General features: G+C 35.8%; 4 protein-coding genes and 1 long non-coding RNA gene across 7 annotated transcripts in view; all 5 read left to right on the top strand.

The window, feature by feature from the left end:
* The first annotated feature begins 16,176 nt into the window (after positions 1-16,176).
* Positions 16,177-23,423, top strand: LOC107076837 (uncharacterized). Its single transcript, XM_015342533.2, has 10 exons — positions 16,177-16,340; positions 16,428-16,457; positions 18,705-19,019; positions 20,138-20,182; positions 20,348-20,383; positions 20,913-21,011; positions 21,398-21,422; positions 21,986-22,026; positions 22,145-22,176; positions 22,447-23,423. Exons 1-10 carry the CDS (start codon positions 16,256-16,258, stop codon positions 22,618-22,620), a joined length of 882 nt encoding a protein of 293 aa, XP_015198019.1. The 5' UTR covers positions 16,177-16,255; the 3' UTR covers positions 22,621-23,423.
* A 16,520-nt stretch (positions 23,424-39,943) lies between these two features.
* On the top strand, positions 39,944-50,834 carry LOC138224197 (uncharacterized). 2 transcript variants are annotated; one of them, XM_069180669.1, is made up of 10 exons: positions 39,944-40,499; positions 41,288-41,374; positions 41,490-41,519; positions 42,068-42,382; positions 43,402-43,707; positions 44,547-44,582; positions 45,234-45,260; positions 45,728-45,760; positions 48,578-48,670; positions 49,451-50,834. In XM_069180669.1, the coding sequence occupies exons 2-10, from the start codon at positions 41,323-41,325 to the stop codon at positions 49,558-49,560; spliced, it is 1,002 nt and encodes a 333-aa protein (XP_069036770.1). In that variant the 5' UTR covers positions 39,944-40,499; positions 41,288-41,322; the 3' UTR covers positions 49,561-50,834. The 2 variants fall into 2 exon arrangements, with proteins under 2 accessions (XP_069036770.1, XP_069036774.1); XM_069180673.1 differs by lacking the exon at positions 45,234-45,260 and having other exon boundaries at positions 39,944-41,374.
* Positions 50,835-52,399: 1,565 nt separating this feature from the next.
* On the top strand, positions 52,400-58,653 carry LOC138225559 (uncharacterized). The gene is made up of 8 exons (XM_069185975.1): positions 52,400-52,485; positions 52,604-52,633; positions 53,293-53,607; positions 54,580-54,885; positions 56,298-56,330; positions 56,873-56,899; positions 57,339-57,371; positions 58,538-58,653. Exons 1-8 carry the CDS (start codon positions 52,434-52,436, stop codon positions 58,651-58,653), a joined length of 912 nt encoding a protein of 303 aa, XP_069042076.1. The 5' UTR covers positions 52,400-52,433.
* Positions 58,654-60,055: 1,402 nt separating this feature from the next.
* Positions 60,056-60,859, top strand: LOC138224200 (uncharacterized). Its single transcript, XR_011182553.1, has 3 exons — positions 60,056-60,128; positions 60,215-60,252; positions 60,491-60,859. It is a non-coding gene; the product is annotated as an uncharacterized lncRNA (long non-coding RNA).
* Positions 60,860-67,823: 6,964 nt separating this feature from the next.
* Positions 67,824-72,089, top strand: part of LOC107076743 (uncharacterized) — a 13,362-nt gene continuing 9,096 nt past the window's right edge. For both annotated transcript variants that reach the window (XM_069180679.1, XM_069180676.1), the window contains exons 1-6: positions 67,824-67,887; positions 67,998-68,033; positions 68,961-69,269; positions 69,630-69,941; positions 70,830-70,874; positions 71,701-71,745. In XM_069180679.1, coding sequence (XP_069036780.1) covers positions 67,857-67,887; positions 67,998-68,033; positions 68,961-69,269; positions 69,630-69,941; positions 70,830-70,874; positions 71,701-71,745 — 778 coding nt within the window. In that variant the 5' untranslated portion in view covers positions 67,824-67,856. The remainder of the gene's footprint in view (positions 67,888-67,997; positions 68,034-68,960; positions 69,270-69,629; positions 69,942-70,829; positions 70,875-71,700; positions 71,746-72,089) is intronic.

Genomic DNA, 72,089 nt, shown 5'->3' with positions numbered 1-72,089 from the left:
GTCCAGCAGGGGGAGAAATAAGACTAAGAAATACATTTCACCCAGGGAAGAGTGATTCTTTGCAATCATATATTTTCTTTGTATATATAACATAATGCATTCGTGTTATATATACAAAGGTCAGTTGTCTTGGCTAAGCTTTGATTATAGCAGCACATGGAATCTTTCTAAGATAAAACGTGTGCCAGCAATCATAACATATCCAATGTGCATTGCTTATTATTTTTTGTAAAAATGATATTAATTATATGAATGTCTCTTATGCCTGATTGGGGCCTAAAAGCATTTAAATTCCTTTGAGAATGGGAGCATCTGGCTTTGCACTAACCCGAAAGCCACTTATTTAGGGAACGTAACGCAGAACACACACACAGTGTTTACGGAATATAATTAACCCAGCGAGCATGTCTCGTCATTTGACTTGCTTGAATGTTTTCAGTTCTTCTACAGGTTGGGGACTTTTAACTATTGTATTTAATAAGTAAATACCTGATCTTCTGGGTAAAAAAAATGCTAATATTAATTTATTTTTTATTCATTTAAATTAGGCTAGAATGAAAAGCAATAAATGTGTGATGTGATGTCTGCTTACACTTGCCTTTAGTCAATTATCTTTTCCAGTTAATAAAATAATTTCCAAACCAAGATTTTTCTCAGCCACATCAATCTCTTACTGGTGTGAAATGTTTCTGTTGTCTGTGAAAACATTAAAACATTTTGTATACTAGATATACAAAATAAATAAATATTTATTATTTATTAATATTTATGTTTATATGATTTATAATCTACATGGTTTATATTATATTAACATTATTTATACATGTATTATATTTGTTATGTATTATTTTTTATTAATTTCGCAATGGTATAAATAAGTACTGTATGTAAATAAAATACATATTTATTTACACCATTTGAAATTTTGTCAAAATTTCCAAACTTCAGATTAACGTTTTGCTCCATTAACCTCTTTTCGGTACTTACTGTGATTCTTGTTTGATTTTTCTGTTTTTAACCTTTCAAAATATTTCTTTTTTGTTGGTGCATCCTATGAACATCACCCCCTAGGTAGTTGGAACAAGCTGTTGATGAGTTTAAAATGAGGGAATTGTAAAAAATAACCTCAGAGCTTCTTGTTCTGCTGAATATCCTTCGTCTAGTCTTGTCTTTCAGATGCACTCTATATCCTCAGGTCCATTAGAAGATGGATGAGAGTAGCATTCTATTTTTCTTAGTTTTGTCTCTCTCGTCTTTTGTAAGCCAACAAACAAAACATCAAGGATATGTCACAATCTGTATTGGCCACAAAGTAAATTCAGTTTAAAGTAGGTCCATGATACCAGGTATTTTGACATACTGTAAGCTGTTTGACATGCTGTTGTCCACTGAGCAGCACAGGAGCTGAGTGGCTAGAAGGTCTTCTTCCTAAAGTCCCACAGTTGTTTTGAGAAAGAGAAGGTTTTTCAGAAAAAAATATATTGTTAAAATGTAGGAGAATGAGGCATGTCCCAGAGACCTTGCTAGGGTGTAGAGCTTGAGCAATGTACTTCAAAGCACTTAAAAGGTTTTAAAGATGGTTTTGTACTGTATTTGGATATAAGGGGTGTGCACAGTTTTTTTTGGAAAAAAGGAAGCTCACTTGGTTTGGGATTGGATTTGCTTTGGTATGTCAAAATAAGCAAACCAAGGTCACAGGAAAGACAGTTGTGTGGAGAGACTGAGGCCTTATTCAAACAACGTCACCTGAATCGGCAATACCCAAACTTTTAATATGACTTAGCAGAGGTCAGATTCTCATCAGAGGAAGAGCTGACAGCTGCAAATTGTCCACCATCCTGCGCCACCTCTGCTGTGAGAGCATGCCTTCGGCTTCCAAATTTGAATGTCTAAAAATTTCCTTGTGATCGAAGATTTTCTTTTTTGCCATAGTCAGAGTGGAGTAGAGCTTGAGTGCTATACAAAACAGTCATATAAGAAACTAAAATATTTAAATGCAGCTTTAAACAAGTTATTTGGAAACATTGTATGTGCTTTCACTTGGATTGGCTTGCTTATAAAATATTAAATCAACAAGAATTTTGAATTAGTGTTGTATAAATTGCACTTTAATAAATGATAGATCATGTGATTTATTTAAAGTTTTCCTGTGGTCGACAAAAACAACACAGACAAAAGAGGTAAAATCTAGCTATGAATAAACCACTCAGCTCCATGTTCCCACATTGTTAATTCACTGCGCGAATGCTGAAGTGTTTTAAAATGAGATAACAGGAGGCAAGGGGTGTCAAGGAGAGGAGGTAGAACACTTATCAAAGCATTAAGTATAACATGATATGCAGGTGGGAAGGAAAACTTTGCAAGACAGCAGAAGGATATCATTTGTGATCCCAGTTTATTTCCTTGACAGAAATGTCTTGGTTCTGTTAGATTTCAGTTTGGGAACTTGTGATTGGTGAACAGACTGACACGGGCACCTTTATAATGCCAGATCTGTTGGTTTTATGGATCACTCTACACAATCATAAAACATCTGAAATTAACTAATGAAAATCACCAAACAACCAAACCATGGAGGCTGACTATACAACTGAATTCCCAGCCTTACTTTTTTCTTACTAGTGTTTCAACTCTTTATTATTTTTTTACAGAACACGTATTGATTTTAAATATCCCACTAAATAAAACAAAGTTGCATTCAGCTAAATATTTTTTAAAAGTAAATAAAAAAAAAAGGCAGTGGTCTGAAATGTGCAGTGAAGCTGAGGAAGTCATCTCAATTGGTTATTAAAATATTTACATAATGTATAATATACAAACCAAAACAGATTAGAAGACCTTTATTATCTGGCATTTTCATTTGGCAATATTACTTCACAGCCTTCCCCCAGTAAAAAGAATAAGACACACATACAAGTACTGAAAATACAATAAATACAACATAAAATCCTAACAAATACTGTACATTATACAATATTACAATGCTTCAGTACATTTTAACAATTATGGGATTGCAGATGCAACCAAAGTGGTCTTTTGACCATTTAACAGTGTTATTGTTCAATATTATGGCTGCAGGAATAAAAGAGCTTTCATGTCTGTTGGCATTTATCTTATGCTGCAAAAGATGTCTGATCCCCTATCAGCTGTATCTACACAACCTGCTATAAAGGAGATGACTTACAACTCACATGATCAGTTTTGCCTTTTTTTTTAAGATTTTAAGAATGAGAATATGTCATAAGATTATAAACATACTTGTATGAAACTGACTGTTCTTCCAAAATACAGTCTTGCTAATGTACTTTTCAACTGCTTAAAACGCCTCAATTGCAATAAATCAGATGTTTTGAATCAGCAGTAGAACAGCACAATGAAAGAAGGTATTTGGAGCAGCTGACATTGCCTAGTCTTCTAACCCATCTACTGTATCTGCTCCAGGGATTCCAGGGAAGTGAAGCATAGTTTCTTAGTCCTCCCTTGCTCATTTTGCTGTAAGAGGGAATCTTTCCTCTCCTGATTTGCATTCTGTGCTACGACCTTGCAGTGACATTCGGGCTGAACCATGTTCTCTGTGGCCAGGCCATTTGCATTGTGGGTAATCTCTGTGGTGATCTTCCTTGAAAAACCTGTCTGTCAGTCACGAACCATAGGTAGGCACACCCTTCTGCCCTTCCAAAACAGAACCATGCCCTTGAGTACTCAACATGCCATTTTTTGATGTGACCATGTGGAAACATTAAAGACATACAGTATGTTATGTAACACACATTTTATTCAATTTAACGATAACTGTTCACGAATATTATATTGTGTTCCTTTTTTTCCCATACTGTATATTTCACTGCTCATGACCTTACCATACTCCAATCTTTAGTACATACAGTAATGCAATTGATACTGAGTGACCTTGGATAAAGACATTTGTAAAATGAATAAAAGATAAGACAAAGGACATGCGCTTTGTAAATGTTGAGAAGTTTCTTGTATTCATATTTACTGTTTTCCATTGAGTTGTGTAAAATATCTCAAACTGAAGTTATGAGGACTATGTGGAGAACATTAAGAAAAAAACTCTCCTTCAGTAGCAAGGTTCAGTCCACTTCTCTTTCTTTAATTGAAAATGTGTTGTTCAAAAACAGGTAATAAGTTAAAATCATGGTTTTAAAAGCTATGCAAGTACTTTCAACTTTGCATTTAAATTTCCCTTCATTGCTGTCTTCTCTTTGTCTTAGATCTCTTCCCCTTATGTGATTGATGTTCTCTGCTTTCTCGTCTTTCTTTAAATTGTCTCTTAAAAAGACATTCAAGCTGTTGAAGGCAAATACTGTGAGCTTGTGTTTTCTCAGAGTGGTTTCTGAACAAGCAAAAACATGCTGGGCTCACCGTTGGCTTGTGGTTACCAATCTTTACGGTTGACATTGTGCTGACAGGACCATAAGTAAGGACTTATGTTGACAAGACCACAAATGTTCTGTGACTTACTCATTCTTTCTGTGCTTATCTACTTAAATAGAAGCGTTGTCATTTTTTCATTCGCGTCTCTATTTTGAGAGAGGTGCTGGTATCGTCAATACACACGAGAACATTAAAATGTAGAATTTGTATTTTGACACTAATTAGATAGATAGATAATACTTTATTAATCCCGTAGGGAAATTAATTATGTACCCCTCTACTATACTAACATAATTAGCTTGCTTCAACAGTCCACCTCTTGCATCACTGAGGTTTCAGAGTGTGACCCACTGGTCCCGCCACTTCTTTATAAAGAAATAATCAATGTACCGTACCTTGCTTGAGAACAAGTCTTGTTTTTCTACATGGCTGTAAATGGGTAAAGTATAGCAATCAGGCTGTTCTTTTCGTTAAGTAACACAATGCAAATTTCAATTATAAACGCCGCACACATCTCCAAAATGTTTTTTGCAGAGGAGCACAGTTATACATTGTACTGAAGGAAAGTACATCAAAGGACCTGCTCTGGTAATCTCACATGATACCTGAATGAGAAAAACATGGGACATGTTAAATAGTTGATATTATGTTGTGATAATGAATATGTAACTCACTGTCTCACTCCCTGACCTTTCAAGTTGGGTTCAAGACCAGGCCCAGATAGAAAACATTAATGGAGTCAATATTTTCTTAAAAATCTTGTCATTTTGCAGAAATGCCCACCTAAAGTTAGTCATTTGCATGGTCCCTTTGTTGAATCAGACACATATCCTCGAGATACTGCTCTTTGGTTGATATAGTTCCTTCATCTAAGATTTTTCTTCTTGCTTTCTCTGACACTGTGAATGATAAAATGTGAATGATAAAACATTTTCATAAACAGGAGTAAAACTGTTTTTATTCCTAATATATCTACTGTATGCCCTAGCAGTTTTAGTGCAATTCTCTGTGACTTCAAACTATATTTTTCTAAATTGATTTTGCCCATATTACCTCTCAAGCTGAATACAGTTTGTCATGTGCCACTCTACCTCCATAAAAATAAAGAAGAATCACACCCATTCTCAGAGTCATCAGTACAGGTATTGGAGTGTGCAGAGCTCTTCTGTACATCAATGTTTCACACAGCTCATCCTGGGCTGCATGCGCCTGACTAGCGATAGGGGGAGCTGCTGAGCTGCAGAACGATGAGTTCTCTGCTTCTGTTTTTTTCTCTTCACTGCAAGCAGTGGTGGAGCTTTTTGCTGCAAAGCTTAAGCAAGATTTTTTTTTAAATACATTTTTACATTACTTGTTTTTAATGAGGGAATCCTCTATTTAAACGATTCCAATAATCAAAACAAGGTGAGAAAGAGGCTTGTGCGGTGGAGAGCTGGGTTGGTTGTTAAGTAAGCAGTGCTGTGTGGAGAAATGTGGTCTGGAGTGCATACAGAATGTGGATGTGAAGGCCTGGCACCTCACAGAGAGAATGTATTACAGATGGAAAGTGAGACATGGCAGGCCTATCAGACCAGACAGGGTTGATGATGCACATGAAAAAATGTTACTACTGTGTCATCTGATTCTATTATGGATTAATTTATGCTCACTTACTAAGTCATTAAGGACCTTAGGGCTTACTTTCAATTGCTGGCCATCCCTCTATTTAAGTCACTCTGGTGTGGAATGTAAGTTAAAAAAATGCAGAATTTTAAAACTGGAAAAGGAAAATTTACACATTGTAGCGGCCTCTCCTGGAAGAGCGCCTGGCAGGGGTGCGGGGCAGGGGGCAGGACGGGAATAGTGGTGGCCAGGGTTGGTGTGGCCTCAGCTGATTTCCAAATTCCCTGCACCTTTAATCAGAATATGGCACCTAGGGTGCAGGGAGCCTAAAACAATGGATCAATGTGCCCTGCACTGCCATTGCTAGGAGACATCACTACTTCTAGAAGACAACAGGCCATTGGGCAAGGTAGATATTTGTCATTTTTAAATGACTGATTATAGAGAGTCAGAAGTTTCTAAAATAATGTCACAGGACCTACTGTATATAGGCAGGATTGCACAACTCCAGCCCTTGAGGACTGTAACTGGTAACTAGAGTCACGACTTACAGTAGTTAGACCCATTTAACACACTCTTTTTTTCACCTAGAGATGTAGACATGTAGAAGACCGGGGGGATTGTATCTCTTCAAGATTACAGCCGCGCACCTCTAATATGAGAGAACTATTTGGGATGTTTTGGGATTTTTTTGACCTGCTTATTGTAGGGCACATCAGCACATCAAAACCCAAAGAAGTATTTAAGTCAGTATATTATAAAAACTCGAAACAGTGCTTGTTAATGGTATATTATGCAGATACTAAACAATTTTAGCCTTATGGCTAAATACCTGATGGACACCAAGTCTTGCCAGTCTATAGTATATCTCTGTTTCATTCTTTGCTTCATACAGTATGGCATATCTCTTATAAGTCATATTCTTTAGATAAATGGTAAACATAGGAGAGAAGGAATAGTTTTCTTTTTATCATCTTACTTCAAATTATTCCCTACAGAGCTAGTTTGCAATTTCCTGTCCATTTTTGTAAACCTTTCATCTCAATCAAGCCAGAGAAAACACTTTCTTTTGTGCTGGTTCTACTATGTAATACTTAAGTGTTCTACCACTTTCCATTTTTCTCTTTTAACAGTTTGAGAAATCAATCTTTGCTATCACAAACCCTTTAAAAGAGCAATTTATTTTGAGAGAAGTACACAAACACCTCTTTTACATGAAAGATAATAACAGCAATTTTGTTTTTCTTCTGACTGAACCATGTTTTTAACTTCTTATCTGGAGCTTTAAATTGTATACAAATTCCATAATATACCTGTACATACTGTACAACACAGACAAAATTTATAAGAAACAAACATCCTTCAATAAATGTTTACAGGAGAGACGCTGGTACATTTTCTTTCATTCTGTAACAATACTTGTGTGTGGTTTCTGATGATTACATTTGTTCTTTCCCCCAACAAAGTAAAACCCCCTTTACGTCTGATTAATTTCTTTAATTACAATTATTTCTGTTTTTTTTTATAAATCTCTTACTCAGCAACAGTCTTTGCTTAAATGAGGGTCAGATAAGAGAAATCAGGACTTCAGCCAAACCAGGAGCAATATGAATTTTCATCAGGGTTGTTGAACAAGCTACTCAACCATGTTGTTGAAGCCAAAACCCTGGCGTCTTTGAAGAAATGACTGAATGAGAACCTAGAATCAATTTGCTACTAACTACCAAACAGATTAAATGTGCTGAAAGGTTTCCTCTCCTTTGTCATTGTTCTTATGTTCTCATCCTCCAGTCTGGGTTCTACTGGGCTAATTCTTTCTAGTTTTGAAGTTCTTTCCTACTGTATGTGGTTGGTGAATATGTAATCTAATGAGAAAAATACATTATGATTTGGGTGATGGCTCCTTTAAAATATTTCTTTAGTAATTGTCATGAGGATAAATAATATACTGTAGAATAGAGAAATAATTTTGACTAACCCAGTTTGGATAGTTCAGCCGAAAATTAATTCTTATGGCACAGATCTTTTAGAAAAGGGTAGCTGCAAAGTTCTGCCTACTACCCAGTTTCTTTGATACCTACTGTAGAAAAACCTAAGCAAAAAGCAAACTGTACAGACATTCTAAACTTGCATACACATTGTTAATCTGGCGGGAGAGCTGTGGACATCTTTTGATAATCCACTGACTGTGTGATTGTATGAAGTTAAAACCATAGATGTGTCTGTGGTCACCCTGATGTTATGTGATCTCTTGCTGTTTCACTTAGTGAAACCCGATGTTGTTTTTCTGCTTCACTAAACATTTTTCCAATGGAATTCAATCGAGGTCTGTGTAAACCACATAGGCCACTATAAATGTTGCGCATACGTAAAAAGTATTTTGGCTTGCTTGCTCAGTTTCATACTTATAAATATAATTTTGCCTACCTAACATACTGTTATTCTTCTATGTTATTCAGTGTATCACCTCCTAAAAACAAGCTTCGAAGCTGCTGTATTTTTAGGTTGCCCACAATTGTGTGGGTTAAGCAATTCAACACCATTTGAGGTTAAGAAACCTATTCTCAAATGTTCATGTGTATTTTTATAAGATCTGTGTCTTAATTTAAACATAAGCATGTACAAATTGCATTTTCATCTTCTAGTTGAGGCTGAGTCTTAAAAGAAAGGTTAATAGAAAATAAAGCAATTGTTTCACTCTTATCATGCTCACATAGATAGAAAACAACAGCAGCCTGGCACAGTCAACACAGCACAGTGTAACAAAATGATACAATAATACAACAATGCAATACAGTAAGTACAGTCAGTGAGAAGTGCAGTTAAAAGTAAAAATGGAGTATACAGAATTAAACACAGTACAGAAGATACCAAACAAACCAGAATTTATAGTACACAAGAAGATGTATAAACTTGTGAAAACCTAGCTCTGAATTGATTATTTTCACAATATCAGAATGTTTCTTCTGAAGCACCAGTTTTGCAATGACATTTGCTTTTCTTGCTGGTTATGACTTTAAATTAGTTAAGAAATATCTAAACTGCGATGTGGTTCTGTTTCCCTAATGAATCAGTTTTGCTCTTTTCTTAAAGATCCACAGTTTAGCACTTGAAAACATTATGAGTGCTATAAGGATGTGCACATATTTGGCACTACTTTTGCACATACTTCTAAATCCTATTCAGTGTCTTAGCAGAAGATCTTAAAATATGTGAACTTCTACCAGGCTTTATTTACAGAACTGAGAAGGTCGGTTATCCTACCTAGTTCTCCTTCCCAATGAGCAAGCTTTGAGGAAGAACTTGTGAAAGTGAAATCATGAAAAGCTAATGTACCGAACTGCAATGAGTCTTACCTTCTTCATATTAAGTGCTAAAGGGAATCTTTTATTCTTTCAAATGTTTTCTTTTCTTATGCTGTTTATTTAATCATTTTCATCTATGTAAACATTTCTACAGCAGGGGGCACCATTGCTCCACCTGGTTATATTGTTATATTGAGATACATCTTGGGCTCTCGATTTACTTACTGAAAATATCCTGCATTCTTATTCTCAGTTTAGATCGATGAGACCAGAAAAACGTATTTGATAGATCAACATCTGAATTAAAAAATGATTACAGTTGAGTTGAAAAAGTACTTCATTTTTTGTATTTTTATTTTGGGCCACAATACAACAACAATAATATGTTAAAACAAAATCACAGACCTTTGTAGTGATTTCGGCAGACATGATGTGGTATATCAGAAGATATGATCACTCATTGCTTGGCGTTTAGTTTTTGCTAGAGTAAGAAATGTTGAATCCACAGATTTCAGATGAGGTTTTGAACTATATCATGCAGTAAGCTCTTAAAATAATCTGGAGCTAGACCATGTAGTGCATTGTATGTGAGCATGAAGACCTTAAAGTCTCTTCTCAAGCTTACTGGCTTTTCTTGCTGAAAGGTTGATCATTTGCATTTTAGAACAAGCATACTGTAGCTCAATCAGGAAAGTGGTTGACATGTGTAAACATATGCAATGCACAGTAGCTAATAGGATGTGCTCACCAAGTCAGAAACTGCTATTTATGCTGCCTAAGGCTCTTCTGTATAATTGAGTCTGGCTGTACAGGTGAGTGTTATCCATGTCTTAAAGTGCAGGCCTCTTATAGTAGGACATCAATAATTAATAATATTTTATAATTAATTCCTTACTTTTCTATCACTTTTCATCTGAAGGACCCCTGAGTTCTTTGCTCGTGGGAGGGGACCCACTTCATCTATTTAATCAATTTCCCTAAGGGATTAATAAAGTATTATCTATCTCTGAAATATTTGGGTTGTGACACAGTAGGCTAAGAAATTCTGCTGGTCGCCACTAGAGGGCCTCAAAGTGCCAGGAATTTGGCTCAGCTCCCACCTCCTTGACAGGTGCGTGGCAATGCAATTACAAGATCAATGCCAACAGCTGGTCCCACTCAGAGGAGCAGCAATAAATTATACTCTTGCGGATGTCTCCTGGTTCATCACAGAGCCCCCGTCCAAGGATCTCCAGCCTAAACGTGTTTTTTTCCTTGTAGAGGTTTGTAGGCATTACATATTAGCTCCACCCATCGAGCTCAGCTAAACTAAAGCTAAATTAAAGTTTTTCATAGTGACCTCATGCTGGTCTTTCATCTTATTGATTTGATAGAAGATATTCATTTGAACTGGCGACCCTTCCACCTCGTCCTGTATCCCTGCACTGTGACAGGGAGTTGTGTGGCGCTGATACAGTATGCACCAGCAGATATTTTAACCTTGTTAGGAGAACTTACAATTCATTTTTAGGAAACTGAATAGAGAATCCCTAGGTTAAAATAAGACTCTCTTTGTTAGTGGATGCATTTTTAGAATAGGGAGATAGTTTTTCCATTTATTTTGTAGCATCCTGATTTATGGACAGAGAGATTTGACTCTAGGTTGTATTCTCTTTGATGCAATATGTAGGTTTATCTCTATTTTTGGCCCTATTATATATTTTAAGGCAGTCTGGGGGTTTATGGTTGGTTAGTGCATATGTTTAAGTTATCTGTTGTTAGTTTGAGTTGTGTGAGAATTAATAAATGTTTGTTTAACCCAGCGTTCCTGATTTATTAGTCTTTTCACAAAACCTATGACAGAAAACAAAGAACTCAGGTGCCTCTGTTTACAGTATACCAACCACTCTGGTATATTCTTCGTTCTGCTCTTTCAATTTAATTACTGATTATCCCACTAATTTCTTTTAGTCTCTGTTTTCATAACCCCCATTTGTACCAGTATGGTAAATATGGCCCAGTTAATTGGTCTTTTAAATCAATAGCAATGGTATGATCAGTTTAACCCGGCTGGTTTGGAGTATTAGAGTATGCAGCATACTGTACCACCCCTTCACATCTATCCTTTGTCTGCAGTATAATAATGCACTGGTTAGCATTGCTGGGGTACAATCTGCATTGAGTTTGTATGTTCTCGCAGTTTTGGCATGGGTTTTGGCATCGGTGCCCCTGTCGTCTCCCACTGACATACTGGTAAGTTAAATGGCTTCTGGGAAAACTGGCCTTGGTGTGAGTGTGTGTCTACAGTATGTAATCTATAATGGACTGGTGTGTCTTCCAGGTTGATTCTTTGTGTCTGTTGTTTGCTGGGTCATGGCACTACCCTGACCTTTTACACTGGATAAAGCAGTCAGAAAATGGATGGATTGGTGGGTAACTTTCACCCCTACTACTATTATTCCTGAGATACTCAACATCCATCATATAAAAAGTAAATGTAAGCAGTCTAGCATTTTATTTTTATTTGTTTATCATTGTTAAGGAGCTTGTCACCATTTGTAGAGTAATTGCAACTACCATTTAATGAAACCACTATCAAAGGCTGCCCTTAAATATATTTCGTATTTGGTGTTTTTGTTCAACTTTCAATGTAACTCAGCCAACAAGAATAAACTATCTCTGTCCCTCAGCACAGGGATATGAGGGCCACTGTCCAGTAGAACAGTTATCAGTTTCTTTGTATCATTGCCCACCTTAGACCTGGAAAAATAGTAAACAAAATAAGTCAAGCATTTGTTCAGATACCTATTTATGAGATCAAGTGTAATGGAATGTAGAAGATGTGATGACTCATATGTACTAGCCAGCAGCCATATCACCCTGCAACTCACAACTGGCAACCCACTGCTGCTAAGCAGGTGTGAGCCTGGTCAGTACCTGGATGAGAGACCTCCTGGGAAAAACTAAAGTTGCTGCTGGAAGAGGCGTTAGTGGGGCCAGCAGGGGGTGCTCACCCTGCGGCTCATGTGGGTCCTAATGCCCCAGTGTAGTGATGGGGACACTATACTGTAAACAGGCGCTGTTCTTTGAATGAGGTGTAAAACCGAGGTCCTGACTCTCTGCGGTCATTAAAAATCCCAGGGTGTTTCTCGAAAAGAGTAGGCGTGTAACCCCGGCATCCTGGCCAAATTTCCCCATCAGCCTTTATCAATCATGGCCTCCTAACAATCCCCCTCTGTGAATTGGCTTCATTACTCTGATACTGATAGCTGATGTGTGGTGAGTGTTCTGGCGCACTATGGCTACCGTCGCATCATACAGGTGGATGCTGCACATTGGTGGTGGTGGAGGGGAGTCCCCATTACCTGTAAAGCGCTTTGAGTGGAGTGTCCAGAAAAAGCGCTATATAAGTGTAAGCTATTATTATTATTACTAGGACTGAGGAACAGTAAGTTTATTGCTTCAGGCTAGTGATTAGGGTATAAGGGTTGTTTATGGGTTAATTGCCAGGCCAACACAGACTAAGCTGGGTTAGTGAACCTTCTCATGCTCAGTCCTCAGAAATCAACATTAGTCTTTGGCAGCAGCATTACAGCACCATAGTGTGAAGCTGTCGGATCCCAGAAGGATGACCTTGGTCAGTACTGGACAGGAATCCTCTAAGAAAACCAGGTTGCTGCTACAAGTGGGGCTGGTGAGCCAGGAGGTGGCTCTCTTCTTTCTGGAGCACCATATTGAAATGAATATCCCAGTATGGTGACCAGTAAAGCACCATCCTTCAAATCAGACATTAAACCAAGGTCTTGACCACTTGACTTGGGCATTAAAGATCCCACGCCACTGTTTGTAAGAGCAAAGCTGTCAACTGTAGTGTTCTGGCTAAGGTCCAGTCTGGGCTATTGCAGTTCTGACCATCCTAATATTCCTCCTGAATTCAACTGGCAGAGCAATTTCTCACTTCTCTGCTAAACAGAAATCTGGTCTTAGAGGCTGACCAGAATAAGGATCTTCCCTGCTCTCTCCTTTCCTTCTCTTTTTCTCTGCTTCTTTTTTGTGCCTCTCTGTCTCCTTTTCTCTTGTCTACCTACCTGCCTGTTTTTACCCTCTGTTCCTTAACTGTTGAGGACTGTTAATCATTTCCACAGAAGTTATAAACCAAGGTAGACCACATGATCCCTTTGATTAGTGTTTTAGACCCTCTTCCACTTAGCAAACACCCCATTTCCTTCCTTGCTTTGAAATTCCTGAGAACTACAAATGTTGATGCTAGCCAGACATTATTGTTCTAAATTCTTAAGACACCTCAAGAGTCACTTTACTGTATATAACCATAACATTACATTTTCAAAATATCTGGTGTAACAATTACATCGTATTATTTATTTGTAGTGTTTTGCTTTTTTATATACAATAAATTACATCTTCTTTAGATGCCAATTTAATAATACTTCCTCATTATCCTTTGAGTATAGGTATATTTAGTTTTTGTTGTTGTTATTACTTGTAAATATTTGAATATATAACAGATGTGATTATTTCACACTATGTAAGGCTGTTCCGTTGAAAATAATATTATATAATAATTGTCCTGATATCTCATTCAGTGACCAGCACAAATAAATGAACTAGTATATGCTGTACGTCCATGCCTTGCTATATACTGTAGGTGTTTGTTGTCCAATGCAACATGTTTTTGACCTGTTGAAGCTGTATGAAGCTTTTTTTCATTACCAAAAAATCTGTTTAATCATAACTAATTCCATTGAGATCATACTTACTTATTGGTTTAAATCATTGAACATCCTCTTTATTTTTAACATTATGTAGAGAAAACCTGTTGCCTATGTTTTAGTTGTTACAAAAGCAAAGAAAACAAGGGTAACATTTTTCCTGGCTGTAAAGCTTGAATACAGAGCTACATGATGGAAAAAAGGAGAGTGATCAAAAGATGTTTGTATTGCCTTGAGCTTAGCAGAGCTCTGTTGTTCAGCAGTTTACATATTTTACATATTTTATTTTGTCAACTACTATACTACATTAAGTTGACTAATTACCATGAACACGATAAGGCCTTGTGGTGTCAACTGTGTTTTTGTGTGAACATGTGTTTGTATTTTGAGAATTCTGTACTCTTAAGGTAACAATGAGTAATAATGGACAGTTTTATTAACCTTGTAAACATGTAATGAGCTTTTACATTGAGAAAAAAGAATGGGGATTGAATTTTCTTTTTTTTCATCTTACAAACAGTTTTTTAACATAAAATTCATTTGAGAAACCCAAGGATGAGTTTTTTTTTACAGTTTACAGGCAAATTCACCTCTGTTTGAGTGTACAGGTCAATAAGACTAGTTCAGTGAAACAGGAAAACAGAATCAGCCAAAGTCAAGCTTAAAGTGACATTGTATGACGAATAAATAAACACCAGAAATGTGGAGTGTTATCTGCTACATATCAGCAATATAAAATAAACAAAGAATTAATTTCTTTAACTGTTGCTATTGCTCTTTGGCATCAGCTATTAGTTTTACAAAGCCTGATGGCTTTTCAGTCACTTGTATGATGAAATTGAAATCTCTCCAGTTCTTGAACCACACAGCATTGTTTATTTATTACAAGAACCTTATTACTATGTTTAAAAATCTCCCTTTGAAATAATAAAACAATAGATAGTGTCAGTGAGGCCAATGGTGGTTTAATCTGGAATCAGGCAGAGTTTGGAAGAAATGTGCTTACTGTACTGTATACTGTAGGCCTTGCGGTGTCAACAGCTTTTTTAAACGTTTTTGTGCAAAGACATGGTCCTGTCAAACTTGATCTGTGACATCATCAAAGAGGCAATGTGACCGGACAGAGCTAGAGAACTACAGGGAGCTCTTATGTATGCAAGACTGATAGAGTAATACCACTAAGGGCACCTGCTTTGTTAGTGAGCTCAGATGAAACATAAATTCAGTCATTGCTGGGGGCTACTGTATGAATGCAACTGCCATATGAATTTTACACCGCTCCTCTAAATCTAAGCCTTTCTTTGAGTGTGAGGTACAGACATAGATTTAACACATGCTAGTATGCTCATCCGTGAATGAACATAATGAATTCCTTGAAAATTTAGATCAACATTGAAAATTGAAAACTGAAAAGTTGAAAACCGAAATTCACAATTCCAATTACTTTATATAGAAAAACTTCCAATTGTCCCCATAGATTAGAAAATCATGCAGCATCCTTCTGTTTTATTTTTATTATAATTCTATACATATTTTATGAAAAGTTTTAAATATTTAACATATCTGATGGTGTTTAAATTACTTTACTAATTTAACCTATTTTGTATAAAATCACATCTAAAATAATTGGTGTCTGAACTGAAGTTATTCTAGATGAGACACCACAATCTATTGCTATGTACAGTATACAGTACATATTCATTAACATATGTATGGAGATCATACAAAAATCTATAAAGAAAATATAGTAACATCAATTCCTTATAGAATTATCGGTGTCGGTCACTTCACTTACTCTTACTCAAGTCTAGATCTCAGCTTCATTTTGGATACACATATATATTATTCCTTATGCATTCCTTATGCATTCACTACATACTCCTGGTTTGGCGGTATAATATTGAAAACAGAGAAAAGTATGATGTCTGATGTCTTTATGAACCCTGCAAAGAGAAAGCATTAGTGTTTGCTTATACATAGAGATGTAATGTACCCAATACTGACAAATGGAAAAAAAAAAGTTGCAAAGTCTCAGGTTTGCAAGACATTCCCCATGCACACTAGCTTTGCTGAACACAGGACACAGCATGTTCCAGTTGGTACAGTTGAATATATTGTGTGTAGAGAGATGCTTTAAGTGAAAGATTGATGAGTGGGCCATCCAGATAAACAAGGACTCAACCTCAGCGTCATCACAAACCCACTCTGATTGAGCTCTTTCATGTTTCCTGTGCCTATTAGATGTGCTCTTCATCAGGTTACACATTCTCTGGAGAACGTAGATGCTGCAGAGTCAAAATGCTTTTTATGTTATACCTTATACTGAGTGAGTGTATTATAGTCATTCTTTTGTGTACTGTGCAGAAGGTTGGTGACTGAACTTTAAAATTTCTCTCTTTTGTTAATGTTACAGGTGGAGTTGAAGTGAGACCAAGTTGTTCAGGTATGATTTTTTATTAGTGTATTTGTTTTTTCTGCTGTTTGATGTGAAATGCATTATGTTACTTAGTTCTGTAACTTTAAACTCTTGGATCCCAAAATACTAATGTCTGTAGTGTGAATAATTCATATATTTCATTATACAAAGATTACACTTATGGTTCCACAAGTATGGAACCATTTCGGCTAATGCTTTGTACATCAATAAGACTTTGCAAACTTTTTTTCGCTCTGCTTTCCAGGTTCTGGAAGTACTGTATATCATAAAAAGTCAAAAGTATCCTATAATCAATGTAAGAATATTTAAAAAAGTATTAAAACAAGCAGCTCGCAAATATTAAACCATCATTACTGTGACAAAAATTCAAGGATTTTAAAACATTTTGGTAAAGATATCGGCAATTTCTTCAGATGTTTGAAAGGATATCCTTAAATAATTACTGGCAAAGCATGAAGGAGAATTCAGATGCCTACTATACAACGATTAGAAGACTGAGAAGTTTCACACATAATAGTGCACAAAAGATTTGTCAAAAAAAACTGAAGATAAGAGATGTGTTTGCATGACACTTTGCTGTTAACCATTCAACGAACTCAAAACCACTATTTGCAGGAAATACAGTTTACAGAAATATAAATCATTCATGAAGAATTCCATGGATTGATAAGATTAGAATACTGCTTTTACCAAGAATGGACCAGAAATATTCTAGAAATAGCCATTAATTAAGGAAACATTGTAACTGCAGTTAGACAATGCAGTGGAAGATGTATAATATGAGGTCACAGGTTCTACTAACATTCATATGATACATGACAAGATGAATACAGGCACAGAAGAAAATGTTAGAATATAAGAACATGAAATGTAAAACGAGAGGTTATCATTTGGCTTATGTTCTACAAAGTACAGGAATGTTCTACAAGGATGCCATCTGCTCATATGCTGATTAAGCAGAAGTTTTGCCTTGAATCACAATAATTATTCAATGCTAAGATTGCCCAGATTTCTTGAACAGGATGCAATACAGTACTAGATAACAGCCACAAATGTCTATAATAATAAGCTATAATAAAAGCCAAAAGGATGATGCTCAAAATTGAAAGCAGAAGAACCTACATCAGGGGTCTCCAACCCTGCATTATAGAATATTGTATTATATTTATAGTTTTTCAAGAGTCAGGTTTAATAATTCCTTTCCTTATGCTTCATTCATGATATACAGTAGTAGGAATACACTGCCATCATTTTCTGACCAGAGAAATACAAGAATAAATATTTTGTTTTCTCACTTAAATCCAGTGTTGGAAAACATGTTGGGGGGAAATTTCATACAGTACTGCACTGAAATGTTTTGATCATCTGTCTGTAAGTACACCAGACAATTAACAGGACTGTGATACACATTCATCTGAAATCAAAAGGTGTGTTAGACTGTTGATAGACTTCTGAATATGCCACCAATTGAGGAACATACATATTGTTTTGAAAATCACAGTATTACACAAATTCATGTCAAACACATTTGAGTTGCTCTCTCCTCTTATTTTTAAGTACAGCAGGACTAGCACGTCCCTTTCTTCAAGTACATCCAGAATGCATCAACATAGAGGAGTACACCGAAATTCGCTGTGAATCTGAAAGAGGAACACAATGTCATTTCTACACCGATCAGAGCACTGAGTCTTTCAGATCAGTGCCAAATAGGTTTGGCACCTGTCAACTCACTGTATCTGGGAAGGAGATGCTAGGAATGAGAACTCAACAGACATCTGAGATCTTTCTGAGCTGCAGTGTTGAATTGAATATGGGGAATCAAATCCTTTCCTCACAGCGGAGTAAAGCTAAAATACTGAAGGTCGATGGTGAGCTTTCATCATTTAAACCACTAAGCTTGGAAAATTCACTCTCTGCACTTCATTGTCAGTTGGTTCTTGTTTTTGAGGTTCTTGGTCAAAGCAATACAAGTAGTATGGAACAGCTACTTGTCTCTTAAATCCAACCTTACACACCATTTCAGAATGGGGCATACCATAAAGTTACATGATTTAATTATTTAAATGATTAAAAAGTAAAATTGTATTAACAATTTTCTACTGCATTTTTCTTCAAAAAGCAACTGACTCCAACAGATTATTAAAGACCAGTCTTTTCCGTCTCATTCCTTCTTTCACAGTGTGTCTCCTATTGTGTTTTCAGGGCTCTTCCAGTGTATTGATGTGAGACTTCTCCTGTTTTGTTGACCGACAGATCAGTTTAAAGGGTTTCATATTCAAGTGGACCTCAAGCACATTGACAAAGAGGAGCGTGTTACTGTTCGTTGTGAAGCTGAGAGAGGAACACACTGCCATTTCTACACGGATCTGAGCAATGCCCCTTTCAGAACTGTGCCATTCCGGGAAAAGTATAAAGTCTGTTTCCTCACTGTGTCTGGAAGGGAGCTGCTGAAAGGGAGAGGTAGTGGAACCAGCACTGAAGTCTTTGTGAGCTGTGCAGTTGAAGTGGTGAGAGCAGGCGATCGAGTTACTTCACAGCGCAGTGAAATTATAGGAATCAGGGTGGATGGTAAGAACCAGACTAATTTCATAATGTCCTTCACTTTTTATTTGAGCAAATATTTATGTTTCCATGTTTATATTTTTCAATCCATCTTTGTGTACATTTGAGTGTGCAGGCTTATATTAATATAATGGGATTTTTTCCCTTTTCTTTCATTTTATTTTCTTTCTTGCTTGCTTTTCCTTATACATTGGGTTGTGTGTGGCTTTTATCCTATGTTGATTAAAATCACAGGATTATAAGAAAGTTTAGAAACGAGATGAAACCATTCAGCACATCTTGTTGGTAGTTTCTAGTTAATTGAAACTTCAACAAATTGACTGGGTAGCTTGTTCTACAGTATACTCCCACAACCCTTTGGGAAAGAAGGCTCCTGTTCTCAATTTTAAATGCACTTTGGAAAGTTCCCACTTGTGTCCTCTGGTTCATGTTTCATTCTGTTTTTTCTGAAGCAGTCCACTGGGTTGACTTGTCAAAGACTGTGAGGTTTTCGATTCCATGTATCTCTGTTCAAGACTAAAATGTTTCATTTCTTTTAGCCGTCGGTACTGGACATTCCCTCAAGCCCTGGAAATGTATCTGATTGCTCTTCTTTGGACTGATTCCAGAGCAGCACTAGTTTTCTGTTACATGGCAAACAGAATTGTACACAAAATTCTAAATGAGGTCTTACTACTGTGATATACAATTTTAACAAAACATCCCTATTTTAAAATTATCATTATTTATTGCCTTTTAAATTGCTTATTCATGCATTGTCTAGATGATGTTGATATAAACACATCAAAAGCTGAAATAGTTCTTTTCTAGTCCGTCTTTCATGGAAGTCACCTCTCTTTTACAATGTGCTTATCCAAAGCCTAGGCTGTGATGGTGCAGGGATGACTGGTGAGCTGGTTGAGCTGATTGTAGTCACAGTTACAACTTGTACTCAGGTTTAGTGTCATGAAGATCATCAATGCTTTGGCCAAGCTTTTCTACTCTTCTCCTTGATGATGTGCTTGAATATTATCATCTCACATGCAGTATGCTTAAAATATGCAGTATGCTTTGGTGATTTCCTTTCTGGGCAATGTGGCTTGAATGTGGGAATACACTAATAATTTTCTGGGGTATTCTTACAGGTGTCCCAGATGTCACAGAATCACATATCACTGCAAAAAGCCCTGGTGAGTGTCATTTTTGGAAGACAAAGAGGGTGAAGGTATTTCCTTATTCATCTGTCCTTCCATTCAAACAGAGATCATTGCAGAGATTATCTTGCTGTGGTGTTAGATGGGTCTGCAGTAATTAATCCATAAGTGACTTAGTGGCTTTTCTTTATTGTTTTGAAGATGTTACTGGGACACAATCCACAACAAACAGCCATGGTGAGTTATCATTCAGATATGAACCCTAAATTAACCTTTTAGCACATTTTTGTACAGTTGTACCTTTTAGCTTTCCCGTGATATTACATTTCCCCATAGTAATTTGTCTCAAATGCCCACAACAGCTAGATCCTGGTACTTGATCCCGGTGATATGTTGTGCCTTTCCCTTTCCATCCTTAAAATCATTTTCATAAAAATATTCTGACTTTTACATAATGGCTACATGACAGAGGGAATTAAAGTTTGAGGGAGGCAAATTGCCACCTTTCAAAATCGATAAATTAGTGCCTAGAAACAATTGTCATGGTGATTCAGTCGAGCACATTGTCAGCATGATGAACTGTTGATGAGACCAATTAACAAGTGGGATATTGATGTACTTTGCAGATTACCATGTCTGGATGAGGATGAGATCTCATGCAATATTGCTGTTAAAGTTAATATCAATGTGCTCTCATACAAATGTGTTGTGAATTTCATTTTCCTATTTATGCCCAAATAAGTAATTTCTTGTCATTTTCTTGCAGTTTTCTTTTCAGGCAAATTTCCTGAGATTGTCACTTGGGGGGCAGGTGGTGGACTGCTCTTTCTCATGACAGTAGGAGTTGTGACATTCCTCTGCCTCAGTGCGTTGATGGTTTTTGTTAGCAGTATTCTGTGTCCTTTTAGAGTGAGCTGCTCTTGTAACTGATAGATTGAAAACACCCTTTAGCTTCTTGTAGCACAAGAAACATAAAACATAGTTTTATTTTTTGGTTGGCAAGAATTAAATTGTTTATGTAACTGATAAAATGCATTCTGATTTAATAACAATAACAATAACAAGCAGATTTGTATTTTCTATTGAATATGCTTCCATAAATATCAATAGTAACTTAATACTTAGAACAGAGTATAACACAAACATCATTTTTGATAATGTATTTAAAGATTATGACGACCATTTAAAAATGTTCTTTTTTTAAACAAACAAAATGCACAGTTTGTCTTAAAAACTATTGATATTTTTCAGAGAGAAAAAAACAGGACAGTGAGAGGTGAGTCAGACTTCTAAAACAGGGGAACCCAACCCTTGCACTGGGGTGCTTCACACCCAATAATCTGATTAATTTGACCTCTTGGTTTGCCCTTCTGAAACATGTCTTGGTTTGCCTTTTATTTACTTTGCTTTGGAAGTGACTTAAAATCTCAATTTCAATCTTCTTCCACAATCCAATCACCTGTTTGGCTAAAATGAAAACCAACAGGTGTGTTGGTCTCAAAGACCAGGGTTGGGCGCCCCTGTAGCTGAAGATACTTTTACTGTTCTTGGGACACAGACCTCTCTCCTTTCAGGGTATGGGCTATCATAGCATGATCATAAATCGATGGCATCTCCACGTACATTTATCAAATCCTCTTTAAAAAATGACAAAAATACTTTTTGGTTCTTAAAAGCCATTATGGATCTGTTTCATGCCAGATTTGGTCAACTGGAGGATGCCCAAGACTGTTTGCTATAATCATTTTACATTTTCAAAGGCGCTTTATCAAGTAGTGATTACAGATGCATACTGTATGTGATCAGTAAATCTTGGTTTCTCAACTTCCTCTTCTGCAGGGATACAGAGCATGGGAACAACTGTCCAGAGACTGGCACTTGTAAGTACTGTATGCCTAAAACTATTACAATTTAAAGAACGAATCATTGGACGTAAGTTATGTACAGACGTACTCTAAAGCAAACTTTTAAATCACATATTTGTTTTTTTTTAAACAGATCCCAGCGTTAAAGAAGAATGGATTTCAATGGTAAACAAATGAATGCTTGAGTTCTAACTAAATATCTAACTAAATATGTTACACATATATTGTGAACAAGTATAGTTACACTAGGCAACAGAATGGTTTAAACATCTAGAATCATTCAGTGTTTTAACACTGTTTGTGATGGGTACTATTTAGACACATTGGCTTGTTATTTCAGAAAATTCAAGGATATGTTGCTGATGTTCCTATGCTGTGAAGCACTGGTGCAGTATTAAATCCTTAAGTGACTCGTTTCTGTGCTCACTTCTGCAGGAGCAGCAGGAAAGAGAGAATGAAGTGTGTTACGCCACTGTGAAACTAAAAGTGCCAAAGAAAGTGGTCCCAGTGGTACAATTTGATGAAAGATCTGAGTACGCCACTGTGAGAATACACCGAGAGGCTACAGGAGCACCAGAGGAGGGATTCCTGTCTTCAGTCACTGAATAAAGAAGATTTACAAACTGGGAAATAGGGAAATAAGGCATTTCTTCATTTCTTAATGCTTTATTATTTCTGCACCAGTGTACCTTTCCTATTTATTCCATTGTTTTTGGACTTTGAAGGTAGTGTGTGTCATATTTTTATGTAGACTCCCTCCTCTGAATGGATGGACACTGCTTAATTATTTGAGTTAATGAAGTGAACAATGTATTGTATGACACACTGAGTATTGTGTGTCCTCACTTAAACTATGTGGTATAAACTAAAAAGACAATTACACCAGGTGTTAAATTACCCCCTTTTTAATATATTACTTTTACCGTTTATGCTTGTGGAGCTACTGTATCTGTGATAAATTGATCTTCTTTACTTTAAATGGGAACAATAACTCTAAAAGTAGAGGAATAGAGCAGTGTCCATCAACACTGGTTCATAAGTGCCAAAAAGGCCAGATGTTTTCACTACACCTGAGTTTTTAAATATGGGAATTGAACTTATTGTTATTAATTACATTAACTAACCTTTCCTACTTTATGTAGCTGGTTATCAGAAAAACATTAAACTGGCTTGAGTTGCCCAACATAAAATGCAATAATGATCAAACTCAACTTGTAGGAGGTTCCTGCAACACATTAGTTAAAGTAAGGATTTTAAACTTGGTTTCCTGTCTAAGTTCCACTCCTTCCATATTAAATTCACTATATACTGTACAAATGTAAGTAATGATTGATTATAGCATGTAAATCATGTATTGGTGTAATAATATCACACAGATGATTTTCTATGCTCTAATATATTGTCAGCTACAAGCTACTGTTCAAAGACTTTTCTACAGATTAATAACCTGTATGTTTTCCACAACATCCCATTTTAAGCTGTGCTCAATTGCACAATTGCATTGCTCATTTTGTAAAAGCTGTTCAGTACTGTCTGAGATAATGATGTTCTGCACATTAAATCTGAGGTTATAGATTTCAATATAGGATTCAGTGTTGGGCTGGCTCAGTTTTTGATTCAGTAAGTTTTGGGTGAGCCTTGCAGTGAGTGCTATGGCATATTCATGATATAAAACAAAAAACCCTTCAATAACAGAGCAGCTCCAGGCTGCAGAACTTCAATATTAAAGCAATGGCTAAACGGCCTTCACCTTGCCTTTGTCTGTTGTTCTGAAAGACAACTACTGTAGGTGTTCCCAATATTTCAAGAGATGTCACCCCACAACATTATACATGGTCAATTCCTCCACTCTCTTTCTACATAATAGGCATCACTAAGGTCAGGGGTCTCAAACTCAGGCCCTGGAGGACCTTGTGTCTTCTGGGTTTTGTTCCAAGCTGAGCAGTCAATCAGACAATTAACTTAATTATTTTCTAAATCAGACATGTATAAGATTGTTCACTCCTGAGAGCCTGGTAAGAAGCATTACAATAATGCAGTTAATTTAATTAAATTAGCCTATGTAACTGAGAACAGAGTGTAAATTAGTAAATTGAAGACATTAAGCCCAGAACAGTTTGATTGTCTGTTTCACCAGTGTTCAGCACTGCCCATTGCAGTTTCTTGATGATGTTGGGTAACCTTACACCAACACATGGATAAAGGCCTGATGACATTGTCCTTTTAGAGTGTTAAGAGACACTGGTCTCCCCTTCAATTCACTTTCATTTATGTAGAGCATCTTTCAGAGCAAGTTATCACAGAGGTTATACAATATTATATAGTACAGATGCAGCCATTCAAAATGGGTGGGGTATTTCCAAAGTATCCGGCATCACCTTGTAAAACTGCCAGGAGGAGCCAATAAAGCTTAACCACTCATGTACAGCATTTGAGCTTTTAAATTTAAACTGTGTATTACAGCATGTTAATCATCAGTCATTAAAATGTTGGTATATTTTATGAAAGCAAGATTGCTTAGTTGGACAAAAGTACACAACCTACCTTTATCAGAAATATTTATGCATCAAAGCCTTTACCGAAGATATTACTAATAGTATTAATAATGAATGACTTTGGACAAGCTGTATACTCAAAGTATAATTTCTTTAGCACATTTGTACAAGCACTTGGAATCTGTCCAAGCCCTACTTTGTCAGGCATTTTCTTTACGTCAACGGACATAAAAACTTTTATGCTTTTAACAGGGCGTTTCATAATTTCTAACTATGAAAATTATTTAAACTGCGACACTTATCATTCAACTAGAGCTAAAAATATCACAAGGATCCTCAAGAGCACAGCAAAGACTGTATTAAAAGATACTTGTATCAGATACATGAGAATCCAGGCTTTTTTATCAATGCTTTCTTTTCCGTATACCAGATATTATGGAACCACTTCAGAAGGGTGTCAGCCAGTCAGATTCCAGGAATCTGTACTTTAAAGAAAAAATACACACCGGTATTCCATTTCTCCCTAAACATTTTAAGCATCGAAGTATTTAACTAACATGTGAAATAGCGTGTAAAAAAGTGGTAGTTTTAAGCTTTTCTGCTAATATAATATGGAATCGCATATCTAAAGAAATTAATAACGATATGATTATATTCGTGTACTGCGACAGGGCTGTGTAGGGCTGTTTCGCCCCTCTCTTCATGCGACTTCCCTAGTAGCCCAGTGGTTTACATGCTGGATTACCACCTCAAGGGTTGTGTGTTCAAATCCAGCTGGTGCTGTTACTTTTCTTTTAACAAACATTTCTTCGAAAAAATAGAATAGCAATATTTTGGACAATCAATTGACTTTTATATTTCAAAATTTCATAACATGATCGAAACTAAGTCATTTTTGATAACAATGAATAGTCACCTTCTTCCCTTCTGACAACAGTCCCTGCTTCTGCTTCCTGCTTCTATTGTGTGTGTGTGGGGGGGATCCCTTCAGATCTCCCTTCAGATTTAAAAGGTTATTAATCATATCTTCGGTGTCGCATCTTACCAGTGCAGCTGATCTTTTGCTGCCTGGGTGGGTCAACTATCACAAAGCTTTAAAAAACATTTCTATTATCAACGAATTGTAAATTTGTAATAGAGTATATTTTTATAGAGAAATGGAGGCTGGACAGTATGCATTACAATATAAACATTTATATTGATTTAAATCATGTTTTGATTTAAAACGCAAACGTGTGTTTAATTATATGTGTTTTTTAATCATAATCAGACAAATGCAACAGAAATTGATACAGTATCTTTGTCTTCTAAGTATCTTATTAAACTTTCAGCATAACTTTTTCCCCGTTTAGATTTATTTTTCTTGGGATTTTGGGATCAAACGTGGAAGGACTAGATTGTAATCGTTTTTATTTTTCAAATACGTTTTAGAAAAGTGTAATCTATACCTGCCCAGACTGTACACCTGCTTCACTGTTGAACAGCCGCACTGGTCGGCAGCCTTAAATACATTGAGCACAGCTTTCTCACCACTTAGATTACTTTTTGATACCATCCTTACACAAAGCAGAAACTTCTTGTGTTTTTCGATGACATACAGTACAGTACAGATTTTAATCGTCTTTAATTTTGTTATGTTATACGTTTTAGGAACGTTTCATCTATACAAACACCACAAAACTATTCTCAATTGTATTTCTGAATGTTATGTTACACCTACAGTAGTTCACTGCTTTAAATACATCGAATTAAGAAAGTTAGGTGTAGCACTTTAGATCTTTTTTTCTGAACCAGGGAAAATCTGATCATGTTTCTCTATAACAATAATAAAAAAGCTTTATTTTACATATCACCTTTAAAGTGGTATCTTAAAGCAATACAGTAGACGTAAACCACAGATTACAAAGTAAATACCCAGACAAACACAAACGCGTTTTTAATAAAATGCTTTTATTCATTCAGCAGAGAGAGAGACATCCAGCAGAGAGAGAGACACACACAGGTTTTCATTGACAAAAAGTAATTGTTTTTTTTACATTCCTCTTGTCTAACAGGAATGTTTTGTTTGTGGACAGACTGTCCACAAACGTGAGACTGTCTTTCTCAGACTCACATTCCCGAATGTCCCCCGCCCCGGTCAACAGTCCTAGGAAGAACGAAACAGCCTGTTAATAAAATTGTTACAATTTTGTTCGGTCAGTTCTTCCTCCCAGAATTTATAGATCGAATCGATCAGTTCCTGCTTTGTGACGGGCTTAGCAGTTTTCCGAACGTAGTCTTTCAGTGAATGACAAACCATCTCTATCGGATTTAGATCTGGGGATTCGGCTGGAGTTTTCACCCAGTTCACTCCTTCTGCTACAAGCCTTGCCCTTGCTGCTGTGTGTTTCGGATCGTTGTCTTGAAAGAGACGGTGCCTTGATCCAAAGTGCTCCCTGATATATGGGGCGGCATGCTGTGTGACCACGACTTCCTCTAAGAATTCACGGTCCATAATTCCTTCGAAAATAAGAAGTGGTCCCGGGCCTCTTCTAGATATACCCCCCCAGACGTGAACCTTCAGTGGATGTTTGGGCTTTTGCTTGTCCACATATCTCCCCTTTTTGCAAAATGCCTTTGTTGAAAACTGTTCCAGAGCCACTGTTGTTTCGTCGGTGAAAAGTACATCCTGAAATGCCTCCCCCTGTTCAATCCATTGGAGAGCTTGTTTGAGTATTTCTTCTTTGTTTTTTAGCCTTATCATGGGGCATGTGTTGGTTTTTCTGTATCTCCATCCAAGCCTCCTGTGCACTCTTCTTATCGATGTCAGACTAATGCTCGCACCGAGGTCAGCCCATAGCCGTCTTTGGACTTGCTTTGCCGGTAGCTCATTATTTTCATCAGTCAGTTTGTCGATAGCTCGCACAGTAGGACTTAAAAAAAGAGATCAACAATTAGTTTTAAAATTAATGTGCGTAGTTGTATTTACATGCAAGAAAAGTATTTTTAGAAAGTTATTTACCTTTGAATCGTCCTCGGTTTAGATTCTATTTGCCTCCTCTTCCCTTTATAATGTTGTCTCACTGTGCTTTCAGAAACGAAGATGTCCATCGAAGCCAAATGCTGTACAATGTCCCGTGTTGACTTCCTGTTTCTTTTCATCTTCATTATTTGGTGTGAGAGAGTCTTCGTGATTTTGGCCATTGTCCGTCTCCTTACCAAAGTGATACAGTGGTGCAGCTTGAATTCTGTACCTATATACTGTATGGTATGGTACAGATAAAACTTACACCATACCGATGAGCTAATACCAGGACATCAGGAAATGTGTCTGATGCATTAGCAAGTTAAAACAATTGCATCGAAAACCTGGGCGTAACAGCTGTCCCTTTTTCTGATCACTCGCTCTCTGGATACACCTGTCTTGTTCTTTGTTTTCCTAATTTGCTGATTATGCCTGCTGCGATCCACTCCTACCCTCACACCTAAAGAAGACTATTTTACATTTCTTGTATGTGCTTTTCTTAAGGTGATATCACATAAAGCTTATACTGCTATTTCCTTAGATACGCGATTAAAAAAAATTAAAAAATTTGAATCCCCGGCGGAACACATTCCATAAGAATCAACGCTTTTATATATCGCCTTTAAAGGTGGCTTCTCAAAATGCTTTACAGGATAAAAACAAAAATATTGTATTTCATTGCACTTTGAAAACCAAGTAATAACTTAACTATATGTGCAAACGTTTTATGATATGTCGCTGTTGTGAATGTCTTTGGAGTGCATCTTATTTGCCTGTCTGTCCTGGCTCTCTCTCTCTCGCCTTCTCTCCCTCAATTCAATTCAATTCAAGGTGCTTTATTAGCATGACAGATGGGTATAATCAGTGTTGGGTATTTACTTTGCTTTGAGATTCCACTTTTAAAGGTGATATATAAAATCAAGGCTTTAACTTGCTTTAACTCCGCAAGTCTGAGTTCTTGTATCTGTCCTATCCGAACCCAAAAGTATTACAATATGTATCTTTATAGCAGGTGGTGTACAACTTTTTAGCATAGATTACACTTTTATAAAATGTATTTAAAAAATAAAAACGATTACAATCTAATCTTTACACGTTTGATCCCAAGATCCCAAGAAAAATAAATCTAAATGGGGAGAAAGTTATGCTGAAAGTTTATTAAGATACTTAGAAGACAAAGATATCAATTTATGTTGCATTTGTCTGATTGTGATTCAAAAAAACACATATATTTAAACACATGTTTATAATTTAAATCAAAACGCGATTTAAATCAATATAAATGTTTATATTGTAACGCATAGGTGACTATTCATTGTTATTAAAATGACTTAAATTCAATCATGTTGTGATATTTAGAAATATAAATTTGTTTGGTGTGAGTGAGGTTTTATTTAATCTCTGACTAAGGGAAACGTTTTATTTTTTCCAGGAAATGTTTGTTAAAAAAAAAGTCATGGCTTCAGCCACTCACCATGTGACACAGGAGTCAGGAACCTAACCCACAGCGCCACTGGCAAGGTTACATGCAGGGTGCTGAAAAAGCACTACAGAAACATTATCAACAGACAATGTACAGCGTGTACTATTCTTGTGCTGCGGTACATGAATCTAATTATATCGTTATTAATTTCTTTAGATACGTGATTCCATATTATATTCCCTTTAAATCAATTTCTAAAAGTATGCTTGTTGACTCCGGTATCACGTTAGTTAAAGACTTCGATGGTTAAAATGTTTAGGGTGAAATGGAATACTGGTGTGTATTTTTGCTTTAAAGTACCAAGACCAGCCATATGCTGTATGTTTATGTTCCAAAATTAATGTCATTTATGGCCTTCACACGCGTTACAGTATGCTCCTATTCTTTTTATGCTCAGCTACGAAGATTTCCCTTCAGTGGTAAAATTCCATATAAATATTCAATACTAAAACCGGCACAGGAAAGACATTTACTATAAATCTTTCTACGACAGACCAACGGACCACGAGTGCCCCTGTCGGTCAACCAATCACGTACCGTGGTACTGCGCGTCATCGTGCGTCACAATGCGCGACGCCGTAGCCAATTACCTCCGGTACGTGTCTGTACCGCGCACTTTGAATGGCTGCATCTGTAAGTCACGGACATTAGTGTAATGGATAAAAAGTAATTTGGTGTATCACAGAGTACCCATAAGCCTCGGAGGACAGAAAAACAAAAAAAACACCAGTGGGAGAAAAAGAATCCCTGGGGGTCCGAGGTCAGATGGTTCCCCCCCCCCCCACCTCCAGGCATAGCTGTGTGTAATGAGGCCGTATTTGAATGACAGCACATACAGTTGTGTGAACTTTGTTAGGAGAGGCTGTGCTTGTTCTATTGGGTGAAGTTGGAGTTATACTGAATGAATGGTTTGTATGGCTCTAGAAGACTAGAAGACAGTCATGTGAATTAAAGCAGAAGAAGGTTTAAGCTCACATCAGCTTCGGATAAGCAGTTGGGGAACTGTTGGCAGCACTGCTTGCATCTTGAGGACATTTGATCAGTCCTGTGGAATAGTGAACTCTGAAATGTGCAGATACTATACCAGCAGCAGGCACATACCTGCATCAATATGCTCCAGAGATTAATTTTAATTGAGCTTAATTAATTAGAACTAAGATGTAATGTTTTTTACCTTTTAACAATGTGACCTGGCTATGTGACACACAAGAGTTCTTAAATATCCATCTCTGTATTACTACAGGTATGCTCGTGATTTGATTGTAACATGCAGTCTGTCTTCTACTAGCTCATATTTCTGAAATTCACTCAGCATGGTTATCCCATGCTACATGACAATCAGCTATGAATACAGGCATAACATTTTTAAAACCATGTAGTTTAGATCTTTACCAGTTGTTTCTGTAATAATTTTAGATAGCGCTGATAAATTATACCTTGGGAATTTATGTTGTGTTTTGAAATATTGTGTATTCCTTTTGGAACTGAGCTGAAAATTGAGTTGAAAGTACAGTAAAAGCAAGCTATTAAAATTACCACTTAAGAATTGGTAAACATTGCCTTCCTTACAATGGGGTATGCACAGTGAATTTAGGAACACTATTATTTTCAAAAAAGAAATTTCTGATCCATTTATATATTTATGCAAATGACAAGAAGTTATTGTTGTGAAGATACAATAAAAAGATACATTACACTACCTATTAAATAAGTCAGATTTTTCATACATAAAAACAGATTATATGATTGTAGTTTTACATAGTTTTTTGTGAAAGCATAATTAAGCTATTTATGGACAAGGAAAAGCAGCAAGCATGAAAAGAATGATCTGCTGACGTCCTTTCTTAAGGTGTCCAAAAAATCCAGAGTTCTCTTTTTTACACCAGAAAATTATAAATGTACAGTACTGATACATTTACTGTTTACAACCTGACCCTTGTCCTCAATGTCTCTTCTATATCTCTGTACAAGTGCTCTTGTACATTATTGTCAAATGCTTCTAATTGTCAAAGACAAAAAGATAATTGGGAACTCCAGTGAACAGCACTGAAGTCTGAGTTTTTCATTTTCTGTATGTACTGTACATATTCTCAATTTATATTATAGTTGTTGTGCTTCTCCTCAGATAAAGCATATTGCTCTAATGGATAACATGATAAAACTGTTTACCAATGGATAAACAGATTCTCTGTATTTGAGTTTGTTCATCCTAAAGATCGATTGAACAAGGGCAAGAACTAGGAATCGATCAGATTTCTTGAGACATGTAAGCTACAGAGTAAGAATGTTTATTTCTGCAGCTCACCGAAGGTCACTGGAATTACAGAATTAAGCAAAGCCTTTCAATATAGTCCTTCAGTGAACAGTATTACAGACAATGGTAAAAATGTAAAATCAGTCTGAAAAACATGAGAAAAAAGATTAGGTCAGGGAGCTAAAATTAAATATAAACGTATATATATCTAAATCCAGTATTTATAAAATATAAAACATAGTAAAACAAAGTAAAAACAGTACAAATTAAAATCCAGGGCAAAAAATAATCCAAAAGACAAGAAGAACATGTAAGATTTTAACAGTTTGGTCACTTTAAGTGATGATGTCTGATATGAGATTCCTCTTTTCATTCAATAGATAGATAGATACTTTATTGATCCCGTGAGGGAAATTGCAGTAGGTAGTGAAGACAGTAGAACAAGAATAGACTATACTAAAATGAAAGACATTAAAACTTTACAAAGTATATTTTAGGTCGATGGTTTATGTTTCTATTGTACAAATGTATTTATTATAAATAAAATGACAATATCCAACCTAAAACATCAAGCAGTGCAATACAGTAAGTTAAGGTTGTGTTCCTTGGCTTGACTTGTGTTCATTTCTGGTCATAAGATGAATTAAGACACACTAAGCACCACAATACTGTTTAGTGTGAGCTTGTTCTCAAGTTTCCTGTGTGTGTTAGATGTGCAGTTCCACATCGTAAATTACACATTCTCTGAAGTCAGATCATCCCTCACATAACTGCTGTGGGGCCATGAAACTCTTCATATTGTCTCTTACACTGAGTAAGTAATTTACAATTACTAACTACTCACTGTTGCTACGTGATATTTAAGCAATATAACATTTGTTGTTTGTTCTGTTTCCTTTAACATTATTATTTATTATTTGTTATGCAGTGGGGTTTCACGTGTGTCCAGGGTGGTCAGGTATGTTATTTATTTTCATATTATTGTCATGAACAACAATCCTTAATCCTAGGTTTATACTGGCGGCATCTTCCAAAGAACAAATCTAATAAAAGACAAAAAAATACACAATGTAGAGTATAAATATGTTTGAAACATTCTTAGGAGTAAGACAACAAAGAGCACATTTTACTGTCATATGAATGCATTACCAATTGCAATGTAACATTCTTAAACATCTGATCGAGGTCTCTTTTAATTAATTAATTGATGAGAACTATTAAAAATAAATATATTTTTGCACAGCATAGAAATGCTTTGAAAGTAATTCTAAGAGTTTTTTTTACTCAACCTTCCTCGTGAAATGCTTGCAATGCTGTAATAAGATTAAATACAAACATGATGACTTGGAGAATGAATTCATATCAAATCAGGTGAATTTCAGATTCTCTGGGAAAGAAAATAAGCACTGAGTGTCACTTTGTCAATAAGCTTAACATCAAGAAATGTACCACACACCTGGATGTTGTACAGTATATATTGTATTCATGGGGGACTCTCAATTTATTTTTAAACAAATTCATGACAAGAGCAAACCTTCCTCCAAGGGAAATAGATTAATTTAATCGATTAACAACACTTAATTCATGCCTTATGCCATTAAAAAAAACTTTACTTTACTTTACTTGCATGTAAACTCAGCAATGTAAGCTTACTCATCCTTAACTATACAAAGTTTTGTATTTTTTAATAAATATTAATGAAATTACATTGTCAGCACCTTTCATGCAGTGCAAAGTATATTTAAGTACTTGACTTGACCTAAATTCCTTGCTTTTAATTAAAATACATTTTAATTGATGTGATTGTTGAATATTTTTGTGGTAACAGATCTACTTCTACAACCTCTTATTGAGCTGGACCAAGAACAGATTGATATAGAAGACTATGCCAGAGCTCGCTGTGAATCTGACAGTGGAAGACAATGTAATTTCTACATTGATCAGAGTCCAAACCCTTTCAGATCAACACCGCACAGTTTTGGTGTCTGTCAGCTCACTGTGTATGCCAGTGAGCTGCTAGAAAACAAAATTCGTCAGGATAAAATGGAGATCTTTCTAAGCTGCACTGTTGAAACTCTAATTGGGAACCAAACATTTATCTCAAAGCGAAGTGGGATGAAAAAACTAGAAGTATTTGGTGAGTCCTTTTTCTATTTTTAATATTGATTCAAAATAATTTTGATTAAATAGCCAGGGATTGATTGCTGAATATCTCAGACACCTCATCATAGTGCTAGAGATATTCTGCCGCAAATTCATAAGAAATACTTGTGTTACCATTCGAACCTCTAAAAATATTATTAGTTGTATTCATATTTACACGTACTGTATATAGTACAGTATTATTGATTTTCCTCAATAATAGATTAAGTTGATTGATTATATCAGCATTTTATACTCAAATATGAATGTTTCCACTTGTCTAAATGTAGTACAACAGACCCCAGAATGGAGGATAGACAGAGACAGCTTTTTCTGCCTCAAAAATAATGGACTGCCCAATCATAATTTAAGGCTTTTTCTCTGTTATGTAGATTGTTCAATATTTGCTGATTAAAAATCTTACTCATTGAATTCTGTTTTTTTTTCGGAGAGACACGTTTGGTAGTCTTTCTATCGATGTGGACATGGAACATATCAAAAAAGAGACAATCATTACAGTTCGCTGTGAAACTGAGAGAGGAACACGATGCCATTTTTATACTGATGAGGGCAGAGCTCCTTTCAGAACAGTGCCCTTCAGGGAACAGTTTAAAGTCTGTCTCCTCACGGTGTCTGGATGGGAGCTGCTGGAACAGAGGGGTAAGGGGAACGCGGCCGAGGTCTTCCTGAGCTGTGCTGCTGAACTGACCACAGAGGGGCGATCAGTTTCTTCAGGCCGCAGCAGAGCCATCAGGATCCAGGTGGAAAGTAAGAACCATTTTAATTTCAATTCTTTGTAACATCAAGAGTGGTGTGGAAAATCATGAGAATACTCCATTGCTTATTAAATGTGTTTCCTGAAAAGAGCATGAAATTCTAAGTTTCTTTTAATGTATTTTACATTAAAGTATATTCACATGCAGACAAGTGCAGAATGTTGTATGTACTGTATATAAAAAAACAAACAAAAATGAGACAATACTTATCTAACGAGGCTAATTCTCAAAGTAAGACTTGGTTGTTTATGCAGCCATTTACATCTTCTTGGGAACCAGAGGAAGAAATAAACTGTCGAAATATAATTAAGAGCATAGGATTTAAATCAAGGAGTATTATTTTGCTTTTGTACAATACACCAGCGAAACCCTTCCTAGAACAAGTGTAGTTGTGGTCTAATATTAATAAAAAGGTTGTTGCTCTGGAATCAGTCCATAGGGGAGGTACCATAGGTACATTTCAGGGCTTAAAGAATGTCAACGCTGACAGAACAAATTGAACTGAAGCTTTTGTAGTCTTGAACAGAAGACCATAGAGAGACTGGATTATAGTACTTAAAAGCCTCAAAGGCATTGCCAGTGTCAACCCAGTGGACTTCTCCAGCATCAACAGTGAAACTGGAACCAGAGGAACATGTTGAAATTATGTGAAAGTACGTTTACATCCAAGAACTTTTTTACCAAATGGATTGTAGCTTTGCAGAATAAGCTATCTAGAGATCTTGAGCTCAGCAACATGGCTTCTTTCAAAACACAATTGGCTGAAATCCCCAAATCCAGTAGCTACTAACTACCAGAAAGCTACAGTATATGAGCTGAATGGCCTCCTAGGACTGTCAATTGATTTGCCTCATTTGCATCTTTTTATGCTCTTATCTCTATTTCCATAGATCATATGGCTGCATCGCAGCAGTATTAAGCCAGTTTCATTCCCCACAGAAGAAGCTTTATTTCAGGGCCATAGGTCCTTTTAATACACAGGATACTATGGCTGAAACTCATCACCTTTATTCAAACTCAAATCCTGTTTTAGGTGCTTTGACCCCGCTGTATATGTGTCATGTTCTCCCCACAGAACACAAGTTTAATTGACTACTGTATGTGGATTATTACAGTACCTTTCCTTTGAAAAATCTCTTGGTGTCATTCTTTATGTACAGTATATACTGTATACTGCATATTTGCTTATCCAAAGTTATTCATAAAGCTTTTATAGCTTATACTGTATATATATTTTTCTCCACCACGTATTTAATAGAGCATTAAAAGTATCCTTTGTATCCTAAACTGCTTGAATATTTTTTAGGGAATCATCAGTTGTTGATGTATGAGAGAGTCACCAATGTTATTGTCTGTCCTATAGATCCAGAAGAGAGTGAGCCAACAAGCAATCGTAAGTAACAGTGCCCCTGCCACAATGTGATTTTCTATATTATTATATTAAAAAACATTTTATTTGCCCTCACGTACAAGCGTTGCTCTTATTTCAGGTACTACACAATCAAAAGCCTGCAATGTAGGGTTACAAAGACACTTAATATGTTTCAAACATCTGCTAGTTTCAGTTTTATCTAAATAAATCATATAAAGCATTTGACATCTCCAATGTAAACAATTAATCTGTTTTATATTGAACTTATGATAATGTTTGTTGAGTTTGTTGAGTTGAGTTTTAATAGTACTGTATGTCAATGTTCTGGTAACAAATAGGATTGATCAGATATTATTTGAATACTCCAAATCGATTTGACTAATTGGTCTAATTAATGATTGATTTATTTGATCTATGTGATGCCCCAAATCTATTTGAATATTCAAACAATCCTTCTAGCTTCTAAAAAGGTATTATTTGTCCTCTTCAAGAACAGGCTGAATCGGGGTCAGATGATGACAAGAAACGGACAATGAGTAAATGAGGAATAGTTAGGATACTGATGTAACAGTATTTGCCTCTACATCAGTATTACCATTTTACCTACAGTATATACTCCATGGTATTATCAAGGCATTTCTAGAGGAGAATGCATACTGGGTGGAACACCACATTGAAATAGAAGGAAAATACATTATTTCAGAGTTGGACACTGATTAGATAATTCAGCATATGTTGTGCTTTAGTGAAAGAATCAGTAATGATATTATCTTTTCTGCAGGTCTAGGGGAGTTTGGGTTGCCCACAGTTTCTTGTGAGTAACAGTGTCTAATTTCTTTAATTGTTTAATATATGTAAGAACATACATACAACAAAACATAGAACACACAAGTTACTAGATTTATAGTATGTACAGGCAAGGCGTTTCAGAGGCCTAACGTCGTAATCACCCAGAAAACCTCAGACTGCTACTAAGTGTTGAGCTATTTAATAATACCCACTGAGGCCACAATAAGAGATACACTGCCTTTTTAATTAATATGCTACAGCCTGCAATACAACCTCTCTCTCTGCAAACCCTGGTGTCACAAAATAAATGGGAGCCTATCTCCCTATTCAAAAAATGCACCCACAAGCAGAAAAGACTTTAACTGAAATATCTTTTACCCAGGAAACCCGAGTTCAATAAAAACACAGAATAGCAAGCTGTCTCTAGCAAGATTGAGATACTTAGCTCCAGTCAGGATTTGTTCAGATGATCATGAAGTAGGGGTTCTCGTCTGGCTTCAATTTCCCAACTCCTTCTGACTCCTCTTTTCTCTTCCTATTCTACTCCTTTTTTTGTCCTTTCTCCCTCTTCTCTGTAGTCTTAATGTGATCTTATAGGGTGTGTTTCTGTACTGCTCATTGACAATCATTATCCCACAACTTAATAACTAGGTATACAGTACCTACATGTAGGTAAACTTTACAATTGTTTTTGACCAGGGGACCCCCCAAATCTCAGCAAACATCCCCTCTGCTTTGAAGCTAGAAATGTTTACTCTGCCAGGTGTCACACACTTTATCTAAACTCTTAGAGACACTTCCTGGTCACCTATTGGTGTAACAATATTTTAAACACTTCCAGAATATTCTGCTATTGTAATAAAATGGGTTTTCTCATTGGTTTCAGATATTACAGATTACAATGTTTCCAGATCTGGAGTCGGTAAGTATCAGAACAGTATTAAGCGGGATTCCAGGTGTTTAAAATTACACCATGTATTATACAACATTATATATAATACATGTATACAGTATTATATATATAACAACAAAATTCAGACCCCTCCACAAATTCACATTTTGTTACATTGAAGATTAAAGTCATGACACTTTGAAGTAGTCACGTATTTTCTATGGCACAGGCAGAACCTTTCCACACACTACGCTTTTATTTTTGTGTTTGGCCTCATGCACCCTGCTGTACCAGACTGGACCCTGCTAAATAGGGAAAGCCCAGTGTGGAGGTCGCAATGTACAGCAGTACACCTTTCGTTTTGCTTTCTGTTTCATTTTTCACCCTTTCTGTTTTATTTTTGGTCCCTGCGAACCTCACACTGGTGCTTCTGTCCCTCAGTTAAGGGCGTTGACTTCTTATCCAGTGCTCGCCGTGGCTCCGCCTACTCCCACACTGTCACAATAGGTTTTAAAATGTATGCATCATTTTGTAATTTGGAAAAATGAGAGACCAAAGAAAGGGTATAATATAATATGGGGTGGCACAATGGCATGGTTGTTTGTTTTACTGCTTTACAGTGCTGGGGCCCTGGGTTCAGCACTGGTCCTGGGGTGTTATCTGCATGGAGTTTGTATGTTCTCTCCATTATCCCTTTTCCTCCCACAGTCCAAAGGCATCCGAGTAGATTCATTGGCTTCTGGGAAAATTAGTATTTTTTTTTCGTGCATGCATGTCTGCTCTGCGATGGATTGACGTCTTGTCCAGGGTATATTCTGCCTTGCACTCATTGCTTGCTCCAGTTCTCCTGCGAGCCGTTTTAATGGAGTTTATTTCTCATCTAATATGCATTTACTTAGAACAAATGTTAATATATTTGGAAGAAGAAAGATGTTTATTCAAAAAAGTAAATGTTTTGATTGACTTGAGTGTGTTCTCACTTTCATTGAATGTTTTTTTTTCAGGAACATTACCACATACATTCATCTGGGTGGCTGCTGGTGAATTGATTTCATTGATGTTAACAGCATTACTGAGCTCTCTCTATTTCAAACATAGTGAGTCGGCTTTTCTTTAGTTAACAGTCTTTCAGCTCTTTTTAGACAGGAAGACTCTCTTGCAAAAGCTGTTAGACTGCAAATGAAGTCAAATCATTTTGGAAATAATTTTTGCACGGAACTTGATTTCATAATTACCAGTGTCTAAGACACGTTTCCCTCTCAGAAATGCCCTGACAGGCCCTTGCATGCAGGTCCCTTACAGCATCCTCTTGTGCAAACTAATTGTTAAAAATGAATATTTATTATATGCCCCTGATCAGCCAGGAAAACTGAATGTCACATATTATGTTTTCTTTGTTTCTCTTGCACAACTTGGTAATAAAGTAATAACCAGACAGCAAGATTCAACAAGACAAATATAATAATTTGCACAGAACTCAAATCTTCATGTCTATGTACAGATATCTACAGATTAGAACCCTGTCTTCTATAGGCACAGAAAAACACTGAAATTTCCCTGGGAACAGAAAATCAACAAAGGGTAGAAGGAGGCCATTTCTTATCAAATAAATGATGTTTTTCAGGAAGAAATCACTCTGTTACTTCCAATAAAGTCCCTATCTTAAGGCTTATCTTATCTTATCTTATCTATAGTCTGGTCCTTTTTCAGTGCTCACATAAATTCTGGTACTTTGGCCTTTTGAAGGAGGTTTTTCTTGCTATTATTTTTCATTGTTCTTTCTCTCTCTCTGCTGCCTTTTCTTGTGCCTCTCTTCTCTGTGTGTAAGGTTTTATCCCATCTTCTGTACAGATGTTCTAAGAGGGCTAACTTAAAGGGGATGTACAATGATATTTTTACATTTCTATGTGATAATGAATTGGTAATGATGAGTGCATTTCAAACCACAGTGAAATTACCAACTACAAAGTAGCATGTACAACTTCTAATTTACATAAAAAAGAGATACATTTAAATGTTTGCGTAATACCATATTGCGGTCATTGCTTGCGATTCAGAATGAGGCAACTTCTTGTGACACAAAAGTGGCCCTGTTGCATTGTAAACATGCTTTAGACCAAGTAAATTTTGTATTCGCTAGTAGTTTTACTATCTACACATACAATTGAATGCGTTTTTAGATACTTTTAAGTATAGCAAAAAACAAAGACCTGATAACCAATAAAAAACACTCATAATAATTAATGTTGTTAGAAGACCATGTTTCCCATTTGGTTACAGTGTCTAGTGAGCAGGAAGGGCTGCATTCACATCACAATTCTTGCAAACCCTTGCTCTTGCTTTTGGCGAGAACAAGGGTTACTTGACTGCCTTTGACGACATACAGGACTTTTCACAAAGTTCACAATTTTCCCCTTCATTCAAAATTTGTCAAATTTGTCAGTTATCGAGTAATTATTTTGTCAATTTTGTCAATTAATTTATTTTGTTACCAAGATTGGAACAACTGAGCACCCATATTTGTGACCACATGGTTTGTTTGTAGAGTCTCAATATACACTTGAGACTATCTGATTCTTTATTTTAACTTACAGAATAGTGTATATTTGGTGGGAAATTTAATATCTCAAAACATATGATTTTTACATACGAATTTATACCATACTTCTTTGTATTGTATGTTGTATATTTTTCAGAGAGAGACAAACAAGACAGAGAATGATGAGTCAGCACATCTTCTTCCTGAAGCTAATCAACAGCAAGAACTCTGGGCATGCTGCAGAAGCTCACAGGAGAACTTCTTTATTCATTGTTTTGAAAAATTTGTGTTACTGTAAACTTTGTAGTACATGTACTCTACTGTATATATATAATCTGAAAATTTAAACATCTCTTTTCTTTCCTTCTGTGGGGAGCTGCATAATGGAAATAATGGAAATAGAATTTGTAGTGGGATTTGTAATTGTGTATAGACACTTGTGATTTTGCTCATTTTATTTTGCATGTGTGTAAAATTCTCTACATCAAACTTCTAAGTCTTACCATGTGTCTTTATGTACACAGATTAGAACAGTAGACTGCAGAGGCAAAAATAGCATCAAATAAAATCCATCCATCCATTTTGTAACTGCTTTTTCCAATTCAGGGCTGTGTGGGATCCAGAGACTATCCTGGCATGCATTGGGCACAAGGCAGGCTACACCCTGGAAAGGACACTGGTCCGTCGCAGAGCACACACACACACTCACGCCTAGGATACTCAGAAGCCAATTAACCCACCAGTATGTTTTTGGACAATGAAAGAAAACCAGAGCACCCACAGGAAACCCACGCAAACATACGCAGAACATAAACTCAATTCCATGTTAATAACACCCTAAGAATTGAACCTCTGGCCCCAGTACAAGAATAATAACTACTGTGACATCATGCTGCTGTAATCATTCCAATGAAAGCAGAACAAAATGTAGTCTCACATCAGCTGTGTTTGACCAGTGGTGGGACTGCCTGCAGCACTGTTTGCTTGTTGAGGACACTGGATCAGTCTGGTGGAAAGATTAACTCCATTTGACCGTACACTGACATGTACTACAGTCGGTATTCTACTAGACCAAATCTGCGACATTCAAGCAACATGGTAATCCCATGCTATGTGTTAATTGGGATTGATTAAGAGGATGTCATATTGAAAACTACATGGTTTAGTCTTTTTATGATCCTGTAACTATTTTGGATACTGCATATGAATATTGATATATTATGAAACATTGCAGGCTTCCTTTGGAACTGATTGGAAAGTTGAGTTAAAATAAAATCAATCTATAAAAATCACTATTTTGGGAGGGCAGAGTATATTTAGTGTTGGTGGTATATGTTTCTATTTTATATACAAGTATTTATTAGACATATATTGTACAATCTAGACCATCAAGCATTGACATATTTTTAAGGTTGTGTTCCGTGGCTTAACTTGTGTTCATTTCTGGTCATCAGATGAACTAAGACACATTAAGCACCACAGCTATGCTTTTCTGTGTGAGCTCATTTTCAAGTTTCCTGTGTGTGTTAGATGTGCAGTTCAACTTGTAAATCACATATTGTCTGATGTGGGACTGCTGCTGGACTATGAAACTCTTCATATTATTTCTTACACTGCGTAAGTATTTTACAAATACGAACTACTCGCTGTTGCTAACCTGATATTTAAAAAATATAACATTTGTAGATTGTTATGTTTCGATTAATATTATTTATTGTTGTTTCTCATGCAGTGGGCTTTCAAGTGTGTCCAGGTTGGTCAGGTATGTTACTAATTTTCAAAGTTTAAGCTTTTTAAAGTAACCTTTCTATGGTAACTTTCATAATGCTGTAAGAAATGTAGTTAGAAACATGATGAATTGGAAACTGAATTCACATCAAGCATAGACTATCACTTTGTCAGTAAGCTAAAACAAATGAAATACATGTATTGTATATCTAAATTATATACCTTATACATACTGTATGTACATTATATACATTATGTATATATGTCCTCCTAAAAATCTACACTTAATGTATACTTCTTAAATTCCTGACAGGACCATGCCTTTTTTTAAAGGGAGATCAATTTATTTAATCAACATTTAATGATAACATTAAAGAATGCCTTATTTATACTATTGCAGACAATAAACGACAAAGACTTTTAAAGACATATAAGCTCACCCATCTTTAACTGCTTTATGATATGTTTTGTATTCTTCGATACCTTTTAATACAATGGGATTTTGACTAAAAATTTACCAAAATTGAATACTTTTGATTAAAATAAATTTTAATTGATTCAATTGCTGAACATTTTTTGTAGTAACAGACCTACTTCTACAACCTCTTATTGAGCTGGACCAAGAGCAGATTGATATAGAAGACTATGCCAGAGCTCGCTGTGAATCTGATAGTGGAAGACAATGCCATTTCTACATTGATCAGAGTCCAAACCCTTTCAGATCAACACCGCACAGTTTTGGTGTCTGTCAGCTCACTGTGTATGTCAGTGAGCTGCTAGAAAACAAAACTCGTCAGGATAAAATGGAGATCTTTCTAAGCTGCACTGTTGAAACTCTAATTGGGAACCAAGCTGTTCTCTCAAAGCGAAGTGGGATGAAAAAACTAGAAGTGTTTGGTGAGTCCTTTTTCTGTTTTTAATAGTGATTCAAAATAATTTTGACTATATAGCACAGGAATGATATCTCAGCCACCTTTGTATGATTATAGAAATGTCCTAGTAATAAGCATTGGCCAGCTCGGGGGCAGTATGGTGGCTCTGTGGCTAAGGATTTACGCCTGTGACTGGAAGGTGGCCGGTTTGTATCCTGTAGTTGGCAGAGGAATCCTACTCCGTTGGGCCCCTGAGCAAGGCCCTTAACCCCAGCTGCTCCAGGGGCGCCGTATAAATGGCTGACCCTACACTCTGACCCCAAACTTCTCTCCCTGTCTGTGTGGCTCAAGGAGAGCAAGTTGGGGTATGCAAAAAGGCAAATTCCTAATACAAGAAATTGTATATGGGCAATAAAGTGATCTTATCTTATGAATATCAGTGATGGCCCCAAACTGATACAAATACGAGTGAGTCCTCCCCTACAAGAAGAGTCAATATGTGGTAAAACTCAGTACCTTTTCACTGTCGTTTATCTTTTTTATTGTAAATCACATTGTAATGTATTTTTAATGTGGCTTGCATACACTACAATTGTATTTATAAGTTTACATTTACTTTCTGCCTAATGATGCATTTTCTAATCATTATTTTATATAAAAATATAATATGTACAATATATACAGTATGTTTATATACACATATCCAAACTTTGAAGCAGCATGATGGTGAAATGGTTAGCACTGCTGCCTTGCAGCTCTGGGCCCAGGGCTCATTCCTGTCTTGGGGTGCACAGTTTGTATGTTTTCCCCATGTTTGCTTGAGTTTTCTCTGGGTGCTTTGGTTGGATGGATATCCAGCTTTTGACTTATCTCACTGTAGTAGTGAAGGATTCAGGAATAGGCATTTTATTGTGTTTGCATTCATCTCTTTCCACAGAAGTTATGGACAGCATGATAGTAATTTAAGGTATCTCTTCTGTTACCTACTTTGAATTGTGTTTCTGCACGTAAGGGAGAAACATGTTTTTGTTTTTAATCCTATAGATAGTCTTCGTATTGTTGTGGACACAGAACATATCAAAAAAGAGACAATCGTTACAATTCGCTGTGAAGCTCGGAGGGGAACACGATGCCATTTTTACACTGATGAGAGCAGAGCTCCTTTCAGAACAGTGCCCTTCAGGGAAGAGTTTAAAGTCTGTCTCCTCACGGTGACTGGATGGGAGCTGCAGGGACAAAGGAGTAAGGGGACTGGGACCGACGTCTTAATGAGCTGTGCTGCTGAACTGACCACAGAGGGGAGAACAGTTTTTTCACTGAGCAGCAGATCCATCAGGATCCAGGTGGAAAGTAAGAACCATTTAATTTTCAATTCTTTGAAAGAATCAAAGTCATGCAGAAAGTTTTTTAAAATCATGATGCTTATTAATTTTGTTTCCTGAAGAGAGTAAGAAAAACTAATTGTGTCTTATTCTGTATGATCTATTAAATTTACATTATAGTATATTCATATTCACTGTAAATTCATACATGCATTATACAGCGAATTTACAGGAGTAAATTCACATGTAGACAAGTATATTATATGCAGGTTTGAAAAAAATACAAAACATACCACACAAAATGGCAAATGTTGTTTCCAAAGCAACGTATTGGGACTTGTTTAAAGGTTTCTGCAGTCACTTATATCTTCTACCTACTGGTAGCTTGAAGCCAGTACTGTGGATTGTTTGAAGAAGCAGGTGGTTGAGATTCTCTTATAAATTAAAGACATTTAGAAGGTTAAATGGAGTGAATGGTTTATTATTTCTTTACTATCTTTTATCTCTATTTCTTTAGTTTAGACAGAAATAGTGTAGCAGTACAAAACACATCTCATTCCTCATAAAATAAGTTTTCTTTCAGAGTTAAACTAAAGAAAACAAACAGTTCCTGTCTCCCTTTGGAGGTCTATTGTTATTTTTGGTGCATTCACCCTGTCTAAGATGGGCTAGCCCTGTTCTCCCCATACAACAAAACACAAAATCACTATGTGAATTGTTTAGTAAATTCAAACTGAGCTCTCTTGCTCTCTGTGTCCTTTCCACTCTCCCCCTTTACAATACTTGTTGATGATTGAGGAGAACATTTTTATATTGTAATAAATTAATTTTACTGTTCATCACTTACTGATATCACTCTTATTCCAGGTCCTACAGAAATAGAAGGCTTCAGTCCTGGATTTAGTAAGCTTCAATTCAGGTTTTAAAGAGTTAAATGTTCCTGACGTCTGCTTATTTTATTCTGATCTAAATATATAAAACACAACTTGTACTGTATGTATTCTTCATCCCAACTGCATTGTAAACTCCTAGTCTGTTTTACATAGAACCTTTAGAACTCTGTTTATGGGTCCTTTCTTATGTGGTTTAGTCACTTGCCTACTGTAGTGTTAAATTAGCTTGAGTGAACTCATCATTGAAATTTAGCCACTGAGTTACAGTAGTTTCTGACATCTTAACCACCCTTGCAATTTCATCCCAGAAAAGAATTACTGAAGCTCTTGCTTGGGAAAAATGTTTGCCTAAATGTTTTGTTACAGTCATCCTAAAATTACTGTACATATGCATTATTAGTGATTATATACTGTAGGTGAACTATTTCTTGTGTTCCTGACTATTTTTTGTGCATAGCAACTTGCTGTTTTTAATGCTTTTTAGTCTGAGTAAAAAATGACCAGAAATTACATTTACTGTAGTAATCTTTAATTCACAATTAACAATTCTTTAATATACTGCAGAATCATTACAAACATGACTACAACATTTTTATTTTGTAATAAAACAGATTTTACTCTACATCACTTACTGATATCACTCTTATTCCTGATCCTACAGAAATAGAAGGCTTCAGTCCTGGATTTAGTAAGTTTCAATTCAGGTTGAAAAAGAGTAAAACGTTTCTGACGTCTGCTTATTTTATTCTGATCTAAATACATAAAACACAACTTGTACCGTATATATTCTACATCCTCACTGCATTGTTAATCCTAATCTGTTTTACAAAGAATCTTTACCACTCTGCTCAGATTATAGAATTCATTTTGAAATCATGCTCAATTTGTTCAATTCATCTAGTTTAACAAAGCAACACAATGTGCCAAATATTCTAATGCCCTCTAGTAGAGATACTGTAACTTTGTTTCTCACAAGACTTTTGGAATATTTTTAGGTAACAAAATGCTGGTAGTTTTTCAAATACAATTTGTAATTCAGAAAGATTTGCTATGGAGTGGCTTTCGCTAATGGGGCTTGTGATAGAGTTGTGCTCTGGAATTAAATGACAATATACCATTAATGAATTATGGATGTCGTTTTTTCTTTTCTTCAAGATTATACAGAAGCAAATTCCACACTTGGTTATGGTAAGTATGATTCAGGGATCAGGTCAAAGACAATGAAACATGACACCTGTTTAAGGGTGCTTTCTTATGTGGTTTACTCACCTGCTGTAGCCCTAAATTAGCTTGAGTGAATTCATCACCGAGGATGGTCTTGTGGCACTGTGATTAGCATTGCTGCCAGGTTCCATTCCTGTGGTGCTACCTGTGTAGTGTTTGTATGTTCTCATTATGTTTGTGTGGGTTTCAGCCGGGTGCGCCAGTCTCTGGGAAAGTGGCCCTCGTGTGTTTGTGTGTGTGTTTGTGTCTATGTGTTTCTTGCGATGCACTGGGATCCAGTACAGGCTATACCCTCTTGTGCCTGTTGCTTTGTGGGATAGGATTCAGCTCCCCCATAACCATATGTTGGATAGAGAGGTTAGAAATGGATTGGTTAGGTAATATATACTGTGTTTACTATTTATAAATACAATACAATATATACACAGTACCTTGAAAACTGATCCAGACCCTTGCACTGTTTGGTGTTTTAAAGCCTGGAGTCATGACACTTTGAAATAGCATTTAATCTTTGTTTTAATGACAACCTAATCTACGCTTTCAAAGCAAAAAACAAAAACAAAGAAGTAATCAAATAATTCATATGAAAAAAAAATGCAATATTCCAACCTAATGTTGTAACCCAGTGGTTCTCAAACTTTTTACCACCCCTAATCCAACCAACTCATGTAAGTACCACCTACAAGTCATCATAGGAATCCCAGAAATTCTCAATGACCAACATGAGCGCGCGTGCACACACTCACATACACATATAATAAATATAATAATAATAAACTTTGTTTGATATATTAAAATATGGTTTCTCAAAGTGTTTTACAGAAAAAAAAACAACACATAAAAATAAAAAAGCACCATTCCAGTGAAAGGGGTGAGCCTGTTTAGTTGAGCAAAGCAGATGTGAATTAATTTTTCGAGCCTTGATACAATTCACAACAGTTTAACATCGTCAGGCATTTTCTTGGCAGCAAAGGTCTCGCGGTGGATGTTGCAATGAAACCATTAATTTCTGGAGCAACCTCTCTAAGTCGTGCAACTACACCGCTGTGTCAGTTTGTCATTGCTCTAGCACCGTCTGTACAAACTCTGACACATTTTATCCAGTCGATGCCATTCTCTTCGATAAATTCATTCAGAAGCTGAAATATGTGCTTTCCTGTAGTTCCTGTTGGTAGCGGCTTACAGAACAGAAAGTCCTCACGGGACGTACCCTCAAACTCGTATCTAACATAAACGAGCAAATTGGCCAAATCGACTATAGACTCATCTAATTGCAGTGAAAAACATCTGCTCATCTTAACGCGCTCTGTCAGTGTACTTTTGATATAATATTTCATTTCAATAATTCTATGAATGACTGTGTCTTTCATGGGGGGCAGCAGGTCGAGCTTTTCATCAGCTTTTTCTCCACACATAATAGTGTGGGGCTTACCTGCTTTAGCAATCCGCAAGCTTGCATTTTTCCATGTTTCCGTTTTTATTTCAGTGTTTATTTTAAGTATTTATTTCATGCGCAAGGGAGAGAAACACAGAGACGCTCTGTGTATTTTTCTCAAATTAACTTAGAACAGTTCTTAAATATTTTTCTGTTATTTTTCACGCTTTCCTGTGCTCACAAGATTACCAGTGTCCGTAGCACGCATTTCTATGCATTTCTGTGTTTACAATGTTGGCATTGTTCCAAAATCACGCACATTCTCCTTTCTCCATATTTGGTGGAGATACAGTAGCTTTTTTTAAATACAATTGGTCACTTGCGTCTGTAGCACGCATTCCTATAGAGTGGTATAGAATTACAGAGTATCTCTTGTGTCCACTGAAGTATAAGCGCGCACTGTATCGTAGTACGTAGGCTGTGTATTCGACACGTATAAAAATACAAAATATGAAAACCCGTCCCGATTTTTTTCAGCGCACACAACACAGTTCCAGGGTCATTTGGCATACCACCTGCCGGCACGCCACGTACCACTGCAGGTACGAGTACCACAGTTTGAGAACCACTGCTGTAACCAACATAAATTAATCTGGGTGCACATACAGAAATTGTTTCAACAAGCTTGATTATTTGAGTGGCCTACAGTATGTGTGCTATTATTGTGATTCATGTAATTCTAGAGTAAATAAACCTATCACCTCAGTCAGGTGGTGAATTTCACATGAAGAATCAGCCATGAAGACCAAGGAACTTTCAAAACATCCCAGGGATAAATATGTAGATATGTTTGATGTAGAGAATGCAGAAGTACTGTAGTTAGTAGACAATAAATGTAGATATGCTGTCTATATGCAATCCCCATGCAATGTATGGACATTAGAGTGTCAACCAATCTGCCAAAAAGGATGAGTGAATATTTCGCCAAGGTGGAACACCGGTATAGATTTAACCAAAAATACTTGTAGTTGTGATTACTGCTAATGGAATTTCCGCTAAAGAGAATTTAGAGATCACAAATCTGAATACTTATGCAATCAACATATTTCAATTATTTCTCTTTAGGTTTTGATGACATTACTATAATTTAAAGTATTATTAGAAGACTTTAGTTTGAACTTTCAGGTTTTAAACAAAATAATTTAAATTAAGTAAAATCAATTTTAAAAATGTCTATGTGTTATTTTGTAATTTTACTAATATAACATTCAAAATGTCCTTTTTTAATTGAGCTCGTTAACTATTATAGAACTTACCCCTTTACTTTAGAAACTGTCTTAATCGGTTGAGATTTTTACTCAAAAAGTAAACTTGTGTTTTGGTTTTCATTAAACTATTTTTTTCAGGACAATTTCCACATATTTTAATCTGGGTTGCTGCTGGTGAACTGTTTTCTTTGATGGCAACAGCCGTGCTGAGCTTCCTCTATTTCAAACACAGTGAGTTTTCTTTTATTAACAGTCTTTTAAGACAGTAGGGACCAAAAATGGCATTGAGACATTTTTGTTTCTTTGGCATGGAACTAAATTCAATATTTATCAGTGTAGATTTTCTTCTCTACTGGTGTTTAAGTTTTTATCCTTTTTTCTCTATTGAAGTCCCAAGAGTGCTGATTTAATAATTTAACCTACAATTGTTTAAGTATGGCATACAAATTAGTGCAACCACTTGGACACCTGGATATGTGGTCATGTATTACTGTCTAAATTGAGATGATCAGATCTTATTTATTTTAAATTACAGAACAGGACACATTTGGTAAGAATCTTAAACATTTGGTTAATGCAACATTATAATTCAACATGCAACATTATAATCTCACTAAGGACAGCAACATCCAAGAATCAGGTGCTTTTTGAAACTTTTGAAAATTAGGTGGGACTGGTTTGGTATTACCCAGTTGGTTAATGGGCAGCCTCTTGGCCATTGGACAAGGAGGCTTGGATCCCATTCAGAGAGTAAGGAACTAAGGGGTAATTAAAAGGTGGAGATGAAGTGAAGGAGGAATGCTTGAGACAAATGCAAAGGGCAGTATTTATGTTTAATACATATACTGTACACTATAGCTAATTTATGTGATGATGGTGATTAGGAACAGCTGTGTGAGATTGAAATGTCATTGTTTTCTCCCCAGAACTTCAATTCATAATTTCTATTTAAGATACATTTTTGCACCATATATTTATTCTGTAAAATGTTTTACTATGTTTTATTTTCAGAGAGACACAATCAAGAGGAGAATGAGGAGTCAGCATATCCTTTGCCTTATGCTAACCAACAACAAGAAGATGCTGCAGAAGTGCACAGGAACACTTACAGTATTAATTAAATATTTGTGCTACTGTAAACCTAGTGATTTATGTAACATGCACTGTATATAATCTGCAAATTTTAACCTCTCCTTTCTGTCCTACCTTGAGAATATGTAAAGTGGAATTGGGGAATTTCCAAATGTGGCATTTGTAATTGTGTAAATATTGATGTGTGAATATTGTTTTTAAAACACATCAAACTTACCAAACGTACCATTTTACCATGTACATTTTTATGCACAGATGAAAGGAATAGACTGAAGCAGCAAAACTCCCTCAAGTCATATCTTTAAATCATCTACAGTATGTTATACAGTAAATATGGAAAAAAATAGTTTTAGAGTACCAAAACAAAACAAGGTAATTCCAAATGTGCATCATGTGCTTTCACAGATAAAGTAACCATTTTGATTTCTGCAAAATTATATGGCTCTTAATGTAGATCTGTGAAATGATCACAATGTTTCTAAGGGCCCATCCACAAGACTATTTTTATTCACTCTGGTTTGCTTCATTTGGAGAGAAATGTGAACAAGTGAAGTTTAATTGTGAAGTGAAGCTATTAACTGTACAATGCATGCTCATGACAGCTACTGTGCCAAACATTTCAATAGATATAGATGTACAGTAGTAAAAAATAAAGAACTCACTTTAAACCAGTATATAATTAATATAAAAACTTTACAAATACAAAAGTCAACTTTCATTATTAGTATTAATTTTATTAAAGTATAACTTCAGCAAAATATTAACAGTACTGTAGCCTCTGAAGCTAAACATCTCACAAAAATCCAGATCTCGCGATCATTAAGCTACTAACTTTTATAGGCTAGATAGGCAAAATGTTATATCCATGTTTGTATACAGTACATCCTATGTTCTTATAAGGGTTAAATAAAATAAAGTTTAGAACTTTTGAGTGTGCTCACCTAGACGCAGCAGTTCCAACTCAACATAGATCATTCTTGGGACTTGATTACTTATTCTTCAAGAACTGCTTAGTCTCATCTGATAATGGAAGCAGTTTTGCTGATACTGTTTTGAGTCTGAAAATGCTAAATTATGTTGTTGTTTTTTTAATTTAACTCTTGTAACTCTTTATACTTGTAATTTTCTGTCAATGTTTCTTGAGCACCAGGTGTCAAAATACAGCATTTAAATTTCAACTTTATTGAGAGCTTATTATTATGCGGCCTGCTCATTCTGTTCATTTGATCATTTTTTCACATGAACTGAGATTATACTGTACATGTAGGAAATACATGGATATATCTGATATCACTCTCTACGGAGCCTGGGAGGGGCCATCAATAGGAAAAAAAAGTTATATAGAGGGAACGATTTTACAATTTGTGCGCACGAAATAACTAAATCGTTCCCTCGTTTTCATTAAATTCGTACGCCTGAAATAACTAAAATGTTCCCTCGTATTCTCTAATTCGTACGCACAAAATTACTTTTTCCTTTGTTTTCTTTGTGTCACGGTAGTCGCACACACATAGAACATTTCTAAAACGACAGCATTATCTCCGGCTGCATGCAAATACTATCAAACACTAGTTAACACGTTACTGCGTCTTTATACTGTATATAGTACAATAAAGCCTAACTGTCTAACACTGCTGTAGATTAGAATAATGGATAGAGATGAACTGATTAAGTTTTATTTTGGTTTGGGGATGGGTTATGAGGGGATTGTAGCTACTCTTGAACTACAGGGCATCACTGTCAGCAAGTGGCGACTAAAGAGGATTCTCAGGTTCAATGGGCTCTACCGACAGCGATATGCTAACATACTGTAGAAGAATCGATTGGCTTTATTGTTGACCAACTGCGAAGGAAAGAGTTAAAAAACATAGTAGAAGAATTTCACTCACTATGAAAAGCTTTTAAGTTTTAACTTCTGTTTTTTACTCATTTAGAAGACAAAAACATGTTCACATGGTGCTCCTTTAGTAAACCTCAAACATTACACTATAATTAAATGTCAATTTATATGACATTTATATCCCCTTTACAGTAGCTTTTTACAGCAAAAGTGTTTTTTATCCATTGGTGGGTTTAGGAAAGCTATGAATGATGTAGGACCTTAACACTCCTACATCAGGATTGAGCAAAATAACAAATCAAGTTAAAAAAGTTTGAAAACTAAAATGAAACTGCAACTGAAAAATAACATGAAAATGAAATGAAAATGTAGTTAAAATATGCAAAATGTTATTTTTATATGTATTATATTATCATTTACTCTCCCATCTCAACATAACGTCCTTTGCTTGCCTCAGATCTATTGGCAAGGAGTGTTTATTTCTGCAGCACACAATAGGTTAGTGGGATTTTAAAAATAAGCAATACCTTTAAATTCATTTTAATCAACAATATTATAAGTCATTGTAAAGAATAGGGCAAAAGAAGGTAAAGACAAGCTATGCAAAATGCAAGAAGGTAGAGTAGGTTAAGGTGTTAAATAAATATATAGAGATCCAGGACTAAAGAAAAAAAAGAACATAAAACATAACCAATTTAAATTTTCCTTTTCCTTCCACTAGTAACAGTGATGGTGAAAATAAACTATTTTTACTAGGAATAAAATATTCCTAAAATGAAAGATTTGAAAAGCACAGATTACAGTATATTTAGTGTTGGTGGTTTATGTTTCTATTTTATATATAAGTATTTATTAGAAATACTGTATATTGTACAATCTAGATCATCAAGCACTGACATATTTTTAAGGTTGTGTTCCGTAGCTTAACTTGTGTTCATTTCTGGTCATCAGATGAACTAAGACATATTAAGCACCACAGCTATGCTTTTCTGTGTGAGCTCATTTTCAAGTTTCCTGTGTGTGTTAGATGTGCAGTTCAACTTGTAAATCACATATTGTCTGATGTGGGACTGCTGCTGGACCATGAAACTCTTCATATTATTTCTTACACTGAGTAAGTAATTTACAAATATGAACTACTCGCTGTTGCTAACCTGATATTTAAAAAAGATCACATTTTTAGATTGTTATGTTTCGATAAATATTATTATTTATTGTTGTTTCTCATACAGTGGGCTTTCAAGTGTGTCCAGGTTGGTCAGGTATGTTGCTAATTTTCAAGCACAATCAGAAATATCTGATCCAGATCTCTTGTAATTCATTGGCAAAAATTCTTAATGTATAAAAGGAATATTTTCTCACTGCATTTAAAAGCTTTTAAATTCTCTCCAGAATCTTTTTAAAGTAACCTTTCTATGGTAACTTTCATAAGTTTCATAAGTAAGAAATGTACAGTAGTTAGAAACATGATAATTTGGAAACTGAATTCACATCAAGCACAGACTATCACTTTGTCAGTAAGCTAAAACAAATTAAATACATGTATTGTATATCTGAATTATCTACATTATACATACTGTATGTACATTATGTATATATGTCCTTCAAATAATCTACACTTAATTTATACTTCTTAAATTCATGACAGGATCATGCCTTTTTTAAAGGATCAATTTATTTAATCAACAATTAATGACAACATTAAAGAATGCCTTATTTATATTATTGCAGACAATAAACGACAAAGACTTTTAAAGACATATAAGCTCACCCATCTTTAACTACTTTATGATATGTTTTGTATTCTTCGATACCTTTTAATACAATGGGATTTTGAGCACCATTCATGCAATTTACCAAAATTGAATACGTTTGATTAAAATACATTTTAATTGATTCAATTGCTGAACATTTTTTGTAGTAACAGACCTACTTCTACAACCTCTTATTGAGCTGGACCAAGAGCAGATTGATATAGAAGACTATGCCAGAGCTCGCTGTGAATCTGACAGTGGAAGACAATGTCATTTCTACATTGATAAGAGTCAAAACCCTTTCAGATCAACACCGCACAGTTTTGGTGTCTGTCAGCTCACTGTGTATGTCAGTGAGCTGCTAGAAAACAAAACTCGTCAGGATAAAATGGAGATCTTTCTAAGCTGCACTGTTGAAACTCTAATTGGGAACCAAGCAGTTCTCTCAAAGCGAAGTGGGATGAAAAAACTAGAAGTGTTTGGTGAGTCCTTTTTCTGTTTTTAATAGTGATTCAAAATAATTTTGACTAAATAGCACAGGAATGATATCTCAGTCACCTTTGTGTGGTTATAAAGATGTCCTAGTATAAAACGTTGGTCAGATGAATATCAGTGATGGCCCCAAACTGATAAAAATACTAGTGATAGCATTTCCAACTTGTAAAGATACCGTACATTTGTCTTCCCCTACAAGAAGCTGCTGAATCAGAGTCAATATGTGGTGAGACAACAGCATCTTTTCTCTGTCATTTATCTTTGTTATTGTAAATCACATTGTAATGTATTTTTAATGTGTCTTGCACACATTACAATAGTATTTATAAGTTTACATCTACTTTCTGCCTAATGATGCATTTTCTTATCATTATTTGAAATAAAAATATAATATATACAATATATACAGTATATTTTTGTACACATCCAAACATTGAAGCAGCATGGTGGTGCAGTGGTTAGCATTTCTGCCTTGCAGTTCTGAGCCCAGGGCTCATTCCTGACTTTGGGTGCTACCTGTGTGCACTTTGTATGTTCTCCCCATGTTTGCTTGGGTTTTCTCTGGGTGCTTTGGTTTCTTCTTACAACCCAAAACCATACTGGTAAGTTAATTGGCTTCTGATGGGAGTGTGTTTGTGCCTGTATATGCCCGTTGATGTACTGGTGTCCTCTTCAGGGTCTACTCTTTTTTGCGCCCGTTGTTTACCGGGTTAGGCTCCTCTATGACCCTGAGTTGGAAGAAATGGTTAGAAAATGGCTGGATGGATATCCAGCTTTTGACTTATCTCACTGTAGTAGTGAAGGATTCAGGAACAGGCATTTTATTGTGTTTGCATTCATCTCTTTCCACAAAAGTTATGGACAGCATGATAGTAATTTAAGGTATCTCTTCTCTTATCTACTTTGAATCGTGTTTCTGCATGTAAGGGAGAAACATGTTTTTGTTTTTAATCCTATAGATAGTCTTCGTATTGTTGTGGACACAGAACATATCAGAAAAGAGAAAATCGTTACAATTCGCTGTGAAACTCGGAGAGGAACACGATGCCATTTTTACACTGATGAGAGCAGAGCTCCTTTCAGAACAGTGCCCTTCAGGGAAGAGTTTAAAGTCTGTCTCCTCACGGTGACTGGATGGGAGCTGCTGGGACAGAGGAGTAAGGGGACTGGGACCGACGTCTTCCTGAGCTGTGCTGCTGAACTGACCACAGAGGGGAGAACAGTTTTTTCACTGAGCAGCAGATCCATCAGGATCCAGGTGGAAAGTAAGAACCATTTTATTTTCAATTCTTTAAAAGAATCAAAGTCATGCAGAAAGTTTTTTAAAATCATGATACTTATTAATTTTGTTTCCTGAAGAGAGCAAGAAAAACTAATTGTGTCTTATACTGTATGATCTATTAAATTTATATTATTATATTCATATTCACTGTAAATTCATACATGCATTATACAGCGAATTTACAGGAGTAAATTCACATGTAGACAAGTGCATGCAGGTTTGAAAAAAATACAAAACATAACACACAAAATGGGAAATGTTTCCAGGGCAACGAATTGGGACTTGTTTAAAGGTTTCTGCAGTCATTTATGTCTTCTACCTACTGGTAGCTTGAAGCCAGTACTGTGGCTTCTTTGAAGAAGCAGGTGGTGAGAGTCTCTTATAAATTAAAGACAACTTTAAAGTTAGTTAAATGGATTGAATGGTTTATTATTTCTTGACTATCCTTTATCTCTATTTCTTTAGTTTAGATAGGAATAGTGTGGCAGTATAAAACACATCTCATTCCTCATAAAAGAAGTTTATTTCAGAGTTCTAGCTTATTTACCTGTATTTCATCAAAGTTAACAAGGTGAAAATGTAAAAACAAAAAACAGATCCTGTCTCCCTCTGGAGGTCTATTGTTACTTTAGGTGTATTCACCCTGCCTAAGATGGGCTAGCCCTGTGCTCCCCATACAACAAAACACAAAATCACTATGTGAATTGTTTAGTAAGTTCAAACTGAGCTTTCTTGCTCTCTGTGTCCTTTCCACTCTCCCCCTTTACAATACTTGTTGATGATTGAGGAGAATGAGTCCACAAATAATTGTGACTAACAGTGCCCCTGCTACCAATCATGAACACAATGTGATTTTTATATTGTAATAAAACAGATTTTACTGTTAATCACTTACTGATATCACTCCTATTCCAGGTTCTACAGAAATAGAAGGCTTCAATCCTGGATTTAGTAAATTTCAATTCAGGTTTAAAAAGAGTAAAATGTTTCTGACTTCTACTTATTTTATTCTGATCTAAATATATAAAACCCAACTTGTACTGTACATATTCGTCATCCCCACTGCACTGTAAACTCCTAGTCTGTTTTACATAGAACCTTTAGCACTCTGCTCAGATTATAGAATTCATATTGAAATCATGCTTGTTTCTTCAATACTTCTAGTTTAATAATGCAAGACAATATGCCAATTTTTTTATGAAGTCTCACAAGAGTTTTGTAATATTTTTTGGGCAACAAAATGCTGGTAGTTTTTCAAATGCAACTCGTGATTCAGAAAGATTTGCTATGGAGTAACTTTTGGCATTGGGGCTTGTGATAGGGTTCTGCTCTGGAATTAAATCGCAATATACTGTACCGTAAATGAATTACACATGTCCTTTTCGTTTGTTCAAGATTACACAGAAGCAAATTCCACACTTGGATCTGGTAAGTATAATTCTGGGGTCAGGTCAAAGACAATGACACATGACACCTGTTTATGGGTCCTTTCTTATGTGGTTTACTCACTTGCTTACTGTAGTGTTAAATAAACTTGAGTGAATTCATCATTGAAATTTAGCCACCCAGTTACAGTAGTTTCTGACATCTTTATCCACCCTTGCAATTTCATCCTAGAAAATAATTACTGAAGCTCTTGCTTGGGAAAAATGTATGCCTAAATGTTTTGTTACAGTCATCTAAAAATTACAGTACATACAGTATGCATTATTAGGGATTATATACTGTAACTATTTCTTGTGTTCCTGACAATTTCTTGTGCATAGCAACTTGCCGTTTTTAATGCTTCTTAGTCTGAGTAAAAAATGACCAAAAATTACATTTACTGTAGCGATCTTTAATTCACAATTACAAATTATTTAATATACTGCAGAATCATTACAAACATGATTACAAAATGTTTATATTGTAATAAAACAGATTTTACTGTTCATCACTTATTGATATCACTCTTATTCCTGGTCCTACAGAAATAGAAGGCTTCAGTCCTGGATTTAGTAAGTTTCAATTCAGGTTTAAAGAGAGTTAAATGTTTGTGACGTCTACTTATTTTATTCTGATCTAAATACATAAAACCCAACTTGTACTGTATATATTCATCATCCCCACTGCATTTTAAACTCCTAGTCTGTTTTACATAGAACCTTTAGCACTCTGCTCAGATTATAGAATTCATATTGAAATCATGCTTGTTTCTTCAATACTTCTAGTTTAATAATGCAAGACAATATGCCAATTTTTTTTATGAAGTCTCACAAGAATTTTGTAATATTTTTAGGTAACAAAATGCTGGTAGTTTTTCAAATGCAACTTGTGATTCAGAAAGATTTGCTATGGAGTAGCTTTTGGTATTGGGGCTTGTGCTAGGGTTGTGTTCTGGAATTAAATGGCAATATACCATTAATGAATTACAGATGTCCTTTTCGTTTGTTCAAGATTACACAGAAGCAAATTCCACACTTGGTTATGGTAAGTATGATTCCAGGATCAGGTCAAAGACAATGAAACATGACACCTGTTTATGGGGCCTTTCTTATGTGGTTTACTCACCTGCCTGCTGTAGTGTTAAATTAGCTTGAGTGAATTCATCATTGAAATTTAGCCACCGAGTTACAGTAGTTTCTGACATCTTAACCACCCTTGAAATTTCATCCCAGAAAAGAATTACTGAAGCTCTTGCTTGGGAAAAATGTATGCCTAAATGTTTTGTTACAGTCATCTTAAAATTACAGTACATACGCATGATTAGTGATTATACAGTATACTGTAGGTGAACTATTTATTGTGTTCCTGACTATTTTTTGTGCGTATACTTGCTGTTTTTAATGCTTCTTAGTCTGAGTAAAAAATGACCAAACATTACATTTACTGTAGCAATCTTTAATTCACAATTAAAAATTCTTTAATATACTGCAGAATCATTACAAACATGATTACAAAATTCAAAATAACCTTCTGTATACGAGTACAAGCAGCCAATATGAAGTGCTGTATTAGGTATTATATCACATTTACCAATCTGACCTAACTGATTCTTTGTCAAGTATTCCTTGTCATTAACATCATACGTCTCTCTCTACACATTCTTAAGGCTAACAAGCTACTGTACATTCTGTACTATAAAATACAGATATACAAGGGTTAACTGCATGTTTGGGCAGCATGGTGGTTAGCATTGTTCACTTGCAGAGCTGTGACTCTGAGGTGCGATCTGCAAGGGTCTTATACTGTAAGTTTTCCCCATCTTTTCTTGGGTTCCCTATGGGTGCTCCAGTTTCCTCCCAAAGCCCACATACTGGATGGCTTCTGAAAAATGTGGCCCTGGTGTGAGAATGTGCGTTTGTGTCTGTGTGTGCCCTGTGATGCCGTCCTGACCAGGCCATATCCTGCCTTGCGTCTGTTGCTTTCAAGAATAGGCTCCAGCTCCCCCATGCTCATCCCTGTATTGGATAAAATGGTTAGAAATGGATGGATGGAGCTTTATGTTAAAATGTTTAACACGGAGTGAAAAGAGCTGAGCCATGATAATCTGAGATTAATGCATAACAGTACAGAGATAACTTTAAAGTCTCACAATAATTTTGTAATACACATTTTTAGTCAAATGTTCTTGATCCTTTGTCTCCTTTTTTTAGAACATGATCATCACTTTTTCATCTTGGTAGCTGCTGGTGCCAGTGGACTTCTCTTTCTTGTGGTAGCAGTAGTCCTGATCTCCCTGTACTTCAAAAACAGTGCGTTTGTACTCTAATTGTTACAAAATCAATAACCCAGGTTCTTCTACACTTGGGATGGGATATTCCTACAGTAATAGAAAGTTGGAAAACGTGCTGTAGTTTCAAGACGTTTCATTAGTAAACTGTATTTTTCTCATTGTAAATAAATGATGTACTGTATTTCCTAGCTTTCACTGAATCTAGTAGCTTTATTCTTCTGAACCACTGGGGGGTCAGGTACTCCATCATGCATGCCTGTTCCTCTTATAGCGACTCAAGGCTCTCGTGAGATAAAGCTACTTTAGTTTTTCAATTACCAAACCTCACAAGACATAAAAATAATCAGAGAATGTGAAAGAGAGTTTCTCCCGTTTAAATAATAAAATGTATCTGACTCTTTTTTATTTACATTGGTATGTAAGTTAATATGTCAATGTTCTTAAGGTTATTGTGCAGCATGTCATGCTGTTTTGCACTAATTGTTTCAAATACATCAATATAAGCTGCTCACTCGGTTTAAGCTACAGATGTCCAATCCTGGAAGTGAAGAGATGATGTTTCTGTAGGTTTTCATTCCAGTTCAGTGCTGAATGAACTAAATCTGCTTAGGTTTACTGTAACAACTTCTCCTAGTTCCTCAAGTGCTGGAGTTTTAAGGAGACCTGGGAAACTGGTCAATAGACCAATGGAACCAGACAATGGAACAATGGCTGCAGAAATGGGTGACACAAAAGTCAGCAACTGACCAGTACATTGTATTTTATATGGACAGGCAATGCTAATTAGGGGGTATAGTACTTACTGAAAGACAAAGGAATTTTAAAATGTTAGTAATAAAATAATGAAAAATATATATTCATTATAAGATTTTATTGTTTGACAGCTAGCATGCATTTTAATATCTAAACACAGAAATATGCCATCATTTTCAAAATGGTTCTTGAGTACAGTCTTTACAACTATTGAGAAACTAAAAGAAATTGACATCATTCTAGAGATGCCATTTGGCATGCCAGGGTTTGGATATGGCCGTATCAGGCCTCCAAGAAACTGGAGATTGTAGCCATTTTTAAAAATATAAAAATGCGTTTCATATCCAGATGTTTTTAATGAAAAATTAAGATGCCTTTTCTTATCTCTCTTTAGGAAGGAAGAAACAGGAAGGAGAAAGGTGAGCATTTTATTCTCTATTCTGCCTTTTCCTTTTTGAAGTTCAATATGTGGACTGGCTTATCATGATAAAGTCTTGGAACTCTGGTCATCAGAATAATAAATTAATATGTTTGCCAAATGAATTATTAGAACAGCCTTTTTCAGTTAGCTATGGCTAGATTCTTAGGCTTGTTGCTGCTTGATCACTTTGATTCTTTGGAATGATTAGAAGGTTAATGGATTTAAAAAAAATACAAACAGGTAAAGTAGGTTTGACTTGAGATGGAAATTAAATGAATATTTATATCTGTCTTTGCCCTAAGGGAAATTGAACAAGAGGGAGACAATACTCTTGTTTGTAAGTATGAATAAAGACTATCTTTTGAGATGTAATTAATTAGATCTTTCTCAAAGTCTCAGATAGTTATTTTCTTTTTTCAACAGATGCTACAATCAATAAAGTGAAAAAACAGACTACAATGGTAAATACACTGCAATGCACAAAGAATGTATATTAGATGCACAATTTATTTGGCTGAAATATCATAATATTACATAAAGGAGAAGTCAAAATGGATGGACAATACAGAAGTGTACAATTATTGTAAATGGTACTAAGATATACTAAGGACCCAATGCTTTTTCAGACAAGTGTATCAACATTGTGTGAAAAAATGTGGTACTTTGAATTTGAAATGTTGTCTCTGTTCATCTTCACAGCAGTTGCAGAAAAGGGAAGCAGGCATGTGCTATTCTACTGTGAATGCTAACTGTAGTTGAGCTAAATCTAAAGTCAGAGCACGCTACCTTGAAGATGCACTAAGAGAGAACAAAGCTGAGGAAACATCAGAGTAGGGATTCCTGATCTCAGTAAAGACTGATAATAAATATTGATTGACTGGAGCAATTTCTTTATGTGTTTATGATTTACTGATGAATGGCTCTGCCTTTGATTATTTTTTAACAACATGAACCGGTTTCATCTTTTTTGCCCAGGAAATTCTTTAAAGTTGTATTAAGGACAGTTATAAAGCGGGGATTTTGCCGTTACAATATACTGTACTGTAAATTTATCTAATTTTTTGCTTATTCATTTGTTTGTATCTTATTTAATTTGAATTACTTTCTATTAAATCATTTCCATAATTATATAAAATGCCAACTTCTTATTTGCTTAAAATTCTGACTTAAAAATAAATTGTTGTAACCTACAGTAGATACAGTATATGACTTTGTCCTGTGATGAAATGGCATACTATCAATGGTGTATCCTGCCATTTGCTCACTGCTTTCAGGGATTAACCCTGGCTCCCCTGTGATCCTGAATTGGATGAAATGGTTAGAAAATGGATAAATGGATAAGACATCTTTCAAACACAAAACCCCAGACAGGCTAATTAATAAAAATGCATTTACAGTATTTGTACACCCCCTATCATCCTCAAGCATCCTACCAAGCATCACATAGCGTGTGTTTCCTTTATTTTCCTGCATAGCTTGGTAATAAAGTGTTAACCAGGCAACAGAATTAAACAGGACAAATATTATAATAAATTGCATGACACATGATACTTCACATCTACAGTGTGACACAGTGGGGAAAATTGAGTTTTGTTGTTGTGATACCGCTGGTCACCACTATACTGTAGGCTCTTTGTATTTCTGACAGTCATGTGGGAATGCACTCTCCTATTAATAATAATAATAATAATTAATAATAATTGCTTACACTTATATAGTGCTTTTCTGGACACTCCACTCAAAGCGCTTTACAGGTAAGGGGGACTGCCCTCCACCACCACCAATGTGCAGCATCCACCTGGATATGCGACGGCAGCCATATTGCGCCAGAATGCTCATCACACACCAGCTATCTGTGGGGAGGAGAGCAGAGTAATGTAGCCAGTTCATACAGGAGGATTATTAGGAGGCCAGGACGCCGGGGTTACACCCCTACTCTTTTCGAGAAACGCCCTGGGATTTTTTATGACCACAGAGAGTCAGGACCTCGGTTTTACGTCTCATCCAAAGGACAGCGCCTGTTTACAGTATAGTGTCCCTGTCACTATACTGGGGCATTAGGACCCACATGGACCGCAGGGTACTGGTACTGACCAGGCTCACACCTGCTTACCTTCAGTGGGTTGCCAGTTGTGAGTTGCAGGGTGATAAGGCTGCTGCACCATGGGGGGGGGGTCTTTAATTGAGTGCCCTATATCAAATGCTCATGCTGCTGGTGTGGTAGTTCGTTGCAGAACCTTGCCAAACATACAGTTTAGGTGCTGAAACACTCTTATCAAAGAGAGTATTTTTTCTCCTCTTTCATCAAGCTGATCGCTCACCCCTCAAACAATCCTAGAACAGTTTCCACATCTTATCAAATATATATTTGAATATCCCACAATATATAATTTTTAAATACAAAATTACACCAAATTTCTTTGTTTTGTATGTTGCATGTTTCCTTTTCAGAGAGAGACAAGCAAGACGGAGAATAATGAGTCATCACAGATTTTTACGTGTGCTGACTAACAGCAAGACAAAGCACTCTAGACATGTTGCAGAAGTTTACAGGAACATTTATTCTGTTCCAATTGTCCTGAATACATTCATTGTGTACTGTATATCATCTACAAATCTTAACATCTCCTGGGGTGGGATCCTGTAAAATGGAAACAAAATTTTCAAGAGTTTAACTGTGTGAATCTTGCTGTGAAGTATAGACAATCATTCATTTTATGTCACATATAATCTTTAAATAATCTATGTTGTAAATATTAAAAGTTATAGTTTTAGATTATTTTTGCTACAGTTTATTTCAAATGCATATCTTGTGGTTTCATAGACAAAGTAAACATTTTGATTTATTCAATCATATAGTTATTAATGTAGATCTGAGAAATAATCAGGATCTCTGGGCCCATTCACAGGATTGCTTTTATTCACTTTGACTTGCTTCTTATGGAGAGCAATGTGAACAAGTGAAGTTTAAAAAGGAAATGAACCTGTCTACACTGCATGATCATGACAAGAAGTATCAAACATTTCAACTCAAATAGATTGAGAAGAGTGAAAAATAGATAATACATTTTTAATCAGTACTTCAAAGCTATAATTGTAACAAAACATTAGCAGCCTGTGTAGCAAAAGAACCAACAAATATCCAGTAGATGGTTAAAGTGCTGACTGCTAGGTGAGATCTTGTGATAAAAAAATACTAGTTACTAACAGCAGCTAAATGGGCCCAATGGCCTTTTTCTTTGCATCCATGTTTGTATACATCTCATGTTCTTGTAACAGGTAAATAAAATAAATATAAATATAATATATTTGCTCACCTGGATGCTACAGTTCCAACATGGAATGTTCAGGGGTATTTGCAGTTTCTGGGTGTTACATCTCTACTTATCTTTTCTCAGCATTACTAATAGATAATCATTATGAAGTCTGTTCATTCACTTACTTTTTATTAACATTAACATATGTTGAATGTGTAGCGGTGAGGCTTATTAATAAGGCAGAATTAAGTGTATCTGAGCTTCCCAAATGAGGCCCCATTTCTCTGTTCATCTCTGTGGTGCAGCCACAGAGAAACCATTCATGCAAGATGTTTTCTTTTGATAAGGACAGCTCCCAAAGGGGGATGCACTTAGCTAAGCCTGGCTATCATGATCAATGGTCATCCATTGGCGCCTATCTGTCTAGGGAGTGCCAGTTGGACATCTGGACTGCATTACTAAGTGTCAGGACTAAGTGACTCATATCTCACCTTGATCAACCAATCAGGGACTGGTAGGGCCGAGTAACCCACGTGGGACTCTGATGCCCATGGAACATTCAGCCAATCAATGAGCTGAAGTTCCTCCAGGTAAAAACAGGCAACACAGAGAGCCTGTGAGATTCAGATTCAGATTCAGATTCAACAAGATTCAGTAAGATTCTGGAGAGGATTCTGTGGACTGTTCTAAAGGGAATTCAAAGGAGAATTCCAGGGCAGGACGGCCCAGGAGTAGAAGGCTCCCAAGGGCAGGACATTCTCGCAGCGCGCCTCCTGACCATCCTGAGACTCAGCCCGGACAACCACGGAACGGCCAGTGTGTCCGAGTGCCAGAACTTTCCTTTGTTCTAAGAGTCTAGAGTGGAGGTTGCCAGAGAGTAACCAGCAGCAGGCCTCGTGAACAGGTCGGAACTGTGGACAGCTGAATCACTATTCAGAACTAGCTCTTCATCAGGAACGAACCGGTCCTCTTCCTGACTTGCTGGGACCAAAAGTCATCTTTTCTCCTGTGCACAAACTTTGCTAGTTAAAGCCAACAGTGAACATCAGCAGCGCACCGTCGCAAGCCGCACAGCACAGCCTGGCACCGAGCCGGAGAGCGCGGATTGGACAGCAACAGCCTGCAACTGTTTCTTTGTGCCCGCAGGAGATCTGAATCCCCAGAGATTGGATGAGTATTAAACTTCAATGCATTACAGCTCGAGAATTCAATTGTTATCCCAACCAGTTGATATCAATTTAATTCCTAAGAGTTATGTACTTGTTTGAGTATCTAATGTAGAAGTTGTAACCAAGTTCACTTTACGAAACGGTCTAAATGAATGATATACTGAACGTATGTCCTCTTGATATGTGTAACTCTTTGTAACTGACCGAATATACCTTTTGTATTCTGATAACCCTCTCGATAAGATCTGTTAGTTTTACATGCATATTCTATGTATTAATAAATGTATCCTCGTGTATTAGTACCTGTGTGTGCGCGTTGTTTGAGTTATGTCGCATGGTTGGATTCTAAAGCCATCAAAAGAATCAACTTTGTGATTTACTGCTACAATTAATAATTGTCTCAGTAAATGCCCAAACCCTACAGAACTGGTGCCTTCAGAGAGCCACTATGATTACATATTTGGCGTCCCTGAACCGGTTTTCCCTACAAATGTATAAGAATCACAGTTACTAAACAAATCTGACATCCCTCTACAGTATGTGTTATCTACTGCAAAACCTACGTAGAAGACGTCACCCACAAGTAAAAGTGTTTGATTGAGAAGAAAAAAGCTTGTATGACATTTATATCCCTTTTAAATCTGACTTTTTGTAACTGTGTAACTATTTCTCCAGCAGGGTATGAATTCTGTAGGGCCTAGATCAGGATTGAGCAGAATAAAACTAAAAAATAACTTTAAGATAAAACCAAAATAGAATAACAATATGAAAAAATAAATGTTTTAATTGGATTATGGATATTTACACTAAATCACCCAGTTCAACATGACTTCCTGAATGTCTCACGTGTCTCTTTGCAAGGCCTCCTTCTGCAATTTTGTTGCCGAGGCAACAATGCACAGCATTCTTCAAACAAAGTTTTGTGATGTCTAGGATATGGACTGTCAGAAATAATAATTCTTGGCAATGACAAAAACATCCAGTAAAACAGCTATCTCTCTTATTTCTATACTGTAGTTCAACATGTTACACACTGTCTGAATCCAGAATATTACAGTACCAATACAAGCAGAACAAAAACATATGTCTTATACACATTTTATTACTATCATTCTTAGAAATGTTGTTTCTTTTTAAACATACAGTATTCTAACATCTAGAGTATGTTAAATTATCATTAGCATTATTATTGTTTTCAGAAAGTTAAAGCTGTGATTAAAGTGTCACCAGGACATTTATGTGAAAATATACAGTATTTTACTGCAGTATGTAGTAATGATCAACAATGTGGTTAAATAAGGGTCCCCTATGAGTCTTATGAAAGATAATTTAGTATTACTGAAAACCTGCATAGATGTGTACTAAATAAATATAATGTATGGAATATAGAATCATTAAGTTAATGCTTCTTTTAAACAAGGTGATTCAAAAACCTTAAATGAGAAAACCTACAAACACAATTTATAGATTTGAATTATTAAAATAAGTTATCATTTGATCACTTAAACAGTAATATAAAATCTGTTTTCTAAAAGGGTTCTTCAAAAAATGTCCAAATGTCTAATATCAATAACTTACTTAAGCAAAATCATAATTCATAATACTGTAAATGTCTAGCGGCTACATCATACTAATGATTAATAGATACAAATGGATTAATGTAAATACTCTAAAATAATAGATACATTAAATTTTAGATGATTTTATCTGGAACTAAATTAAAAGTTATGTCTAATCTATTTTACAATTAAATAATTACAAATGTGTGTAATATGCATGAGAAAATTATTTGAAATTCACAACAATAAAATATAGTCCCAATTATCTCTTAGATAATTTTGAGTCTTAACTAAACTCATCCTTTCAAGAAATCTGCATACCACTTTCATCACAGATGGAATCATGACTGATGCCTCTCACATTTGACATTGATGGGACCATTGTTACGGCTGTCCAAAGGCCATGCCGTGGAATGGCCAGGAGAACAATAAAGACCCTATGCACAGCTAAAAAAGGGGGAAACACAGAGGTTAGCCCAGGCTCAGGGGTCAGACGATGTCGGTATAGAAACCTATGCCCCCAGGCCACGGACGTAGGAGGACCTGCTGCTAGACAGGTCTCAGGACATCTGTACCCTCAGTGCTGAGCCAGGAGCAGAGCAGACACAGGAAGTAAATAGGCTCCAAGACAAGACACACTGGAAAGACATGAATAAGGGAACTTGGAACAGGACAGAAGAGCAGCGCCCTCTAGGTGTACAGGGTATGACAACCATACCTTCATCATGTTCATCCAGGACTGGAGTTGCTCTCACCTCTCCAGCCACAAAGGTCTACCAAAAAACAAGCAGCTCTGTGCCCGCCACACCATTCTCATTTTACTTTCAAATCTCCTGATGCTTCCCAAAAACTGACAACTGCAGCAGACATCTTCCATGGCAGTTTTTTCCCCCTTCTCACTCTCTTCCCAATCTTGCCTGCTCTGTTATCCTCCCCTTCTTTTAGCATGTATCTTTTTCTGAATGGATGTGTTCTAAAAAAATGAAAATATACAAAGTGGCTTTAAAATGTGTATTTAAAACAAAATATTGTATACAAGTAAAAAACTCAATTGCAAATTCTATTTGAGGGCATCTTTTATTTTCCCTGCTCTTTCCGAGCGTCCTGGAGATTGTTGGTTAGAGGTGTATTCATGTTACTACTTCATTATTATTATCATTTAAATATTTGATACACTGTGATATTTATATAATATATTTATTTATACTGTATACAGTATGTGTTATATAATATATTAACATAAATGTGAATATAATTTTCATATTATTTTATTATTAGAGAAAGTAATTATTAATCGAAGGGATACATATTTATGAAGAAGAGGGATACTATTGTGTACTTTATTTTAAGCTGCCACTACTAGCTACTGTATATACAGTAATATACTGTATTTATATTTTCAAATTAATATTGTCTGTGATGTTCAGAGACATGATACTTCTGTTATTTTTATTTTTGGCTACAAAAATGTCCCTTTAGTTACATAATTCCATAAGAATTGGATTTAAAGAAGTACAGTACAGTAGGGAAACAGATTAAATTAAGCAACCAACTCACCGCAAGTGTGCCTATCGATCGTCTTTGGCCAATGAATTACACAGCCAAAGTACACCGCACCTTGCTGTAGAGATTCTAACTTAGCAATGAATGTTAATGTGCATTCTGAGTGGCAGCATTTGTGCTAATCTATTCTTAATAAGAGTAGCCTTTCATATAAAAATCATACAGAGTTTCTTACAAGCTTTTCCAACTAACTTCAAATTCTGAGGACTACTGCATTAATGTAACATTAATGCAATAATGCATTAATGTGATAATGTAATTCAGGACTGATTATGCAAGTGAGATTGCAATATTCAGTGCAGTTGAAAATACGAAAAAAATATATTTAAATCAGCAGTAACATTGCCTTTTAAAATCTTAAATATAACTAAAAAAAAGCTCCGGTGATGTTCATCTAAAAAAGACGTGTGAATCTGTGTGTTTTTTCAAGTTTCCTGTCTGTTAGTCCTGTAGTTCCACATCTTCATTTGCACACTATCTGACACAGAAACAGCATCTTCTTAGGCGCTGTAGAATCATGATGGTTCTTAAATCATTTGTTACACTGTGTGAGTACAAATTATTAGTCTTAGAAATGTGTGCTTGATGCTTCCTTTTCTCTCTGTTTCAAAATTTGTAAACTCATTGTGTTATTCAACATTTTTTTGCTTTGTTAAAGTTATAGCTTGGGTTGAAGTTGGACCGAGTAATTCAGGTATGTTATTCTTTTGCATATTTGCATATAAACTTGAATTATTGTGTAATTTACAAACTTTTCAAGTGGTTGTTCAAAGTGCTTAGAGATTTTTGGTTAAATTAATAAAAATCTTGAATGATGTCATCAAATTTCAAGCTCATTTAAAAACTAAAATTGAAGACCTCAGAAACACACTAATTGGAAGTACAACACAGGAAACTCTTCTACTCAATTGCAAGATCAGTGCTTTTTTACTAAAAAATAATCAACAATACAAATTGTCTTGTTCGATAGCAAAATGTTCCCCCTTATCTTTACAGTTTGTTTGAATCTTTAATAATCAAAAGAGGAATTTAGCAGTTGAACATGGGACATTTTTTTCATAGAAAATACATGGAAATTAACCAACTGAACACATATAACAGAGTATTATATTACTTTTTATCATCACAGCTTATAATAAAATAAAGCTATATATTTTATAAAGTTCTAGATTTTATATTTATATTTGAAGTCATAAAGTCAAGTCATTTTTGCTACTGAACCAAAAAATAAATCTTTCATATTTAGAATTGAAAATGGCATTGAACTTGCTCAAAACCTTTTGGAATTTAAGGTGGTAGTTACAGGTACAGATGTTTTTAAATGTTTAAATAAATGAATTCATACAAGGCTTCTACTAATTCTAATATCTGTAACTTCTGTTTTTCTATGAATTTATTGAGGTGTAATTAATGTTCATGTCTCAATAATTTGGAATCATAAGATTTGACATTAATTAATAAAAATCAGTAATGTATTACGGTTTATGAGAGTATTTAAAGAAAGTCTTGATGAGTTGCTAGGAAAACTAATCTTGCTAATGCATATAGAACTGCATATAAATTACATAGACTTCATTCTCCAAGATGATTCATGAGAACTTCTCCTTTGTCTTACACACAGATCTGCTTGTACATCCTCTTCTTGAAGTGAACCCACAGCACATTAACATAGAGGAGTTTATCCAGATTATCTGCAAACATGAAAGAGGAACATCATGTCAGTTCTATACTGACCAGACCCCAGCCCATTTCCAGTCTACACCAGGTAAAACTGGTGTCTGTCAGCTCTCTGTGTCTGGGATAGAGCTACTGCAAGGAGAGGCTCATCAGAAGAAAACTGAGGTGAATCTCAGTTGTTCTGTTGAACTGAACACGAGAAACCAATCAACTATCTCTCAGCGCAGTGAGACAAAAACAATTGAGGTTATTGGTGAGTCTTTTTCTTTATATAAACCTGTACTTGTAGATTTGTTAATTCTCTTCTCTTATTAAACTTGGTATAACGAAAACTTTAGCTTCTTCCAATGATTGTAGTTTTGGATTAATAGGCTCTAACCACAATGCATTATAGCCCTTCTCTTACACATTAACATTCTTTACATTTTCTAAGAATGACAAATATAAACATACTGTAAAATTGAAACATTTACTGAGCATAATTCCATGTTGAGTAGAACTTATTTTTAAATATTTTCTGGGATCATTCTTAAATTTACTTACTTTGCCACCTCATGCCTGAATGGGATTCTGTGATTGTTGATGAGAGATATTGTCCCTTTTTTACTAACAGTCAGCTTTGGAAGAGTTCATATCCAGGCCAGTAAACCTTTCAACAAAGAAGAGGATCTCAAACTACGCTGTGAAGCAGCAAAAGGAACACATTGCCATTTCTATGTTGATCGGAACAAACTCCCTTTCAGATCAGCGCCTTACAGACAGGAATACAATCTTTGTCACCTCTCTGTGTCTGGGAGGGAGCTGCTGGTAGAGAGCGGTGGTGTGACCATCGCTCAGGTCTTTCTGAGCTGTGCTGTTGAGCTGGAAATAGAGGGATATACTGTTACCTCTCAGCGCAGTGAGCTCATCCCAGTCGAGGTGGAGGGTAAGAAACAGTTTTAAATAATCAATTTCAATGTATTTCTGTACATGTATTTTGTACTTTATATGACTAAATGTACAGTAAAGGCTTTGTAAAGCATTCACTCCCTGCTGATGATGTCCTGTTTTGTTGAATAAATAATGTATGTATATTTAAGAGAATGTTTTTTAATCAAACTTGAATTCTCAGACTGAATTATTGTATGGAAAATCCTAAATGGCAGCAAAACTGCAAAGGAAATATTAAAAAAATATATTATTGCGTATGTATTCACTCCACTGAACCAATACTTGATGGAAGAACTTTTAGAAACAATTACAACTGCATCTTTTTTCAATATTTCTTTATGAACTATTGCAGACTGGGATGGTGTAATTTTCTAATGGAATCAAGTCAAGACTGGGCAGCTTAAGGACATCCACTTTCTTTTGTTTTATGTCGCTCTAGAGTAGATTTGGTCTGGTGCTTTGAGTTATATTCCAGCTGAAAGGTGAATTCTCATCCCATTTGTCTTCTAAAAGTTTTCTGTACATTGCTCCATGAGTTTTTCCCTGAATCATCCCTCAATATAATGCTACACCGCTATGTAGAGATAGTGTTGACTGGGTATTGTGCTGTGTTGGGTTTGCTCCAGATGTAACACTTTGCATTTTGACCAAAATGTTCCAATTTTGTCTTGGCTGACCACAGGAGGAGGTGACTTTTTTGTATTGTATCATTATTCCTGTATATTTTTAGGATTATTTTCCTTAAGCTTCAGTAAAAAAAAAGTGTGTATCGTTAAGAATGTTTTCTACTGAACATTAATTGAATGACTTTTGAACTAAATTTAAAAATTTGTTAGAACAAGTTTGAAATATGCTTTACCACTTTGGCACTTCTTTCCTATAGGTTTGGAGTACAGTGATGTAGCTACAGCTGTACCCATCACCACTAGTGAGTAATGCTGTCTCAATACGTACATGTACTGTATCTACAGTATCTGTATGTAGCACAAAGATGTACAGTAGTGCATTTCGGTGTGAGCTACCATCTTGTCTTTATAAAGATGTCATTATACAATATCAATGTATTGATAAACATACTGTATGTAAGAGCTTTTGAAAGCTGAAAGATAGGTCTTTGCAGGTTTGATTTAGTTTCCAGTAAGATAGTCTCTTCAGTACTACAGTACATCCACTTGATCACTGTGCATAATAAATGTTGGCTGTGTACTTCTGTGTTGTATAGTACATACTTGCTACATTCTGAGCAAGTTTTCTCAAAAAGTGTTAATTTTTTGTAACTTGATGGATAGATGAAGAGTAATTGGGTTTAAGATTTTAACTCTACAGGTTATCTTATGTTACTGTTATCAAGTTGTTTTATTTGTTTTGGGTTGTGGCATTGGTTGGTCTCCCAACCAATATCGATTTTATTTGACGAGCGGTGGGGCTTGTTACTGTAAAAATAATTTATTCTTTGTAACCTATTTATAGAAATATTACACTATATTCCTCTTAGTATTTCTTCCTTATTATGGAGCACATTTGTAACTATTGCCATAGTATGGTAACATATGGCTGGGTGATCAAACAATATTTGATTGTATTAAGTTTATCTTGGCAGATTTCCTAAAACATAAAGCTGCCAAGCAACTATTTTACTGTGGAATAAGAGAGTAGAATTATAAATAGTTTTGTATAGATATCACATTTTCATAGTTATACATGAACAGTTTCATACTGTACTTATACTTAATTTGGATGCTTTTGAATTACAGATGTTCAGAACAGCACTCCATCAAATTTCAACACCACTGGACTTGGTGAGTACAGAGCTGGAAAATTAACTTTGAAGCATTTGGTCAACTGAGACTTGGTGGTTTGTGAAAGTTCTTGAAGTACAGCTGTTAAAGTGAATCACCAAAAACGTTGTGTCAGAACACTGCACACCAGTGATGTGCGGGTCGGCTTTTTTTTTACCCGCACCCGCCCACGGTTGTGAGAAACTAACCCACACCCGCCCGACACGATCTAAAACCTTTTTTTCTGAACCCGAGCCCGCCTGACCCGCAGGTGTGAATCAACCCGCACGTCTCTTATGCACACACAGCACCCACAGCCATATAAAAATCACGATGTGCTACATTTAATGTACTAAAGAATAATT

This window comes from Lepisosteus oculatus, chromosome 2 (assembly GCF_040954835.1).
Source record: "Lepisosteus oculatus isolate fLepOcu1 chromosome 2, fLepOcu1.hap2, whole genome shotgun sequence".
In the NCBI taxonomy this organism is placed as follows: domain Eukaryota; kingdom Metazoa; phylum Chordata; class Actinopteri; order Semionotiformes; family Lepisosteidae; genus Lepisosteus; species Lepisosteus oculatus.
The sequence above is the reverse complement of the archived record's forward strand: the minus strand, read 5'-3'. Positions and strand labels throughout refer to the sequence as shown.

Coding starts and splice junctions, on each gene's coding strand:
- LOC138224197 (XM_069180669.1), top strand. CDS start 41,323: ATGTGGGACTGCTGCTGGACTATGAAACTCTTCATATTATTTCTTACA. Junction 43,708..44,546: donor CATCAGGATCCAGGTGGAAA/GTAAGAACCATT, acceptor CTCTTATTCCAG/GTCCTACAGAAATAGAAGGC. Junction 48,671..49,450: donor CTTCCTCTATTTCAAACACA/GTGAGTTTTCTT, acceptor TTTTATTTTCAG/AGAGACACAATCAAGAGGAG.
- LOC138225559 (XM_069185975.1), top strand. CDS start 52,434: ATGTGGGACTGCTGCTGGACCATGAAACTCTTCATATTATTTCTTACA. Junction 52,486..52,603: donor CATATTATTTCTTACACTGA/GTAAGTAATTTA, acceptor TTTCTCATACAG/TGGGCTTTCAAGTGTGTCCA. Junction 53,608..54,579: donor GAAAAAACTAGAAGTGTTTG/GTGAGTCCTTTT, acceptor TTAATCCTATAG/ATAGTCTTCGTATTGTTGTG.
- LOC107076837 (XM_015342533.2), top strand. CDS start 16,256: ATGTGCTCTTCATCAGGTTACACATTCTCTGGAGAACGTAGATGCTGC. Junction 21,012..21,397: donor TGTGACATTCCTCTGCCTCA/GTGCGTTGATGG, acceptor GATATTTTTCAG/AGAGAAAAAAACAGGACAGT. Junction 22,027..22,144: donor CTGTCCAGAGACTGGCACTT/GTAAGTACTGTA, acceptor TTTTTTAAACAG/ATCCCAGCGTTAAAGAAGAA.